This window comes from Melanotaenia boesemani, chromosome 15 (assembly GCF_017639745.1).
Source record: "Melanotaenia boesemani isolate fMelBoe1 chromosome 15, fMelBoe1.pri, whole genome shotgun sequence".
In the NCBI taxonomy this organism is placed as follows: domain Eukaryota; kingdom Metazoa; phylum Chordata; class Actinopteri; order Atheriniformes; family Melanotaeniidae; genus Melanotaenia; species Melanotaenia boesemani.
In genome coordinates, this window is record NC_055696.1 from 14,087,185 (window position 1) to 14,141,386 (window position 54,202).

At 37.9% G+C, this 54,202-nt stretch overlaps 1 protein-coding gene across 2 annotated transcripts; it reads left to right on the forward strand.

Moving 5' to 3' along the window:
* The first annotated feature begins 256 nt into the window (after positions 1-256).
* On the forward strand, positions 257-53,614 carry LOC121654862 (actin-binding LIM protein 3-like). Of its 2 annotated transcripts, XM_042009201.1 has the most exons (23): positions 257-552; positions 4,575-4,739; positions 17,630-17,813; positions 19,337-19,449; positions 21,410-21,536; positions 21,726-21,819; positions 22,193-22,280; positions 28,991-29,049; positions 29,753-29,833; positions 30,106-30,267; positions 30,362-30,391; positions 32,044-32,155; positions 32,418-32,516; positions 34,409-34,459; positions 37,550-37,651; positions 37,887-37,951; positions 38,275-38,416; positions 44,124-44,153; positions 46,132-46,190; positions 51,044-51,110; positions 51,264-51,271; positions 52,170-52,250; positions 53,001-53,614. In XM_042009201.1, exons 1-23 carry the CDS (start codon positions 534-536, stop codon positions 53,112-53,114), a joined length of 2,052 nt encoding a protein of 683 aa, XP_041865135.1. In that variant the 5' UTR covers positions 257-533; the 3' UTR covers positions 53,115-53,614. The 2 variants fall into 2 exon arrangements, with proteins under 2 accessions (XP_041865135.1, XP_041865136.1); XM_042009202.1 differs by lacking the exon at positions 32,418-32,516.
* The last annotated feature ends 588 nt before the right edge of the window (positions 53,615-54,202 follow it).

Consider the following 54,202-nt stretch of genomic DNA (forward strand, 5'->3'; position numbering starts at 1 on the left):
GCTCCGTCGGTGTGGAGAAGCAGTCCAGCCCAGAAAGGACGCTCTCTGACAGCTCCCTAGTCTGAGAAGCCTTCCACAGAAAGTCACTGCTCAGCATTACGGTCCTGACACCAGAGCGCACGCAGTGCCTACCAACGCGAGGTGCCACAGGAGCGCACCGACTGCATGGCGTGGATGGACGCATGTGCGCCGAAGCAAAAGGAAAACTGCTGATGGTAGTCTGTTGGGAGATATAGAAGCTGGAAGCGTAGGGAAGAGCATTCAACCGTTATTTTCTATTTAATAGTTGCCTCTACGCAGGGTGGAGAGGTGCAGTCTGCCGCCTGACAGTAATCCGCTTGCCTGGAGGAGCAGGGAAAGCCGTCTTCAGACTGAGCCGGAGACAGGGGAGGGAGAGTTTAAATCGGACAGGGACTGAGATAGTTGAAAAGAGCGGGCTGTGATATTTGGAGCTTTTGTCCTGCCGCTGGAAGCTGAGATGAACTCACTCTGAAGGCGACTGTGTGCAGGCTGCTGGGATTCCACTTCGCACCATGAGCGGACAGACAAATGGTAAGCACTGTCAACGAATTAGCGTGGCGGGTGTGTGTGTGTGTGAAAAAAACAGCTTCATTTTGTATAATGACAGCATGCATCCACAGGCTACTTTCCGTTTGTGTAAGGATTGTAAGCACTAACTAAACAATCCTTAGCTTTAGTCTTTTCTGCAAAGCCAAATAATCTGATTCTCTAACAACTCCTCATAAAATTTGTAGAGCAGAGAAGCCTGCTGTCTTTGGTCATCATATATAAAAGTGACTCAAGGTCTCAACTTGGACCCAAATAAACTTGGCCTTTGAGAAATGAGAAACCACTAAATCCCCACACGCAGTTTCTAAAAAGATCAAAGTGGAATTTACATCAGTTTAAGACTTCAAGCTGCTGCCTGCTCCTCCTCGCAGTCTTCCAGCTTTATTCCTCCCACCTGAGGGAGATGTTTAACCTTATAAAGATAAATGGATACAGTTATAACCTTGTCAGTGTGGCAGAGGGCCCTGGCTGAATGGCTGTAACCCTTTGCATCAGAAAAAAAGCTTTGCATTTTGGCCCACTGCTTTGATTCACATTGTGGGGGAGCTTATTGGTTTTTATCCAGGCTGTTAACCCATGAGGTCACAGGTCAGAGTAAATATATGGTGCTGTCAAAGAGTGCAGTATAATTTATCTGTCTGACACTGAAGTAATTTATTAAAGAGCCAAAGGCAAACAAGTATAGAACTAGATTATTTATCTATTTGTCTTCAGTTGTCATGAATTTTTTTTCTTTTTTTTTTGCTTTGTCTTATTGCATTTCTTAGAATAACCAAAAAATATAAGCTCCTTAGGCAGTATGGGAGAAACTTCCTGAGAAGCAGCGCTGTCCAAGTTTATTAGAAATAACAGCTACCAGCATCAAAGAGAAACACTGTATGTCAAATGATACACAGATGGAGATGAAAAAGTTGACAGGCCAACTGTTTGAACTCATTATAAGAAGCTTTTTGTTGTTTACAGGGCTCCGACCTGGAGGGTTGATTACTAGGTTGATGTTTGACATCTTTTTCATCCTTTTTATTTTTATGTATTTGAAAACAACCTAAAGTACACATACTGTACATGGCACACATTTCCACAACTGTCCGTTCCAGAAACTAAAATAGCATTTAAACGTGCTAATGTTAACAAAGACACATACAAAAATAACACATTCCTCCTGCAGCTACTCACAGGTGGCTCAGATCTTTTTGTCTGTTGTTCCAGTCCTCGTTCTGCCATCTGGCTACAGAACCAACGCCAGCTTCTGGGATGCACACAAACACACAGACACATTCTGAGGATACGACATTGTTGTCCCACTTTTACCTTTTTTCCTCTTGTACACATGTAGATATCCACAACTCTCACTCTGTCTCTCGCCTGCTGTCATCAGCTTAACCTGCCAGCATGTTGTGTTTGCTGCGATTGCATAATACTCAGGAATGCAGTCGCATTAACTATAATGTAATTGAATTGAGCATAATACAGTATATTTTTTGCTCAGTGTAATGCAGAGTGTGTTGAGAACTACTAACACTGCCACTGTAAATCAAAATTAAATCAGTCACAGTCAGAAATGTGTTTATGCCTGAGTTCTTTTTGCTGTTGTCCTGCAATGGCACAGACGAAGAAGAACTTGTATGTTTCAGATAACATAAAGTAAGGACTTGCTTCTCTAAGAGGGATTTAACCAGTTTCATAATCGAGGATAAAAGAAGTGTAATCCCAAAACATATCCACAGTGACCTTTTTCTGTCTCTAGTAGCATGTATATCAGAATTACTCAAATATTTCTGGACACACATAAAGGGGCTGCAACCTACTATACATTCATGTTGAAAACATTCAGGACAGCTAATTTCCTAGGAGTGAGCATACCAGCAAGTATAGCTCGTGGTCAGACTGCTATGTTCTGAGAAATTGAAGAAAAACAAACAAAAAAACATGAGCCACATCTCAGACTTTACAGGCCTCAGTTAGTTCACTGATGACGACAACAGGCTACAGTTACAAAAATATGGTGATTTGGGTTTGTTTTGGAGCCACACCACCTGGGCACCTTGACACCGAGTGTTTACCAAAGTACTCAAGTAAAACTTGAGGTAGGGATGGTCGATTAATCAATAAAATTGATAAATCGAATTTTCCATTTCTGGAGATTTATTTTTATGAAAATTGGGATTTTTCCATAGTTAGTTAGCAGCAGACTTAGTCCTCCCTCCACACCAGAACGGTGTTTGTCTGACAGATTTTCAATGAAGTGACCCTTCACTCACGCCTGGGATTTAGCTGTGCGTATAACTGCAGTGAGAAATGCTGCTCTCTATGAGATGCAGAAGTCAACTTAACCCACAAACTCTAGTTAAGAGACAACCTTCATCAAGGGAATTATTTCTGCAGTGGATCCTGTATGATAAGGATCCAGATGGAAAGAGATCACGGATGCATTGTGTTGCATATTTCTATGTAGGGCTGGGCGATATGGCCTAAAAATAAAATCTCCGATTTTTTATAACCAAATCCGATTTCCGATTTTAATCGATTTTTTTTCCTTTTCTTTTACAAAACATAAATAAACTTATTAAAAACATTCATTTGTTTATATAGATGAATGCTAGCAAAAATGAAGCATATAATGTCATAGCTCTTCCACCATATAAACGACTTCATATCTTACATTGAAATATGCGACACAATGCATCCGTGATCTCTTTCCATCTGGATCCTTATCATACAGGATCCACTGCAGAAATAATTCCCCTGATGAAGGTTATCTCTTAACTAGTGTTTGTGGGTTGAGTTGATTTCTGCATCTCATAGCGAGCAGCATTTCTCACTGCAGTTAGACGCACAGCTAAATCCCAGGCGTGAGTGAAGGGTCACTTTACTGAAAATCTGTCAGACAAACACCGTTCTGGTGTGGAGGGAGGGCTAAGTCTGCTGCTAACTAACTATGGAAAAAATCCCGATTTTCAAAAAAATTAATCTCCAGAAATAGAAAATTCGATTTATCGATTTTATCGATTAATCGCCCAGCCCTATTTCTATGTAAGATATGAAGTTGTTTATATGGTGGAAAAGCTATGACATTATATGCTTATTTTTGCTGGCATTGATCTATAAAAAAACAAATAAATGTTTTTAATAAGTTTATTTACGTTTTGAAAAAGAAAAGAAAAAATCGGATTTGGTTATAAATATATATATATTTTATTTTTAGGCCATATCGCCCAGCCCTAACTTGAGGCCATCTGTAAAACAGCGGATGCTTCAAATCAAATCAAATTTATTTGTAAAGCACATTTAAATAAACAACGAAGTAGAACAAACTGCTTAACAATTATCAGAAGCAAAAGATAAACAATAAAGCATTTATAAAAGCAAATACAAGAAAATTAATAATAACAACAAGAATAAGAACACCCAAAGGCTTTAAACAATAAAAGAGTTTTCAATTTGAGGCTATTGCCTAGATCTTTGGCTGAAACTGAGTCATGCAACAGGACCGTGATCCCAAGCACAGCAGCAACTCCTCAAAAGAATGACTAAAAAGAAAAGAACAAAAGTTCTGCAATGATCCAGCCAAACTCAAGATAGCTAGGGCAGCTCTAAATGGAAACAGTTAATTAAAGATTGTACTGCATGAATGCAGCGCGATGTTTGTTGAATGTGTTATTCTGCAATATAAGGTATAAATCTGTAAGAAATTGGCTTTGTGCTTGTCTCTCTTTAAGTCTGTACACTATTCAGCTGCTACCTTTTAAAGAATAGTTAGAAATTGAACTAATCTCCTGTTAAGAATTTAACAGACTTTCCAGGAGATGCTGTTAGTTAGTTAATCACTAAGACTTCTGTGAATTTAAAGCCAGGCATGTATGGGATTATTTGTGTGTATCTGCTCAACTGTTACTATTATCTTTATCATACTTTCATCTGTTGAATCCAGATGAGAAAGACGAAAGGAGCAGCTTGAAAATGACAATTAGTGACATGTTTTTGATCTTCTCCTCTCGCTCCAGTTCAGTATCAGTCAGGTCTCTATGGAGGAAACAACAACAGCAGCTCTCCTCTCTCCAACCGTATGAATTCGTCCATCATGTGTGAGCGCTGTGGGAAGGTTTGTCGAGGGGAGGTGGTGCGTGTGAAGAACACACACTTCCATGTCCACTGCTTCACCTGCCAAGGTAAAAATTAACAATATAATAAATGCCTTTATATTGTCATCAGACATTTACACCTCATCAGTATATACTCACATCTGTTTGTTTTCTGTCTCTCTTGCACTCACAATATTTTGTATCAGTTTATTCTTCAGTTTCAGTGTCTTTCATTGAGTGGGTTACACCAAAATCAATTTGATAATTAAATATTAAATTATGGCCAGTACTCAGACAAGAAGGAACCAGCACAACCAAATCACTAATAGCTTCTGAACTCACACAGATAGAAGCTGAACTGTGACTATACTGGGATTAAAGCTAGGATGTAAGCCAATTACAAACTGTATTACATAAAGGAACAAAAAGGATGCAGTAGTTGGAAAACAGCGCTGTCACCAGAGACCAAAAATGATGTGAGATATCTACAGTGTTCAACTGTAGAAAAACCTGAATATTTTAAACATTAGAGTCACTGCAGGTTATCTAAATATCCCAGCAGCGTAATAATGTAGTTACAGACAGCCGTCTCACACAGAGATGACCAGAGATCTACTAGAGCAGACACGGTGCAAAACACAGCTGGGCTGTCACACGTTTTTAAAAAAATGCGGGAAAAGTGGAAAAGTTCTCACAGGGAAAAGAGTGTGTGTTAAAACACTCCATTCTCCACAGAGGCGAAGTCCATCCGAAGTCCATCTATAGAGGCATTAGGGCTGTCCAAAATAACGCATTATATAGCAGAATAACAGATGTTGAGGAAAGCTATAAGTACCTTGGCATACCACAAGCAAATGCAACCACGAAGAAGCCACAAGGAACGCCCCCACAGCCAAATATCTGCAATGAGTAAGGCAAGTCTTGAGAAGTCAATTCAGTGACAAGAAAAAGATCCGAGCAATTAACAACCATGTCCTGCCAGTGGTCAGATACCCTGCTAGGATAATAAGCTGGCCAAAGAAGGAAGTTTGGACCACAGCAACCAGCTGGACATGGTGTTCATGGACAATCAGCAAAGGAAAGCCGTAGTGATCGATGAAGCCAGCGAGAAACTGGATCAATATCAAGGACTCAAGGAAGAGCTGAAGAAAGCCTGGAAGGTGACTGCAACAGTAATACCCGTGGTCATCAGATCACTGGGGGCCGTGACCTGGAGAAACATCAGACATCTCCATACAGTAGAGTGCAGTCCTAGGAACAGCTAATATATTGTGTAAGACCCTGAAGTTCCCAGTACTACAGTAGAGGACCCGAGCTTGAGATGAACAGCCACCCAGCCTGCCCAGGGGAGATAGGCGGTGGGTGAAGGAAGAGTTTCATATATATTAATATACGTCATTATGTCCATATGTTTAAAACATTATATTTGAAAGACTTTTTTACATGACTGCCTTGCAGTGTCATTGTACATGCACTGTATGTTCATGATGTGTGCATATATGTGAATATTTATGCATATGAATTTCTTTTTATATCTTTCCATGACTGAGCTTCACCAGTGAACAGATGGAACACAACACACTAAAAGAGGTCTAGAGTCAGCAGCTAGCTTTGTAGTGCAGTCAGCAGGATTTCCGCTCGTAGTCAGACTCCAACCAGCTAACCTCCTTTTACAGGCCGAGACCTACTCAGTCCCAAAGCGTGCTGCAAGACAGCACAGCTTTCTCTGTTTGATCTGAAACAAGTATTGCTTCAATGCACTCAGTCACAAAGCACCAAACAGGAGAATAAAACACCATTTTTTACTGCATGCCACATTCTTCAATGGAGTAGAAAAAACTCTTTTGGTTGGATGTTTGAATGAATAATTGATTCTCCAACTGGCTGATTGTTTTATCAGTGAAAGTGCTTATTTTTTCTAAAAACGGAACAAGCTAGATTTAAGTGTTCTGTCTTTGATATTAAAGTATGTATCACTATGGACATGGGTCCTGCAGAGTAAGCTTAATGACATTAAGCTAATGGACTGTTGGCGAAGTACCGTAGATATCAGCTGATGAAACAGACAGGAATCAAATGTCAGTGTTGAGTGCAGAGACATTTTTGTTTTGTTCCTTCTCTACTCATATTCCTCTCTTCTGTTCTCCCACTCTGTCACTTTCTTGATAACATTTTTTGTTTGCTTTGTATGTCAGAGTTATGATGCATCTTTGTTTATTTTTAACAGACATTAAAATCATAATAAGTTATTAGCATGGCTTTTCTGGGCTGAAAAGGGCTTCTTCAGTGAAAATGCAACAGGTTTAAATGTGTTTTGTTAATTTCAAAATTACTTCAAGGACCATAATACTCTTTACTGGTAGAAGTGGTTCAGACTAAAATTAAACTTGATTTGGCTTTAGGACTAAATGTCTACAAATATAATTATCATTAGTAGCCAGAAATTATTTACATCAAAGTACATTACAATACATTATTTTTGCATTTTAAAAACTGTTTATGCTGACAGTAATCAGACAATAATGTTACTTTTGTTAATCCAGCAGCTAAGTATTTAATAAAACGATATATTGGCCTAAATGTACAATCAGTAAATCATTAACATTGTAAAAACAAAACTTTTGTGTAGTTTCTCTTCAATTTGACACAACAGCTGAGACCCATCAGAGCACAGGAATAAGATCATTGTGATGTTTGCCATCAGGAAGTTAGCTGCAGGTTCTTTGGATCTTTTGGATTGTGGTGTGTTGCTTCTATAAATCGGATTTGTTACAGCACATCCTGCGGATGGAATTGGGACCTGGGGAATTTGGAGGTTGGGCCAGTGCCTTGAGCTCTTTAGGCTTGTTCCTTGAGCAGTTCGTTTTTGAAGTGTGGTTGAGGCCTCTGCGCTCTGAGAGTGCTGTTGCCAAAATGATGTTTGTTGGATGTGTCAGAGTAACATCCACATAAATTTAAGGACCCAGCGGAATATTGAATGATAGATTATCAATTTTATTCACTTCAACTGTAGGTTTGAATTTTTTGGCAGACAAACTGCCACATAATCTATTTATACTATTAGGTACAGTGTATGTTACAGTTAATTTAGAATTTAAACTTTTGATTGTGCCACTAAACCATCAGTCCATTACAGCCCCGCTCATTCCAATGAACTGTTATCAGAGGCTAGAGCCTATATAAGTGGCTACTAGACAAGAGGCAGGGTTCACCCTGGACAGGACGTCAATCCATCAGTAGCCATGAAACCTTGCTTTCTTTTTGCACATTAAAATCTAAATAAATAGTTTGTATGCACCGATGCTGGTTTTATTGTCACTGTATGTTTAATATCCCTCTGCTCTCGCAAAATATGGAATATCCTTGTAAATTTGCCCAAACTTTCCTGTTGCCTTTTCTTTATTCATCTATCCATTCATCCCAGTCATGCAAATTAAGAGGAGCAACACCAAAGAAATCCATCCTGTGTTGATGATGCTCATTGAGAAAGGAAGAAAGAAGCAGGACGACAGATGTGAGCTGGATGGATAGATCGATAGCCTCACTGATACCTCCCCTGGGCCTCCCTGTCTCATCCCTTCACTGCGCTGTCTGCCTCCCTTTCACATCATATATGATCCCTTTTCTGCTTCCTCTAATCTGTCCCCTGACTCCCATCTTCCATTTCTTTGCATTCCTCTGTGTCTCATCTCAGCTTTGGGTCTAAAATAATCCTCTCTTCTTTCCCTGAAAATGCATCCATGCAAATTGTCTATGACCTTACAGCATTCTTGTACAAAAACAACAAACACCCCAAAACTCTGATTCTCATTTGGAAATCTTTTACAGTGTTGTGTTTGACAAATTTCACAGGATCATCTAATGATAAACAAATACCCATTTATGTGTTAGATTTACAAGTCCTTCACTTTCTCAATAAAAAAACAAAAAGAAAAACCCAGACTTATATGATTCTTTATACTTTAAGTTTACTATGAGTCTGACCCAGTTTCAGATGTAACAAGTTTGTGTTTCAGACATAAGCATGCCAGGAGGAGGGACTGCGTATTTCATCAGTGTTAGTTTATCAGCCAAGCAGACCGTCATGCATGGCCAAGCTTGTTTTTACAAAAGAGACTTCAAGGACAAACTATGAAGCATAAACTACTGTATCAGCTCTGCTCTGCAGCATTTGCAGAGGGTCAGTGTTCTTGTGCTGCATGTTTGTATGTGTAACTTTGGGCTAAATAACAAAGATGAGGTAGTCAACATGTGTCATTAGTCCTCCAGGAGTTTGTGTGTTTAGCATCTGTTTTCATTATATCCACTCCTCTCAAATATATTTCCCTTTGCCTTTTCCTGTCATTGTCTCAACCCTTTTACTTATGACAGTAAAGAGAGAAAAGAGTCTTGCTGTCTTCCTGCCAAATGTGTTTGCACATCTTTGTCCACATCTGCATCATTTCAGTCTTAAAGGCTCCTTGAAGTGTGACGGAAAAAATGTTGGCGTACTAATGACAAACAAAAGTGATGGAGCAAAGAAAGGGAATGAAACATTTTGAGTAAAAGATTGCTTGTTTCAAATACGTAATTCATGTTTTAACAAAGTACAGAGTAATGGCAGGAGTCTAAAAACTCTGTAAACTTTAAAGTTAATTTATGTCCATAGCTTAATCACTTCAGTAATGCACATCCTGATTCTGTATACTTCTAAGTACCGTTCTACTTTGCCAGGTCCTGAAAAGTCTCTGACTTCACTGAAGTTAATCAGAAGATCCCTCTGTTATCAAGGCATCTTTACGCTTGAGGATGAAACATTAGGCATTTTCAAGACTTACCTGAATAACCAATCTACAAAAGGTATTTGTGTTTACAGTCAGGTTATTTGTACTTTGTTAACAGAGGGTAGCAAGGTTTATTGATTGTCTAGACAGCACAAATATGTAAAATCTGATTACAGAGTAACACTAATGCTTGAATCTAAGCCCCCAAGGGTTGTTAAAAGACCATTAAATGCAAATGTGAAGTTGAATGCACTAAATGACTCACAAATACCTGCTAAAAGTTCAGTATTTAAAAACACATAAGAAATTTTATATATGAAGAAACATAAAGTTCCTTCATTGGCTGTTCATGATGGCATTGCTACCAGTCTTTGTAGCACCACAGTTCATACGGCAGAGTTTAACTGAAAAGTGTCATGGGTGACTTCAGGTGAAAGTTCGTCAAGCGACATAAATTTACTGACAGCAGCCAGGTTGTTATTTATTTTATTTACAATATCATTAAACATAATGAAAAAGAAGGAAAAAAAAAGCAGAAACAAGCCTTTAAAAATCATCACGTAGGACATTAAAGGGAAAAGTGGCCAGTGCTCCAGGACCTTCAGCCACCCATCTGAACACTTAACAGCTCTTCATTAAGAAGCACAGTTAAGTCAATCTAATAAAATTAGAATATTTTATAAGTATTCAAAGTTAATTTTTTAAATATGCAGTTACACAAATTGAAAAGCCTGTCCTCGTCCATATCTCTTGTCCAGGGATCTCAGCTCCGGACCTTGGGCCAGTGTCCTGCAGGTTTTAGATATTTTCCTGCTTAGTCAGCTGTGTAACAGGAAAACACCTAAAAACAACAGGACACTGGCCCAAGATGTCTGAAGTTGGTGATCCCTGCTCGCATCTCTTAAAGTCTCTTGACAGTTGTGTTTATGGATGAACACTGTGGGTCTATTACGATTCTACCAGCACAGATTTTCTTATTACAAGCGTATCTATGATGTTACTGAGCAATGAGTCAAGACATATACTAGATAACTATTGTTAATGTTGTTAGTCATACTAATGTATATACAGTTGTATTTACCAATTTATTTATTTGACTTTTTTACTTGATATTAGAAGTCATACAAATCAGACTCCATTTGTAAGATTTTACTTAAATAAAGAATGAATTCTTGAATAAAATCTCATTTAAATCTGTTAAAACTAAATAAATTTTCTTTTCTCCACTCACTTTTCTTAATATACACCTACTATAAATTGCATGAAGTGAAGCTGCATATTTTTCATTCTTTATTTAGCTTAAAGTGATGCCAGTTGCAATATTTGCTGAGATAAAAGAAAAAACAACAAAAGACTGGCATCCTGCGAAGACTTGCCCTGGGACTCCTGGGATCACCGATGCTGTCATAAACAGAGAGCTGACTCACTGGAGTCTGGCTGCGCTGCACAGTCAGAGATGAAACTGGATTTTCCTCCAGATGGAGGCTTTTTTACTTGCTTTGCTACAGGTTGAAGTGTCTAAGTGAAACATGAGTGATGGTTAGTTAATCGTCTTGATTATCTTGAGGAAAATGATTAGCATGGTTGAAAAAGAAATAGTTCTAAGAAAAAAAAAAGATGTTCTCATGGATTTTTTAGATTTAGTTATTTACTAAGCTGTCTCATAATAGTTTAATGCTGTGTAGAATAACACTAAATCCTTTTGTGCAGGTTTCTGTTTTATCTGAGCTGCCAAGCTGTATTTAGATCCTGGTTGGTGGTGCTTCAGCACTCAGGGAAAAGACTGAAACATTCAGTTTGTGTCAGAGGGAGTCACATGATGCTGAAAAGCCTTTGACTTAGTCGAACATAAAGCTTCAGCAACGTCAGTGAGAAGATTTGTTCCCGACTGTCCATAAAAAACTAAAATGTCATGTGACAGTGAGGGGATAATAAATGGTGGTAAATGGCTATGTTCTCATTTATATTCCAGTGGGATCTCTGCTGCGACATTTTCTTCTTCTATTACAATCACTCTGTAAATGCATCCACTGAAAACTTCAGTCAAATGGAATTATTTCGACTGTATACTGTTATATATACAACATTAAATAGATAGGACTTCCTGTAACGATACACTGACAGCAAAATAGAATCCGCAGCCACGATAGCTAGCATTTCTGTAAAGCTGTATCTCTGCGTTTTCAACATGCTGATATGTTCACTGAAGAAGGGTTGTGTCTCTACTAGAACACAGTGCCATGGTCAGTGTTTTGGGTTCAGTGTTTATTCAGGGTTTGCCTCATTTTCTTGTCCTGTGTTCTCTGATGGTCACTTCCTGTTTCATTTCTAAAAGCTATTCCTTTTGTAATTACAGTTAGGTTCCCTTCATCTTTGTTAGAACTGGTTTCTGTTCTTGACTGTCACAACTTTGTGTTTAGTCATTAGTTGCTTTATGACAAAAAGTCCATGGTTTCCTTTGCCCTTGTCCCGCACTTGGGTCTTACTCCTCATTTCGACTATGGATTGTGACCTAGATGTTTTTCTGAAAAGCTCATTTATTATATTAAAGCAGTGTAGTATGCAGTCTACCTCAAAGATTTTGAGGGTGCACTTCTTTTTATGGCTTTTTAGTAATGACTTGTCCTGCAGTATATAATAAAAATGTAAAAAAAAAAATATAATACTGTATATTATGCACTCAAATGACTTGGATGAAAATTTGTTTTAGCACATGAGTTGAGTGTGGTATATGATTGTATAAAACAAAGTAACTATCATTTGATATGTCTAAAAGTGTAATTAATGTCTTTGGATCCCAACAAAAATAGTTTTATACATAAACTATAAATAATAACTAATCCTGGTGAACCCATACAACTGTTGGATAAAGTAAAATAGCTGGGCTTAGTCTTGACAGTCACCCATCATGAGGAGATCATACTGATATGGTTGCTGCAAAGCTTGATTGGTTAATTTTAGGAAAACCTTTGACAATTAATAACTGGTTTTAAATTCACCACAGGGGTTTGCACAGAGAGAGAAATGTTGAGTTTTTTCATCATCAGATTTGCTGCTCTGAGAAAACTTTTTGTTGTAATCTGGTGCTATGTGAAACAAACAGAATTTAACTAAGCTTGATTTAGCTGGGCTTTTCTTTTTCTTTTTTTTTTTAAATTAGAGATAACACAGGAAAAATGAGTCACTTGAGGGAGGCTCTTGCAAAATTTTAAATGCACTATGAAAAACTGAGAAAAAATTCTTAAAGTGTTTGATTTTCAGACTCCTCAGTGCCTTCTAACCCAGTATTTGTTGTACTCTGATTACATTTAAAAAAGCACTTTGTTATGAATAATTGTTTTGATAGGCAGGACAACAGAATTTGTTGTTTTATCGACAATGGTCCAATGGCAGTGCTAGCAAATGGTAGCAATGCCATTGGACCAGGAAGGTGAGCCCATGGATGGCAGCTGATGAAAAGTCTGGGGTTCATCATGTGTGGTTTTATTATATGGTTAATGACTGTTTATGACTGTCTGTAGAAACCTTTACTGTAATTTATCTGATGATTGTTGACATATTTCAGCTTTAATGGACAGTGACCAGCTAAGACAGCATGGGACCTTAAACAAAGTTAGACAATACTAAAATAAAATGTTATAAACCTTTATTCAGCTGTTTTTATTTTCACATTGTCAGCCTTTGGAAAATAAAACACTTGTAATAGAATTTTGATCAATGATGCAGTTTTCATGGCAGTTTTTGGCCTGTCATCTGAAATCCAAATAAACCCAAGGTCCCTCCACAGGGACCAAGTCTTAACAGCCCCCCCTCCTTCCTGTTTTCATCCACATCTTAACAGCTTTCCATTTAGACAGTAATGAATATGTGAACGCTATCAGCAGGGTGAGAAATGATGAGATGGACTTAATCACAATCCTTAAGTGTGTGTTTGGGCCTAGTGGACAGGAGGAGGTCTGTCTGTCTGTCTGTCTGTCTGTCTGTATGAGTGTTTGTGTGTGTGTAGGTTTGTAAATCAGTTCCAGGAAAGCCTCACATCAACATACTCTATTTTTTAATCCCACTGATATAATAAACTTGTTGGGCACATGTCACATGTATGTTTTGTTGATGTACAGCAGAGTTCAGAGAATGAGTGCTTGTTGCAGTAGCTGTAACTCTTTTTACAGCTGGCAGGCAAATAAAGGTCAGACTGGCATTTCAGAGTTGTACAACAGCAGCTTTGCCACATTAGATACTAAGAAAAACACAAATTCACATTTCAGTATTTCTTTGTTTGAGATGTTGTCCTAGTTTCTGTTTACTTTTAGAAAAACTTTACTTTTACATCTTCAGACTTACCACAGAGAGTCAGTAAGGATAAATTATTAATAATGTTTAGTTTTAGATCTATTATGCAAGGAATCCGCCTTCCTATATCCTCCGAACAATTACTTAAAACTGTTGTTCGATTAAGGTTTGTCAGTAAGGATGATTGTGCTTTTTCATTCATTGTTGCTAAGCTTTAGGAGATTTTCCACTGTCAATTAAATGTGCCCCATCCACTGAAACATTTAAGACGATATGTGCTTTGAATAGCCATCAACTTCCTAAGTATTTTATGTATTTTAATATTAATTTTATTTCCTTTAACAAATCTTATTTAATTACTGTTTTAACTTTCAGTGTGACATAGTTTTAATCACCATGTTGTGTCAGTTTTGATGATGTTTTGCCTTAATGTTGTGTAAAGCAGTGTAGTCAGCTCTATCTGTTTTCAACGTGCTTCATAAATGGATTTGATCTGATTTGGCCCAACTACAATGCCGTTGGTGTATAACACTAGCCAAGCTTACACATGTAATCTGCAAACAACAGACCCCAGCACAGGTGATGATAAAGTTTTATACACAGCAAAGCCTGTCTGTTCAAAAAGGATTTTGAGGAGGTCAAGTCCAAGATGATTCCTCACACCTTAATACAGAAAGGGAGCATGTGCATGACTGCAGGCATCCAGATGTGTTTTCCCTTCTCTTAACTACCACTGGGGTTATTAATAAGAAGTGCTCTACAACTGTATCTGTGCAGATCAGATTTGGACCACTGCTGCCAGAAATGTCACCTTAAAATCTAGAAACCTCTACACAAACAGCTTTTGGTTGAAGCAGTGTGATGGTGGGGGATATCCTTAGGTGAGATGTGTGTGCCAGAGTGGCAAACACAACAATAATGGCTGATTTCAACAAATGCTGGTTAAAGAAGGTCGCCATCTCACAGCTGTGCATAGCCAAGCTGGTGACCATAAGGAGGAGGTGCCAGGCTGTTGTGGCTGTGAATGGTTCTTTCACATGCTACTGAGGGATTTGAGAGTTTGTTAAATGTCCTGTTTTGTTAAACTCAAAACAAGAGCCATCAGCAATACAGGCTATTTGTTTTTGGCAGAAAAAAATGAGAAGTTTTTTTAACTGTAAAACTCACAAACTCTCTTCTGCTCATCTCACAAATACATTTTTCTTACAAATGTGGCACCATTTAAAAAGAAATAAACAGGCTTTCCAACAGTGTGAGATTTATTCCCAAGAAGCATTGTTACAACAAAAATAACTGAAATACTCTACAAAACAAATGTCCTTACTTTTTGTGCAAACAATACTTTTTTTTTTTTTGCTTACTGTTATTCTTTTTATTCCTTAAACATTTTAATAACATTTTATTTTAAATGCACTTTTCAAATAAAATGGTGTCACTGTGAAGCTATGCAACAGACTAGACTCATTCGAACTGAACAATAGTTAAGAAACTTGTTGCTATATAAAGGGAAACATTCTCTATATTATTTAACAAAAGGAAAACTTAGAGACAAGGACAAATACAAATGCAGATTAATCATGTATTTCTTCTAAAATAAGTCCCCCTCTCTTGGCACAGTCATTGTGCAAGGTTGTTGCTGTGGGCAGGAATGACCTTCTGTTCTGGTCCTCATAGCAGTAGAGCTGAAAAGCCTCTGAAGACACATCTTTTTTTGATCATGTATGTTGTGTTGAGGGTTTGTGATGTTGTCCATTTTGCTGAGCAGCTTTTGCAGCATTCCTCTTTTCAACAACAAGCTCAGCGCTGGTGGCTTCAGAGCAGTCTCCAGCAGACTGCCAGCCTTCTTCATCTATTTCTGTAGCTCCTTTGAGTCTCTGATGCTGCTGCCTCGATGACTGCAGAGAAAAATGAACTCTCCACTGCAGACTGATAGAATTTAAGCAACATCATGCTACAAACAATATCGGTAATGATGCTGTTTTTTATAATTATTGGACTCTTGGCAAGAAGCAACCTGTAATGGACAGAGGGCACACTGTAACTGTGGCAGGCTGGTACAAAATATGGACTGAATACATAAAGTATTAGTGTCCAGAATTGGTCCTCGAGGTTGGTTTTCTGCAGGTTTTGGATGTTTTCTGCTGCTGCACACCCAAATCAGACTGAACATGCCTGGGCAGAACTTTACAGCAAACTGTTGTAATGGACTAATTCAAATTTATTTTGAGTCAGGTGTGTTGGATCAGGGAGACATCTAAAACCTGCAGGATTGTGGCACTCAAGGACCAGAGCTGGACACCCCTGATATACACCATGTAAATGCCTGAATGGGAGCATGGTTAATATACACTTTAATTAAAGTCGTTTTAACTTTTCCTCTTGAAAATAACAATTTCATGTACTGGCTGTGGGCTTGTATCAAGTATTGTTATTTTCCTCTCACATAGCTTCCTCAGCTTGACTCAACAGTGTCAGTCTCGGTCTCTCACTCTCTGTTTGAGCCTCTTAACACTCTGGCCTGGATCAGCTCAGATCTATTCACCCTGCTGTGTTTAGATCCATTAGCTTAATTACAGAACAGACACTCAATTCACTGTCAAATATCTTGATCCGTTGGCTGCCTTTCAGATGTCTAACCTACATTTTCATTCTGGTTGTATCATTGTGCTACTCATCATACTGCAGCATTTACCTCTATTCACCATGCCTGTACACTCCTGATTATGTCTCAGTGACAGATACATGTGAAGCTGACTTGTGTAAAGCTATATAGGCAAAACATAATAATTTTATTTTTTATTTTTAGGACAGTTGTCATGATCTGTTCAGAACAGTGCATAATGTTTACTGTAAAATGCAGCTTACTGAAGGTGAAGAGAGGGTAAGCTCCCTCCAACTGGAGCAAATCTTGGTTCAGCTCCTTTTAAACCACTTTACCAACCACCTCCTCACACTGTTGGCACAACTGGACCAGAAACAATCATTTGGCTGAAGGACTTTGCATTTGCTTAATAAAAGTCGTACATCACGCTGTCAGGACATATAGTAAACACAAAGTGTGCACTTTTTTCTTGGGCTGTGTCACACAGCACTGTCTGCAATAATGCATATAAAGGTGTCACATTTTCATAAACACAAACTAGCCGTTATCACTATTTATTAAAATGTTTTTTTTTTCTTTTATACAAAACTAACATTTTCGTGTAAAAAAGCTGAGTAAACTTTAAAGCTTATGCGAGTAAAGTGAGGAGCTTATAAGGACATTTCAGTTTTAATGCCATGTTATTTATGTGTGAACACAGTTTACAGATAGGTTGTTCCAGGTTTTATGTAAATTCTGGCTCATACCATCATGCTGAACAGCTCACCCTTTGTTTTGGTGTCATCATGACACTGCAGAATAAATGAAAGACTGGATCTAACAATCGGAAGTGATGAAATCTTTCTTTTTTTCACTTTAAAGGCATTCATATGACCAGACAAGCATGACATATTGTGCAGTTTGAGACTGGACAATAACTGCTTTAATCCCCAAACCCAGATTATAGTATTAACCCTTTAGAGGTCAGAAGACAGCAGATTGTAGGAAACACCCCCACAAATGGAGCTCACTCTCTCACACAATCAGACACACATACACACAACACTGACCGTAATTACTGTCACTCTAGCTGCCCTTAAACCAGCAGGCGAAATCTTTAGGTGAGTGGATTAACTCTAGTGTTTGTGTCAAACAATGCTAAAAACAGATTTAGTCACAGCATTTGCCATATAAACACTGATCTAACAATACGTTAAAGGTGTGATAATGTAATAATGTCCTAAATAACAAGTTTCTGTAAAGACTTAGAAACAATTACTGTCTGCTTGTATTTCTGAGAAACATTGTAAGCTGGAAGCTTTGTTTTTCTCTCCTCTGCTCAGTGTGCGGCTGTGATCTGGTGCACTCGGGTTTCTTCCACCATTCTGGTGAGTACATCTGTACAGAGGACTACCAGCGGCTCTACGGGACCCAGTGCGACAGCTGTGACCAGTACATAACTGGAGAGGTGGTGTCTGCCCTGGGGAGGACGTATCACCCGCATTGTTTTGTCTGCAGCATCTGCAGGTAAGAGAAGAGTGTTCATATAATTTTAGATTAACATGTTTTACAGAAGTTAATTAGCTGGAAAAATAAATTTTTACCATCTTAATCAAATTATATCTGCTTTTTTAAGAAATTTTTTAAAGAAAAATGTGAAAATGCCTTTTAAGGGCAGTAATTCAGTGGATTGAAAAAATGTTTTTTTGCTCATGCTCCCAGCACTTATTCATCTGTGGCCATAAAAATTCATACAACAAATTAGATTTTCAATGAGCCCCGTGCAATGGATTAATGCCTTTGCAAGTCTGTCTAGACATAGTTCATTTTATAATTAAAATGCAGTATGTTGCATATGTACTACAGGCCAGTAAATTCTGGTGTTTGTAATTTCCCCCTTAGTGACAGCACAGATCATCTGCACATTAGTAAATGATGTGACTTCTGCAGGATTTCAACAGTGCTAAGTCTTCATTCAAATGCTTGCAGCCAATCACAATTAAACTCATTAAGAGTGACAAATTTACTAAATAATTTATCACAAAGAGAATTACTGACCACAGAAATTAAAGGAAGAAAAACATAAGAGACAGCAAGCACACTTGCAAACACAAAGACACATCAAAGTGAAGAAAAAGAAACAGCAAAGCTAGCATCCTTATTTTTATCTCTGAGCTGAATGAGCTGGTATTGTTTGGGTGCATAAAAGCAGCAACACATGTGCTAAAGAGTACCAGTTGCTTTTTCCATAAAAAGTGCTTTATAAATAAAATCTGATTTGATTTGAAAAGCAGAAAATTGATGAGAAACCTTCTTTGTAGGTAAGAACCAATGGATTTAGAGAAATACCCTATTTATGTTTTAGTTTGATCATGATTAGGGCTCCTCACTAACTGAGCCAATAATAAAATATTAGTTGTTATCACTGCAGACAACTGATTGGTCAGAGAGTATTATCACGTGTTGCTCCCACAACTTCTCTGCCACATTGCTGAACTCCAGCATCATCCCTTGATCTCTGAAGAGAGAAGATGTCAGCAAATCAGTGGCTACAAATTACAAACCGAAATGCATGTTTTATAAATTAAGAGCACATATTTCCTCTTTATTTCTTTTTATATTTTTTCTTCTTTTTTTCTATTATTCAACTGAAACTGTAAGCTTTGTAGTATGCAACTGTCTGCTTACTTATGTCTAAATGTTCTGTAATTGGGGGCTTGTGCGAAGGCATCCTCCTTAGCAATTTTACATGGTGTTGCTATGACAATCCATGTATGCTCTGCGCGGTAGGAAATAAACAACAGAGAAGCAGTGTGTCCTAACAGTGAACAGAGTGGAACTACTGTCTGCCAATTTACAGTGAAGAGAGATGCTACATGGACTTCTTTGTCTTAATTCTCCATCTCAGATGGTGCGATAATGCACTATCTTGTCTGTTTGGTATCACTGAAGTTATTTTGTGTGTGTGTGTGTGTGTGTGTGTGTGTGTGTGTGTGTGTGTGTGTGTGTGTGTGTGTGTGTGTGTGTGTGTGTGTGTGTGTGTGTTCTAGGAGTCCATTCCCAATTGGAGACAGAGTGACCTTCTGTGGGAAAAAATGTGTATGTCAGCAGTGCTCACACTCTCTGAACAGCGACAAACCCGTCAAGGTCCATGGACCAAGTTGTAAGATCAAACACACACACACACTAATATGTGTGCACATATGCATACCACACCATGTGTTTGTGTGACACATAACATATTGTAAACTTGGCACAGATGACATGGGAGATTATGACAAACAGGGCAGGCATCGTGAGACAAAGCGTTCAGTGGGCTGTCAGCTCTATGTTTGAGGAACTACATTAAATTATTTAATAAAACCTGCTTTATACTTGATTCTAAAGTATTTAGCAGCCACATTGATAGTCTTGAACAATTTTTTGTCTTCTCCAAAAAATTGAAGCCTAAAACTCCACTAGAAATTTCTGTAGCACCACTGTAGGACACCAAATCACAGCCCACCAACGGCAATACACACAAACATCTTTGCATTGTGAAGAGCCCAGAAAACCACAGACAGCAGCTTCTGTACCTTGTGGAGTGACGTATGGTAATACTACAAGACCTAATAATAATAAGACTGCATATTTAATAATATGATATATGTGATGTACAAATATACAAAAAAGAAGAGAATTAAAATATGTTTGCTTTTCTTTGTACTTTTTCTTATTTATATTTTTCAAATCTCTGAATGGGGCAAATGTGTGAAATACATACATGTGCACCATAACTTACGTTGTGTAATACAGTGTCATATTCTATAAATGAGCAGATAACCTTTGAAATGGCTGCATATTCTCAAGACTTTGGTGTGAAATTTGCAAAAACTTTTTGACCAATGTGTTTGTTATTCTGATATAACACTAAGTTGGCTTAATGAGGCTTCATCTGTGAGGCATAGCCAGTAACTGTGAGGTGTTTTAATCTGTTGAATAACAATGATGAACACATTCCTGTTGTAATATGTTATTTTTGACCTTAATACAGGTCACTAAAGCAAATATCTAGAGTATATGAGCATGTTCCACTAGTTTTAATGTAAAAATCAACCAATACCCAAAGCAGATGGAGGAATGATCATGTTCATATTCTTTTTATGAATAAAAACCTGATTATCAGCAACTTTTTACCAACAGCGCCAAGCTTACAAACACTACACAGAAAAACAGAGCTTTAAGTCCATAAAATCACTGAAATGACCAAGATCAACCATTCTGTAGGCTGTTTTTCAAGACTCTAATTTCTTTTATATTTTCTATGTTCTTGACCCCATAACCATCTATTTTAACACTAACATGGTTATCTTTTCATCTATTGTAAAAACTGTAGTAATTTTAGACAAAAGTTCACCAGAGGCATCTCCATTAAATCTAATGCAAATAGATTAACACACATATAGTACTTTTGACAGAGGGACAGCATATTGGAAATCAAAATTAGGTACCCATGTACTTTGTAATAAAGAAACATACTACCATTGAAACATGTTTGACTTATTAATGGGATTTTAGTGATTTTTGACGGAACTGTGGATTTATAGCACATATGAATTAGATTTATCAACCGTTGCTAGTCAGCATTAAGAAAAATGACCTCATTGGTGTTATGCTTTGTCCTAATATAGATTAGTGCAACAACAATAAGCTGCTGCATCATATTCTGTTTTTAAAATAGACATGACTTTATCTCACCTATAATATGATTTGAAATTACTCACATCTTTGTGATTCATCTATCAAGTGAAGACTGTTCTCCTACAGGAATTGTAGTGTCCAAAAACAGCCACATTACCTGCAGCTACAAGCCTTCTAAAACACACACACACACACATACACAGAAGGTGGTCTGCCATCTCAGTCTTGCAGCCTGAATCTGGTAGCTCCATCTGGCAGAGACAGTTTCACCATCTCAACAAGAGAGGGGGATGAGGAAAAGAGGAGAGAAAGGAAAGAAATGACCAGAGAAGCAACAGATGTAGAGGGAGGCTGATAAAAGTTAAAATGCTAAAAAATGTTTCCAGCATAATTGGCTGCTCTCTCATTGCTGCCCTCCCTGCCCCTCCTCTCCTGTCCTTCAGACTGTGCCGGCTGTGGTGAAGAGATCAAACAAGGTCAGTCTCTGTTGGCCCTGGAGAGGCAGTGGCATGTCAGTTGTTTTAAATGCCAGACGTGCAGCTGTGTGCTCACTGGAGAATACATCAGCAAGTAGGTGGCTTGATCCTCCACATGTGTATTGCAGTTGTTGTCACCAAACATGACACGTTTTTCCTCGATAAATCAGCATTCTCCTTTCTGAAAAGCCGCTGTTGCATGAATTTAAATTTTAAATGTGGAAATAACAGGCTGAAAGTTGCAGAAACCCATGATGTAAAAACAGTTTTCTCCTGTTGGCAGAGATGGGGTACCTTACTGTGAGACTGACTACCACAGTCAGTTTGGGATCAGGTGTGAGAGCTGTAACAGGTACATCAGCGGCAGAGTACTAGAGGTGAGAGCATTTTTTTCCTTAATTGTGGATATGTGTTAAAATGTGTAAATGCATAAGACAGATGGGAACAACAATGGGAATGTGTATGATTCTTATCTGTGTGTGTGTTTGAGAGAGAGTCTTTAAAAAGCTGTGAAAAAGTGCATCTGTCCTTGAAATGACTAAAGTGTTTTTTAGTCACAACTCTTCTACCCCATTCATTCTTTTTTTCTAACCCTTATCGCAGCTCTCTCCATTCATCACTCTTGTTGTTTTCTTATCAATCGCCACTCTGTTCTAATTTTCTCATTTGTGTCACCTCCTTTTTGCTTCCTCTTGCCTAAGTTCTTTCCTTTCCTTTCTCTCCCTTTTTCTCTCCTTATTTCTCCTTCAGGCTGGAGGGAAGCACTACCACCCCAGCTGTGCCAGGTGTACCCGCTGTCACATGATGTTCCTGGAAGGAGAGGAAATGTACCTTACAGGTAAAACAGTTCAAACTGTTTTACTTATTGTTGCAATAACATGTAGTAACCTGATAAAAATGTGAAATTGTGCTGTATTATGACCAAAATAAATGCCATAAAATGATTTCAGTTGTAAAATATGTTTAAAGAAATACAGAGCTGCTTCTCCGTTTGTACAGTTAACAGGCATAAAAATAGACTTGGAGCAGCTATTAGATAAGCTGTACCCTGCAAGGATCCAGATGGCCTGTATCTTATTCTGCATCTGTAGAACTGTGTTAGTGTGTACTTGCATTTCTCAAGATGTGGGGACATAAATCTGTTTGCACAATCATATTGTGGGGACCTGCCTCCCTTCACGCTGTGTTTTTAATATAGTGGATAGTTCTTTGACATTCTTTGCTGTATTTCATGCACTGCTCTCTTGAGATCTTTCCTCCTATGTTTTACTTTATTGAAGTAAAGGGATTGTAAGGGATCAAGGCTAGCATTCACCTCTGGAGGTAGTGCAGTTTGGATTTTTTAGCTGTTTACAGCACCCTGTTGCAGAAGCCATTACCTTGTCTCCATCAGCTCTGATCTTCTTTTCATGAAATTTTGCAACCTATTTTCTTTGAAATTAGAATTACTGACTGAAGTGACAATGTTTTAATTTTACACATTCACAGGACTTGTTTCCAAACTACATTGCATTTTATTTCAGGTCTATGTGGAAATTGATTTGCAAACTTCTCATGCAGAATTATGTAAGAGCCCAAAATTTAACATATTATTGCATTCATTTTTATTGAAGACTATATTTTGTAGTTTAAGCTTTGGAAGTGAGAACAGGGAGGTGAAATGTGACAACTAGAGTTAGAGACTTAAGGTGAGTTAGGTTTTCTTAAGGAGTTAAGTTTAAATATTAGCCGGGATCATGAATTATGTATGGTTGACTGGATGCAAAGAGAAGGCAAGCCAGAAAGGTTAGATGTGGTGACCTGTTAAGAGACTGCTTTTAACAAAGTACAATTAAAAAGGTTATTGATTTTACATATAACACTTGGAACCGGAATGAATGGTAAAGACACAGAAATGCATATATACACTCTCCACCATCTGACACACTGAAAGGCTGAAGTCAATTACCTTTTATCCTTCAACTCTGAGGTTGGGTCCATTACTCTGCGCTGTCACTGACATAATTATTCTGAATGAAACCAGCTCTATCAGGGATTTAAATTGAATCATCCTGGAACTTTTGCTTTAGTAATTAGATAATAGTAATTTATGTTAGCTAATGAGCAGAATAGATATCGTCAGCTCGAAGGATATAATGATACTTGAAGATCTTCTTCACAGTAGGGGCAAAATTTGCATTTGTATGTTCTTTTGAAAAACAAACGTCCTACATGTTGCAACCACAATCAGCTGTTTTACACTAATAGTTCTTCAGATGAGGAACTGATTATTGATTTACCCATGGAACATTTTTATATATCTTTATCAGTGAAAAATTGGGATCAAATGGAATCACTGAGGGCAGAAGTAAAAAGTGATGTAAAAATCTTTATGCATTTGTTCAACAACATGTCTCCCACACTAACAATCAACTCTAAGATTGTATTATTTAACCTTGACATTAATATTGACTGTAATCTATGTGTGTTATGCTGTAAAAATAATAATATACAACAGGAACATTTTGCATGTACATCCAGTTTGAAAATGCTATCAGATATTTTACAGCTGCATTTATTTAAGGACACGATATTAATGCAAATAGCTGCACATGGAAGTACTGTAGCTGATAAGAGGAAACCTAAAAATAAAAGAACTTCACATTCAAACTCTGATAGCTTTTCTAGATAAACTGGATTCTCAAAAGGGATTCAGATAATTCCACTAAAGTTAATATAAGAAGAAATGTATGTAGGAAATTTAGTCTGTCTCAGATAACTCAGTCTGTAAGGGTTGAGATGAAATGTGGAGCTACTGTACCGTAACATGTGGCTGACACATGAGTCACCACACAGGTTGACACCTCCTGTTTTACCTCATTGGCATTCTGCTGCTCTCCCTCTCAGAGCCACCAGTAAAACTTACCATTTGCATTTTGGACTTGAAGTGTGTGTGTTGATGAGAAAGTGAAAATGTGGTTTTGATCTATACCTGTAAATGCACCCATCATTTTCTGTGCATCTAGTTTAATGCATGTAGTCACATTTGTGTAGCTACGTTTAAATGCAGGTGTGTTTGCAGATGTGTTTGTGGTTATATGTATGTGTGTGCTGAGCTCCTGTGAGCTGCCCCAAGGTTACATTCACTCCTTTTGATGACTTCAGACATGTAGAAAGGTTGAGCAATCACCCTCATGAGATGCACTCAATTAGGACACACACACATGCACACTAACAATTGCACACACAACTCGTGCACACACATCCTTGCAATCAATCTCATGATGCGTGGCTGGAATAAGAAATGGTGTGCATGTGTGTAGACGTTTAATTCCGTGTGCATTTGGTGGAGATGAATTACTATTTTATTTACTGATTATGGATGTTTTATCTCAACATTCATTCATAAAACAGATGGAACGAATGAAAAAAATGTCAGTACACTGAAATTATATTTTGGAAAAATCAGCTAAATCTTAAGCTTCTGTAGCTGCCTGGTTGAAAAAATCAGTGCACATAAGAAACATCTTTTTAAACTAAGTTATGCCATAACACAAGTTTCATTTACGTGACTGATAGAATGAAATATCAGCTGTTTCTAAAGGAGAAATATAACCAATAGTCATCAATATGAAGAAGTAACAACACAACCAAGGCAACTTGTTTTGTGTTCTTCCTCACACTGATCACCACTCCATTTATTACTGCGACGTCTGAAAACCTATGGCAGGTTTGCTCAGGTTTTACATTCATTCTAGATCTCATGTCCTTTCCCTTTATTTTCTGATACTGATGTTTATTTTGTGGAAGTAGGTGATGTGGAAGAATAGTTTGTGACGGCATTTTGTAGTTTATTGTCTTTGATAACATTCTGTAGTTTTGTAAAGCCATCATACGGTTGACAACTTCTCCTCTCCTCTCAGTGCCATACTGTTGTTTCTTCTTTTGGTGTCGTTGGTGTCTTCATGGTCATTTCTGTGATATGATGTCTTTATGATGGTTTATTACAAGAAGGGAGATCTTAAACAGATATGTGTCTCTGTGAGGTCTCTGGCCAAATTTTGAGAATCCCCAAACCACATGTGTGTGGCATCCTTATATACCTTTAAGACAAAGACATTTCTTAGTCCTAAGTTGACCAAACATGTGAAAACACATATGTTTACATATAGGAGGTTGGGGTGCTGACGTCCAGTCTCTAGGTCACCTAGGAGACTAAGAACCTTATATGGTAATACCTCTGGCAGCCTGTCTATACATGGAGTCTAAAATTCACTACTCTTTGCACTCTGCTTAAGCTGCAACGACATATAATCCCAATCTATGTACTTTTAATCAGTTCTAATTATGAAATGCTGAGAATAAGATACTTCAATACCTTTCCAGCATATAGCATGAAACATTTTATTTAAGTCCATATATTACTAATAGTGGCTTCACCATTGTTTGCTCAGTTTGTCTGTTCCTGCAGATTGAAATCCATTCACTGTGCTTATTTCTTGATCAGACACATGAGCAGTAGTTGGTCTACAAACTGTACAAAATATATTGAGATGTCATGTATGATATAACTTTCATATTAAGTTCTGATTATTTACAGTTTTATTAATCTAAAGAGGGTAAATTTGATCATGATGTTGCTGTGTGTAGACTGACTTCTGCACACAAGTTACTTTAAATCTTTTTTGACAAATAACATGTCCTAAAAAACCAAGCACATCTTAAAAGTAACCAGTTAATTTATTGCTTCTAATAATGCTATTATTAAAGTAAGCTGAAATATTCAGTGCTCAGAATTTTCTTCTCCAGATTAATCAGCTAAATATACGCCATTAAAATCTATATTTATCCACCAAAATAATCAGCGGGCTTGATTTGATAACACTTATAGTTGCAGAGTTTGACTCAACAAGAAGAAGATGATTTCTGCAAGCTGTGTTGTTCTTTTGGCCACAGATGACTGATCAGTAGTGCCAAAAAGGATATTTTTGTCAGTCAAAATCAAATACAAGTATCTAAAGGGAACACTCCCACATCTATGTAGTAACGTAGGCTTAACAGTCTCTCTTGTTTTACTCAGTGAAGGGAAGCTGACATACTTGTACAGATCTAAGTGACAGCATTAGCCATAAGTTCATGTCCTTGGAAAAATTATCCAGCAAACAGATAAAAAAATATGTTATTTTATATAGTCATTGTCAAAAGTGTTTCAGATAAAGTAAAAACAAAAGAAAAAGGGTCTTTTATCTGTGACAATACACAGTATCTGTGTGTAGAAAAACATAGAAAGGTCATGTTTCTATAGGAAATGTTTGACTAACTTCAGGCACAAAATAATATTCCAGTAAGTCTGTGACTGAATTCCTGTTCTTTGCAAAATGTTATTTCTCCTCATCCAGGAGTTAAAGGATCTCAAGGCCGCACATCTGTTTGCCAGTGGAGTTGAGGAGAGTGGGTGGAACGGGGGTGCAGTGAATCACCACGCATGCTTTCTGTCTACAGTATTGATTTTGTGTGCGGGTTTGTGAGAGACTGTGTCTGCTTGCTGACTATACTTGGCATCTGGGGTTGTTTGTGCCTATGTGTGGGTGTGTGTGTGCATGTGTGTGCATGTCTGTGCAGGTCAGATTGATGGTGTTGATGGTGGTTGTATATTAGAGTCATGATCATCTAACCGAGTCCATTCTGCTGGCCTGAATGGCTCCAAGGTCCAAGGAAATGATACATTTGCATGCGAGTGTGTGTGTGAATGTGTATGTACTGAGTGGATATATTAATGTCATCATCACTATCAGATCTACATGGGTATAACATCCTGGCATTAGTACTTTATTGTTTTGAATAAGATCTAATAGCCTTGGTTCATTTCCTCTTTCTTCTGTTATCTGCAGGTCATCCTCTGCTTTTTGTTTCTCTGCCTCACTCGTTCCTCTCAGGCAACCTTATTCATCTTTTCTGTCAGATGCTATTCTCCTAATGTTCACATTTTTTTCTGTTAATTTCCATTTAAATAAAGAAAAACAATTTTGCAATCTCAGGTACAGGTTTGCTAAATAAGTAAGAATACCGACACGCTTTATTGTGTACCACAATATTTCAATACTTTACTTTCTGACTTTTTTGCCATCATCTTTGTTCCTCTCTGTTCCTTTCTTGGGCTTTTGAACTGATAAAGGGGTGCTACCATTAAAGCTGAATTTCCTTATTGAGTAATTTAGCCAAGTATTCAATGCTTGCACTGTGGAAAATCATGTAAAAACAATACTAAGCTCTGTATTTAGGTCAATAATCCACTCAGTGCAAAAATGGCGTGTTTCTCTGTTTAAGGTAAAAACATCAACAGTTTGCTTATGGCAGCTCCGCTGTGGATGAAATCTCCAAGAAATGTTTTGCAGTCCCCAGCTCATGCTGTTGCCTTCAATATGCTTCATCTGGGGTAGCTACTTTAAAATATCTGAATGTCAACTGCACCCGTTGTGAAGCTGGAAACTGTAGCCTATGAAACATTTTAGAACATCTTTAACTTTTATGAAATAATGGAAAATTAAATTTGAAATCATATGCTGCTTTTAAAAAAATCTTAATCCAAGAAATCCTCACTTTACATTCATGAAGTTTGAAAATAAGACTTAATCTCTTATTTGCTGCTTTTACTTGTGTTTTACTTCGAACTCACAAAACACACACTACCCATTTATTAGCACCTTTACCATAAGACTGGATGCAAAAAGTACCTCCTATTATTCCAAGGTGAAAGATTATGAAAAAAAAGGTTTGGTCCAATGTGCAATGCAGGTGATGAGGGTAATAAACAAGAGAACTGTACCAACAATGATTTAAAAATCAATCACACCATATATAGTTGAAAAGAGTGACTTACGGTAGAACACAAAAGCCCATGTGAGGGTGGACTTGAAGGCCGAATTCCTGTACTACATTGAAAAAGATCACTGCACTTACGTGTTCACTAATTATTGATGCATTCCACACTGTGCTGTGCCAAGCCAGAGTTAAATTAGCATGCTAATATGCACAGAGCAATTAAGCTAATATGCTGATGTTAAGCAAGTTTAAGATTCCTGTGTAAATATGGTGACACATACCAACTGATGTCAAAGAGAATACAGAACACTAAATGAAGAGAGGTGATGTGTTTATCCAAGAATCAAAGCAATAACCAAATTGAAAATTATGTAAGGTCATAACCATGGCTAATATTTTAGGAGAAATGAATCCACAGAATCTTATGCCCATCCAATAGTTGTCGAGATATTAGAGTTTGAACAAAGGGGTGTACAAATATGGCTTCTTAAAGCCATTTGCTGTTTGCACAGCTAAAAATTCTTTCACTGTTTATCTATGTGGGGAGACCAAAAGAACTAAATCCTCTGTTCCCAGATCAGGCAAACACCATTCATAGACCCTGTCTGTTTTGCTAATTGATGTAGAGATACTTGAAAGATGCTGCTACGCCTTTCATAGGATCTCATGAAGCTGTATGATTGCTGCCCACAAACAATAAACAAAGTAAAATAAGGCAAAACTGTGTGTTTCTCTGTGTGTGGACAGGTTCAGAGGTTTGGCACCCCATGTGTAAAGAAGCAGCTCGACTGGAGAGAAAACTGAGGGTGAGTGTTACTCAAAGTAGCTGCAGTTCGCAGCTCGTCTCTCACTCTTTCTGTTTCTGTGTTTTTTAGCCTCATTTTTTGTTTACAAGCCGCAGTACTGTGTTCTTTGAATTTAAAGAAACTCATTCCTTGACTGCCTTTGTCTTCTTTTACTGTTTTCCATCTGAAATGAACTAAATCTGGTGGCATTTTATGAGTCATAAGCAAACAAAAAATTGTTATTCATGTAGTTTTAATTATGCCGTGTGCTATATTGATGTTATACTTTTAGTGAATGCATATCATTTCTAGAAATTAATTGAAGTGGTTCCACAACTAGCGCACTGACTCTTAAAGCAAGCAGTTGCCTCAGTTTGTTGTCTAAACTTATTTCTTTTACTTTAATAAGTAATATTTAATCATTTTAGTTACTTTAAATATATCTTTTTATGACAGAATATATAAAATAAGTTTGTATTTTTAAAAAATCTCCAGAGTTTAATAAAGAATAAATGCTGCTGAGATGAATACGTCTAGGACTCCAACTGTTTGACAGTTCTTTAAAGCTAAATAGGATGAAAAATAGGATAAATCAACAACCAAGCTGTATTTCTGCTATAAACTTTATTACCAGATGAAATTAAATCCCAACTCATCACTGACAGCAGTATTGAAGCAAACTTCCTTCATATTCTTACTCTGGGTCTAATGTTTGATCCACCAGCTGAGACGAACCTCAGAGACGGCGTCTGTTTCTCCTCCAGGCTCGTCACCTCTCCTCGGCTCACCTCACCGCCTCATCTGCGTGAGTAGCTGTAACCATGGTTACATCCTCAGCTGTCACTGCCACAGTTGTCATTCAAGTATTTAACCTATATACACAGAAGCGTTAACAGACCCTGAAAGCTAACACTTCTGTCTGTCTCACCACTGTCACCCCACATCCCTATATATCTAAAGCTTTTAAATATACTTTTATTATAGTTCTTCAAACTTTGATTTAAAAATTTTTTTTCTTTTATTATTAATTAACAACTATTTAGTGTGTTTGTGTGTCCTCTTGTGTCTCGCTTCCAGTCTAAGGCTGACAGCGATGTTTTGAACTACAAGCATTTGGCAGCTCTGCCCAGGGTCAAAGCCATATATGACATTCAGCAACCAGATATTATTCCTTATCAGGCTGACCATGCACACACACACCTATCAAATGACACGCTGGAGAGATACAGTTGTGGACAGGTAATACACAGCAGAACTCAAGCAGAAGGAAACTGACCATATAACTCTGATACTGAAAAACTAAATATTTTCTGTTCCTCTTGTTCTTATCCAGTCATTGGGCTCCCTATCACCATACTCACATGTAAGTACTCCATCCTGCAGTCCTCCTTTTCTGTCTAATGAATCAGTTTGTTTTACTCCAAAGAAGGGAATGCAGAACAAAGAGGAATACACAGTTCACATGTACTATTGTATAAACAAAGAGCATGAGTTATTCACTGGGTTTAGGGCCCCTCAGTCCTTTTTATCAGTAAAGCTTTACTGGTGGAATTCAGTTCCCCTGAAATCGACCATCACCATCATAGATTATGATGGTGTTAAAGGACTCTTCTGAATTGGAAGGAGAATATGGATTTTCATGCCTGCGTGTTGACTAGAGGCTGAGAAGAACGGAAACTTCAGCTTCACAAAAGTGAAGACAGAAAATGCAGGTCTCTTAGGAATTGACAAACAGGCCAAGTGAGAAGAAGAGGAAGGGCATTGGCTTAAAATGACCTTGATCGAGGAAGAAGAGTAAAAATTAAAGGCTGTTGCACAGGAGCAGTGGACAGACTGCACAATGAGAGTTGTTGAGTTGAGTAATACTGGGAGAACTCCTGGAAACTGCTTCATGCCTGAAAGCAGGTAATCCATGACATCTTATAAGCCTCACAAATTTCACATGGGGTGAGAAAGATGTGGCCATAGGTTTTAGCAGGGCTGAAAAAAGGTTCCGACAATATAGCCAGACCTTTCTTTGTGGAGTTTGCATGATCTCACCGTGTATGCGTGGGCTCCTGGGTACTTCAGCAGACCCCCCCACATTTCAAAGACATGCATGTTAGGTTATTTGGAGTGAGTGTGAGCTAGTTATTTCCATCTGTGCTCAAAATCATCAGACAACAGTTTAAGGAAAGATGTTGGACACTCAGCCAAAACAGCCACGGGACTGTGTTGATAGCACAGTTTACATGAAGCATAAGATTAGCAAAAGGCTCTGCTCAGTGAAGGTAAAAAGACTGGGGGCTTTATAGGAAAATCAGTTTAATTAAGGGCATAGAGGTAAAGGGAGCCAGACGGCTTAATGTATCAAGGGAATGCTTAAAGGGGTGGAGAAGAAGATTGTTGGTTCTGGTTGAGAAGAAGAAAAAAAAAACAGCTAAACATCTGTGGGCAGTAGTCCCAAGCTGAAGACTAGAAAGCTTAGAAGCTAAAACAGTGGGCACTTGAGACGGTCCAGGAGCTGTTTTAATAATTTTGTACACCTTCCTGTAAAAGATGAATGAAATGGGAAAATGACTTAAAATATTTTTCACAGGACTTTGAAGTTATGACCTCAGGTTGCTGTGAGGTTGGGTAGGGTGTTTGAGGGGGTGCAAAACCAACATCAGGGCTGGTATTCTGTCTGGCATCTACACCTATTTGCTTCTCTCCTACTCTCTATGCTTACATATACCATATATTTACACATCTAGATTCCCAACAAATCTTCTCTCATTCACATTTTTTTTCTGTTTCTTTTGTCAAACAATGAAAAAAATATATAAAAATATGAAGTTATACAATAATATTTAGCCACTCTTTCAAGCATTTCATCATTCTTGTCCTGCTCTGAGTCCTGAGTCATCTGGTAAAATCACCATCAAAACTAAAATGAAACATCTCTTCAGTGATTTTAGTTTTATTTACATGTATGAAAGTGTCTTGGAGAGAAAGTTGGGAGAATAAGATTGTCTCTTTTCTGTTTATTCTTAGGATCTCTTGGATGGTGTGGAGCTGAGAACCAGGCGTTCCTCTAGCTCTGCCTTCACCGACTCGCCTACACTCAGTCGCCACGGAGGATCCCCACTGCATTATTATCTCCCTGGTAATGTGCCTACTCATGCAAAGACTCACAAACATAGAACATTAAAGGTTCCTAATTAGAAATTTGTACTGTACAAGCTTATAGCAAGTGGAGCGAAGTGTGAAGTGATTTCTGAATCACACATACACACAAGTATGCATTCATATAATGTATCAGGTTATCAGTCAGTGTGTCCTTCATTTGCCTGTCTGTCTTTCTGTTTGGGGACATGGGCCATTTGTGCTTTGGTTTGTCTCACTGTGCTTGCCTGGCCTGACTGCAGAGAGTGGCAGGAGTTCACCTTATTACAGTCAGCCAGAACCCAGGTGTTCTACACCCACCACCTCCACCTTTCAAGCCCCCAAGCATTTCCATGTGCCAGGTAGGCTGTCATTCACTGCCCCAACCCCTGACCTGAACTAATCCAAATAACCCCCTTGGCAGTTCAAACCACAACCCAAAAATTTATAAAATGCTCCTTTACCTCGTTAATTATAATAGCAGACTGCTTATTGTCTTCATCTACCCAGTAATCATCAAATGTTCTACTATTCATTTGAAATCTTTGACACAACTCTGACCAACATCTGCATCTTACAGCCAAATAGCTGTTCTTCTACCTCCAGATATACAAACACAACGTGCTTTCATCATCTTTAGCAATTAATCCATTAACTATTATGATATGATGATTCCAATTTCTGTATTTTTTGGATAATTTTAAACAGAATATTTCTGGTTTTGAATCACTTTTAAAGACAAACCAAGCTGTCAAAACACAAAAATGAAACTGTATTTTCCACATTTCTACAAAAATGTTTCTGGCCCACCAAATAAACAAGACACACCAAAAACAATGTATGATTATATTACACTCATCTACTATCATGAACTTAAAAACATACATACTATTGTGTAATCCTCATAGCCATGTCTGAACCTTTTTTTCTTTTGATTTATTCTAATGCAGTTGCAGTCAGAGCCTGATCCATACTGTTTTTAGAGGGCCACTAGCAATGTATATTGTTGCTGTGAAAACAGAAATGAATGGTGCTGTATTTAACTTTTGACTAGTATACTTCTACAAACTAGAGAGCAACTTACAGTGAAAACATGATTGGACGCCACATCCCAGTCTGCTCAGCTGTGATAGATACTGTGCTATTTGTGCTGGGATTGTTGTAAACAGGGGGGTCTGTTATCTGTTATTTTTGTTCTAAATGCCAAATTAAAAAACAAAGCCATCTTAGTTTTCAGACGTTTACTTTCATAAAGATATAAGAACACAACGCCCCACTTTAGTTTTCACACCTATGTGAATGAGACTATCCTCCTCTGTGTTCTCTAGTGGAGAATCGGGTTTATCTTGCTGATCTGCAGCTTTTCTGGATGACCACTTTTATCAAACAACTTATGCAGACTCACTTTATTTCATAAGTGCACTAACCCACTATTTGGTCAGTTGAATACCCACTTCCACCCTGAATGTTTCCTGGTTTCCTGTCTTTTAAAGGGCTTCATCTTTTCACTGCAAGCTGTTCCTTTTCCCCTCCAGCATTCCTTCCGCCTGCCCTCAGTCTATTTATCAATGCGGCTTTCCCTTTGTTGCTCTTTTTCTTTTTTTTAAAGTTTTCCTTTGCCAGCTCTTCATGCTTTTTGAGCAAAATATATTTGGCACATGCTTTTATCGAAAGTACCTCCCGATACTACAAGGGCATACAGATTTAGCTTGGATGGCCCACTGGGACTCAAACTTCCAGCTCAGTCGGATCGGTGGCCAGGAATTATAGATAAATATATTTTACTATATTTTTCTATTTGTTTTATATGGCAGAGCATAAACTATTTTTACTTACAGTGGCATATGCCTCTGGTGCTTTCAAGCAATCAGTATCAGCAAATAAGAGCTACAAAATGCATTTCTGTCTTTTCTCAGTTTCTCCCTCTTCATGTTACCCTGCTTCCCTCTTTCCTCCACCCTTGAATAGCTCTCATCAAGCCTCTTAACTCCTGTGCCATCTGCTTCTCCTTTTGTATAAAACTTACGAAGCTGTATTAATCAGCCTCTCTGCATGTCAGTCAGGTTGTCTGGATGCACATCACCACCCCTGCTACACCCATTTAATGCTTGTGTTGTCAGCTTTATGATTCAGAAGACTGTTTATGTATACAGCCAATTTTGGTGGGATGAATCAATTTTCGTCCCCTATTACTGTCCTTTTTAAATTTTCTTTCACTTTATCCGACTAACTATAGTTTTGTTTCTGTTCACAGCTTCTGATGAAGCCAACATCTACAGGAAACCTCCCATCTACAAGAGACAAGGTTGGTCAAACCCTTGCCATGTCCATCCAGCCAGTAGCTTTGTACACTCTTTGTTCAAAATCTGTTTGACTAACTTAATGAAATATTTAAAGGTTCTAAGCAGTTTTATTTTTTATTCATTTATTTATTTTTGTCACCTTTCTGTCTGTGGAAGCCTTGTGCTTTTGATGGCATTCACTCGCCCACTAAATGCTCCTAGAGGGGAAGTAATCAGTAAAAATATTCTCCTGAAAGGCTGCACAGACTTGATTCAGCCACAATTTACCACTGCCCATTTTCCATTCAAGAGTTCAATTGGATGATCTGAATTAAAGATCATATTTGAAAATTTATCTGAGACTGTGATTCTTCATTTCTGTTTCTATCTTTATTAATGTAGAAGAGGTGATGGCTACACTGGGTTTAAAAATGGCATAGAGTGTACCAGGTCTGCAGTGGTTTGCCATTAACTTAAAATTAGCTGATAATAATTTATTTTAGGCCCTTGTGGCCTTTAATTGACATTAATTTGACAGGGAAGGGGGTCAGAGTGAGCAGGGAATGACGTGCAGCAAAGTGGCCCAAGCTGTGATTCAAACCTGGGCTAGCTGTGCTAAGAAGCTGTAGCCTCTGTATTCGAGGTGGCCGCTCATCTAGTTGAGTTAAACACTACCTCATAGTTGATAATCATTAAAAAAAAAAAAAAAACATTTATCAGCAAACATACCACAGCAAATTATTCAAGAGTTTGATGATTTACTGCTTTGAATTATTGCCTGATTAAAACAACATGCCCAGTAATAAAAGTCATTTACAGTAAGATATTTTGTCTGTAAAGCTGACTATGGAAAGACACCAAGAAAGTTAGGAATGCTGACCTTTTTCTGGCAGTCTGTCTTTATTTATTGTGTCTGTCAATGTCATCATATGAGTGTTTTTGCTCCCCCATATTCACTTTGATAATGTACTTAGCTTTTACCACTAATGATGTAAAATGTTATATGTAAAAATCATTCTGTGCTGAGATTTTTAACATGTAAAAGTGAGATTTCTGTGTCTGAATTAGAACTTCAAGATGTCCTGAGACGAGGTGTGGAAAGCAGCATTCATTCATAATTATGATCATGCTGATGCAGCAATATAGTGCATATACAATAAATTGTACTTAACTATACAAAGCTAAAGAGAAGCAGGGTCTTGGGTGGGGGCTTAAGGATTGATAGCTGTTCTCACGTCAAAAATCAGATAACAGATTTCGCTGGTGATTCAAGAGTTGAAGTCAAATTAGAGAAGCAATGCCAAATACTGAGTGGGCAGGTGATCCATCAGTGCACAGGTGGCAGGTCCTACAGAGTTACAGTTCCTTTGAAAGACCTGTGCATGATTTACGCTGAGCTACAAAATGCTGACAAACCCCATCTCCTCAGTCTGAGCGAGCAATCTGTGATTTGGGTCATACATTTGAATTTAAATTTCAAGCATGAATCATGTTACAAAGCAGTTTTCATGTTATGGCAAATTAACATTATCAGCTGCATATTAGTGTGATAATATATGAGACATTCAGAGCTGGCTGCAAGTAAAAATAAAAAATATTTCATATGTCTTTAAAAGATATTTCCTGTTTCAGTTTTTTAAAGTTTTCTGTTCTTATGTGCATCGGTGTCTTATCTGCAGTAGTCAGTATAATCTTCTGTTAGAGAGTCAAGGAAGAGTCCAACATTTAAATCAACTCAAGTCAGAAAAATGTCAAATCAGCTTGAACAAAATCTTTGTTATTTATTTTTGGACTGCATTGTTTTTAAATCATGCAATTATTCAGTTTCTCTCTACATTTGCTCAGCTGAGGAAGATCCATGTTAGAACATGGTTCATGTAATCTGCTAAGTATTGTTGAACTGGTTTTACAATTTAATGGTTTGAGTTGTGTTAGATGCTAAAGATTCACTCTTCTGTTGTCCTTATTCTAAGTTTCAGTTAGCTTCAATTATCCTTCAGATCTTACCTGATTTGCAAAAATTTCCACCATCTGCTGCAGGTTAGATTAATCCTTAAACAACTCATTATCTTGCCCCATCAGTCAATTCTGCTCTTTGTTTCAGCTTCCAGTGTTTGGAGAACGCCTTTACTCTGATGCACAGGGGGCAGATTGACCCTTCTCCAACCTTGACATTAAATGACTGTAACAAAAGTAAAAACAATAGAGAAGTGTTAAGTATGGGGAAAGTTTTGCCAACATCCTCCTCGTTGATATGACAACACATCCTCGGACTGTTATATTACCAGCTCAGACTGTATGTCCAAAAGTGACACTTTAGGGGTACCTCCTGTGTTTAAAACCAGTACAGCAAGGGATGAGCTGATGGTGATAAAATTATTAACTCATAATACTTCCCACAACCTCAAATAGGTATCTTATTTAGTTATATTGCAAAGAAACTGAGAGAAGAACATAATAATTTAGCCATGCGGGTGTGACAAGCTGAGGACAAGAGAGAATGACGACATCTTCTCAGTGACAAAAAATGAAACAAAGTAAACAGAAAAAGATCAAAACCAGAAAACATATCCAACATGGGTTGTGAATGACCGTACCTATAAACTTATATCAGATATTATAGCTGAACAATATTTGGGCAACATGTTTAAATCTTTTGCATATTTCATATCACTGCCTACTTTTTTCCACTGTCAGTGTTGTTGCAACACCCCCAACAAGTTAGCTGAATGAGAAATTGTGCATCATATTTTATCTGACCTCCTTTCCGTTACCTGTTCCTTTATTGTTTTATGTGCCTCCTCTTTGCTCCTCCATTCTTCTCCCATGCTGTGCTCTTCCCTCTTTGTGTGTAATTGCTCTTTGTTGTCATCTTGTTTTTCATGGATTCGTTAAAAAAAAGGCTTTACACTCATGCTGGTCAGAGAAATATTTAGAAATGAACAATCAACTCAAAAAAAAAAAAAAGATTTTGAGCCTGGAAATCACCCTGAAATTCTTTGGCAAAAAACGTTTAAAATCAAAAGTAAAATGTTTAAAGTATGTCATTAATAAAAATATGTTCTTCTTGTAAAAATCCTTTTTTTTTTCCTCTCTGATTATTTTTCCATCAGACGTATCTGCCTCTCCTTCAGCAAATAAAACTAAGACCAATGAAAATCTCATCAATTATCACACGGATTCCAACTACTATCCCTATACTGGCTCTCCAAAAGGTACTCTATTTAACACTTTCTTTTTTTTACACTGAAAATACCCACTGCAGAAATATATGAGGGTATGTTCATGTGCTTTACCTCAGAGTACCTACAGGGCTCAATGAGAGATTTTAAAAGTGAACTTCCAAATGCAGAAATGGGCTTTGATGTTCACTTCTTCGTTCTTCTCACTTGCTCTCTTTTACCCCCCCCCCCCATTTCCCTGTCACTCTCTCCATCTTTTTCTGTCTAGTCTCCAGGGTGAGAAGGTTTTCATCTGGAGGAGAGGAGGATGGATGGAATCATAATATAAACAGGGTAAGAGAGGAAAACATCATCCTGTTTCTTCCTTTTTATAATTTAAGTGAGTGTTAATATTTAATGAGCCTGTTAATTAAATGCTTTTTTCCAACCTCACCCACTGGACATGACACAAAGTGATGCTCTTGTGGTCTTCTCTCCCTCTTTCCTTCAATTACAACCATCACATTTCCTCTCATTCTGCCATGTGCCATCATCATCCATCAACTCAAATCTTATTGCTCCATCTATCTTTCCTTTTACACCTTCACCTCTCATCCCTTTAACTATTTTTTTTATTCCTCCCTTCTGATTAACCCCATCCCCACCCCCACCTGCAGGGAATTGGCAGGATGATTCTAAAGGAAGAGATGAAAGCTCGATCAGGTCGGTTTGACAATGACCAGTGGGGGAGCAGACGGAGTTCCCGGTGTAACAGCAAGGAGGCACTGAACAGCCTGGAATATAGCTCCCTTAACGGCTGTAAGTGTCAGGCCTGTCATTTTTTCTTTTTTTTTCAAATTTTTATTTTTTTTTTTTTTTTGCTTTTTTACTTTAAAAATTGTTAGGATGGGGCAGATTAGGGCACAGGCCTCAAGGCAGATGGTCAAATATGATCAGGTCAAGTCTACAGAAAACAAGTGCATGAACAAATTTTTTTCTATGTCATGTTTAACCTTTAGTCCTCTTTTTGTAGATGCATTCATCCAGGTTATATATTCTTCTGATTTTTGGTGATCTGTTGACCCTCACTCAATGATACAAGGATGTTGAAATATATGATTTTGTGTAAAACATCCCAACAGCTATTGGACTGGTTCCTACTGAATTTGACTTTTCTTTCCATTAGGGTGAATTATAATGTGTGTTAAATCAAATTTTCTCAAAACATCTTCATCAGGTCAAAATTTAACATTTTACAATGCCTTAATTCATTAAACCAGAATTCTTCTAAACTGGTGTTTTAAAACTACGATGGTGGACATAATATTTAACTCCATAAAGCCCAGTGGCCACACACATACAGTCTTAATATTCCTCAAATAAAAGAGTCTGTTGACACACCTACTTCATTGCATTACTAATCTTACCAAGTTGTTTATTTCCCTAAACCTTAACAAACCTATGGCATTAATATACAAGGTTAAATTAATTAGAAGCAATAATAAATATAATAATTTATAGGCACTTCATGGCAGAAAGAATGAGTGAGTCATGTTGTGATGCTGACCAAGCAATAAAAAAGGTGGGGTGTTCAGATTTCGTATCAACTCCTTCACTGAACACTTTCCTCTTTGCCTTCAGCAGCTTGTAAGAGTGAGGCAGACATGGGGAGACTTATAGAGAATGAAAAGGGAGAGTGAGAGTTTGTTGTAGGTGGAAGCCAGATGGGAATAACAGAGGATGGGTGTTATAACAAAAGAGGCAGAGAGTGAACATGATAGAAAGTGCATTAGATGTAACGGAGAGCGAGAGACTAAGAAGCTAAAGCAATTTGGGGCTGCTCAGAGAAGATGTATGACATGAAGTCCTGGAGGTAAATCAGGGTTAGAGAGCAGTGAGCAGGGAGGGAGTAAGAAATTAACTCAGTGAACAGCAGAGCCACAAGCAGAGAGGTGTGTGTAATCATTGTGGGTTTTATGGTATCTGCTATTATCCTACTGGCCACAAATCCTGACAGGTATCCACTCATCTGGTTTTCAGAGGAAGCCATAAAAGTGATGGAAGCAGTCACAGCTCCTTTTGGTTACTTAAAATAAGAAATCCAATTCAATCATGAACTAATTTCAGTCATGAAACATTTGGATCAGGTGCAATTGTTCCTGTTAGGGACAAATTCATTGTAAATAAAATGTTTGCAATCTTTCTTTGTTAAATCATGTCCAGCATTAATTAAATGTAGTCACTGGAGACCACATTGTTATGATCCATTTTCTGAACCTGCTTACATCAGAGGTTCAGAGGTTAGAGGTTAGATATCAAGTCAATGTCAGAGGTCTCTTGGTTTTTGTGCAGTAGAACAATCTTTCTGCAGTGTGAAGATTAGTGGCTTGATCCCTGATGTCTGCCTCCCCAGAAAGCAAATCTATGCTTTTCATGTGCAACCTCACGGTCATTCACTTCTGAAATGAATCCAATACCTTTAAGAGGAATGTAGTAGACACAGAGTCTTATAAACATCAACAAGTTGGCATTGTCAGTGTTTTATATGCATATAATTAAATTAGGGCTGTCAAATGAGTAAAATTTTTAATCAGGCTAATCACAGCTTTCAAAGTAATCAATCATGATCAGATATCCAAGGGTCAGTAAATGCAGCATGCAATGTACTTCTAGATGTTGTTCTAAATCATCTCTTCCATGTTCTAGATCACAATACAGAATTCATATATCATCATCTCACCAACTGTCTTCATGGTGATAAGTAAGGGATAATGCCCAACGAGGTGTCCATTATCATAAATTAATGGATGACACGGAGGTGTGAACCATCCAACGTGAAGTCCATTAATTTATGGTAGTAGACACCTTGAAGTGTATTATCCCACTTATACCACGGTCACTTACGAAAGAAAGAAATATTAAATCAATTATTGTTACATTAATGTTGTTTTTTACCGTTCAAATCCTAAGTTATTCTCAAGAAGCAGGTGAGTAGACTATTTAGTTGTGACGCGTTGTCAAGGCAACCGGCTCTGACACAGAACCTGCAGCTCGGTCGGCCGCAGCTGTTATATTAGACCTGATCAGTGGAGGGAAGGTGTAATGGTTTTAGCAAACTGGACCACAATAAGTGTCAGGACAGAGGATTGGATAGGAAACAGATTTATTGTAGAGTTGTGAATTGCTTCCAGGAAAAACCAGGTCTGGTCTCGCTGCTCACTAGCCTGCGAGAATAGGAGAGCCAAGGTGAGAACAGGTGACAAAATGGGGATTTATGAATACAGATGATTACGTACCGGCGGGAGAAGTTGGAGCGAGCCGGTAGAATTCCTGTATTGCATAACAGAGAGGAGATCCGCTGCGTCTGTCGGGGCTGCTGAAACAGGATGGGTTAGCAAGGGAAGATGATGGTTATACTGAGACTTTGAGTTGGGTATGTGTTCAAAGAAGGGGAGGGGGTCCGGATGGTTCCTCCAGCGGAAGAGAGAGAGAGAACAGGTTGCGAATCCAAGATCCAAATCCACATCCAAATCCAATTCCAAATCCACATCCAAATCCAAATCCAAATCCACATCCAAATCCAAATCCAAATCCACATCCAAATCCAAATCCACATCCAAATCCAAATCCAAATCCAAATAGACAGTCCAGGGGTCAGATTATCAGCTGGGTCAAATAACAGAAGATCAGAGTTACCAGACAGGGGACAGGCAAAAATCCAATATCCAGGTCAGAAACGGGTCAGAGGTCAAAAACAGGCAGGCAGGCAGAATTCAGGGCTGGAAACGTGCAGGGAGTTAACCAAGACGATCTGGCAAAGGAGTGGTGTTGTGCACTGGTATATAAAGCACGCAGTGCAGGTGGAGCGCATCAATAATCAGGAGCGCACTGGAGGAAGGATGCCTTCAGGGACAGCTGGGAGATTCCGACTATAGGCAACCACCGTGACAGGAAGGAAGATGATTGCTTAACGTTATGTTACGTGATACAAAGTATCATTTCAGGGGGCGGGTGCAACTCTTACAGCTTGCGTGTGTCCAGAGGATGATGCAACATTTTGTTTCAAACAAAGCCCATTGTTTCCTAAATTTTTTTTTATTGCAAGAAATATTATCCACCATTCACTCTGATCATTAAATGTGTATCAAGCAAGTAAGTCTATCCTAAATCATTTGTATAATGTTATCCATCATTCACTATGTATCAAGCAAGTAAGTAAGGTAATCAAGAAAGAAAGACAGGTGACGACCAATTTAAAATTAAATGCAACATTGCCGTTGATCGTGACATTTCATAAAGATACTGGCATGTCCATAGTGGCGTTTGAAGGACGGAGATTTAACGTTTGTGGATCCTGACCACTGCTGGTTGGGACGTTGCGGGATGATAAAATGTTGTTCCATTCTCGCCTCTCCTGGACTGACGGAGTCCAATAAGCCTGCAACTGCTTTCACAGTGATGCACCGTCACAGACTCAGGCGTGCTCCCAGCCTGGCGTCTGAGTTTCTGTTGCTACGGTTATACAATAGAGTTTAGCCAGCACAATAATTTACAGCAATGAGGCTATTTCACCGGAACTTCTTTTATAGGTGTCCATTATCACTTTTTAATGGACACCCTCCAGCCAATCAGAATAGAGTATTCACCCAGACCATGGTATAATATCTGTTATAAAACCACCAGAAGTGGTGACTGAAGTTAAACAGCCAACATTGATGAAGAAACTCTGATAAAACTGGATACAAACATGTTTTTCCTTTTATCATTGAGTGATAAAAGTCCTACAGCAGCATCACCCAAAGTAAACAACTGTTGATAAAATAGATCATGGGCTGTTTGTTTTACAAGTTTTTCTTCACTTTTTTTACATTAGATGATCACTTTAGTTGTAATAATCAGTTCAATATTGAATAAAATTTAGACCTAAAAATAGGTCTCATTTGTGCTCCCTTTTCCTGGTCAGTGCTCCTGCCCGGCCCCCATCAGAACTTTTCTAGACCCACACCTGCATAGCTGAAGTATAAATCTGTTCTACAGCTTCTTCCTTTTGTCAGCTACTTTTTTAAGAGAAGGTCCTGCCAAAAACAACACTTTGGGGTAAATGCGTGATGGCGTGAATCATGAAGCGCTAGTTTCCTCTTTCTCATCTGAACCATAAACGCAAGAAGACAAAAGCCGATCAACTGATCACCGACAGCTGTTGCTGCACAAACGAAGATGACCAGAGATCTTCTAGAGCAAACACGTAGGTGCAAAACGCAGGCTGGGCATCGCAAGTTTAAAAGATAATGTGGGAAAAGTGCGGGAGTGGAACCCTCTCACCGGGAAAAGTGTGTGTGTGTTAAAACACCCCCATTCTCCACAGACTCCCATGGGTTGCTTCGTTAATGCTCGGTTTATTCTCAAGTACATCCATAGAACCCCCCGGCTGATCTTTTCCATCATGCTTCTCCATGTCCCGCTGTCATAACAGAGAAATGACAGAAGTATGGGGCTTTTAATTACACTTTAGTGCATTTAATTACACAAATTAATTAATGCCGTTAACACATAATTTTTGACAGCCCTAAATTAAATTTGTTCTTAAAAATGAAATATCATTTCCCAGTCTCATTCCTTTATTCTTGTGTCCACAATATGTATGATGGAAATCTCAAGATTCAGTATGTTAAATTTACAAAGTGCTGTGTGGGGGTGCAACAAACATTTATATTTTAAACATGAGTGGCAAAAACCAGCTCATGATGAACAGTGGTGCTTTATATGTCATATGATGTGTAGGTCTTGATTGTGATGCCTGCATACTTATGGTGTGAGCAACATATTTCCACACAGCTGATGTTTTATAGATATCTCACAGCAGCTGGATTTATTATTTCCCTTTCGCTGAAAACTTTTACTGTGTGCTAAATTTATTAACTCGACTGAACAAAGTCTCGTGTCTGCTCATGTTTATGAAATCAAAGATGCTGATATGAACCATGTGCAAAAGGCAATAGAGTTGCAAGCTGCAATAATAGTTGGTGTTATAAAGCAGATGGAGACGTTGAAGGGGAAACACCAACAAATACCTCCAGCTGTTGAGGTTCATGCAGATACTGATGGCACATAAGGAATCCCAGTATTTACTTAAGCCATGTCTTATTTGTCCACTGATCAATATAATTTTTGACAAAATTTTCCTTATTTTGTTATGGCATTTTTATGGTACCTGTTTTATCTACTTACATTATGGTTAATAGTCACACTCAACACTGTTGGGTCTTTTGGATAAATCTGGTTTTTACTTACATGAAACTATTTAGTGGAATTATTTATTTCTTTATTGTTTTTGCAACATTTTATCCTGATGTCTTTCTGTTATCATTTTTGGAAAAATCTTTCTGAAACCAAAGTTCTTCATGCAAATAACAAAGATAACAAAGTTGCTAAATTTGAGACAAATGCCTTCCGATCCCAGAGATTTGTCTCTCAAGGATGTGAAGCAGGTGAAATTAAAACAACTATCCTACCTCTCTGTCCTCAGCTCCCAGGTCCATCAGCAGTGCCGACAATGGTGAGTGTTTCATCTATGTGTTTTATTTTCTGCGTTCAGCCTAAGAAGGGCAGCGACACGTCGAACCAACTTCCCCATTATCTCCTTTATCCTGTTGGTTCTGCTGTGGCAGCAGCAGAGCTGTAAGTGGGAGATAATTATCGGTTCACACTTGGACACAAACACAACTCTATCTGATGGGTTACAGGTGGGAGGATGAATGACGAAGGACTGATACTGAATTCACAGACATGAATCCGTCATCTGTTTTATGACCAGCAAACACAGCAAACATTATACTGTATCTGACTATAATTTTGGAAATAGTCTTATTTGATGGGTCTTTATTATTGCTACTTGCTATTAAATCTTTAGAGTAATGAAGTGTGGGACCATTCTGCTTACTTTGGCTCACTTTCATTGCAGACATCCCAACTTGTCTTCCAGATTTGTTCAGGAAAAATTACACTTTTTAACTATTAGCATAAGTTTTTTTTTATTTATTTTTTTTTTATCGTAGTTGGTAAAAATTACATAAACTTTCAAATGAGGATTTAGAAAGCAGCAGTAGTAATTATGTAGTAGCACATGTACAACAAAACACTGATGAATGGAGTGCTTAGGCTTGTAGTTTTTGCTGTGTTTTGCATCAAAGCACACTTAGATGAAACAGCTATATTTCTGCAGCTAACACCACATCCAATCTATGAGACGCTGTCTCATTTCTTGTTGAAAGAGTGTGGGAGATGACACACTCATTATAGTTCAGCATCTCGTGCTGTGCTGTGGCTGTACACTGGCCAGTATTCTGCTGCATCATGGTATTTTGCCCCAGCTCTCTGACATCGCTGTGCAATTTAATTCCTTTAAACATGAAAGTGAACAGGAGAGGTAGCAGCTGAAAGAAAATATAAACAAACCACATGAACAGAGGAAAAAGAAGGAGAGGGAAACGAGTGAAGAGGAAATGACAAAGGAGTCAGTGATGAAACTTTGAAACAAGGAACATCAGTAAAGAAGTGAAAGTAGTTTAGAGATGCAGAGATGCTTCAGTGAATCTGTGTGACTATGCTGTCCTCTGCTGCTGCCTCTTTAGCAGTGCACACAAGAAACACAGGCCCTGCTGGAGGACATGTGGAAGCTGCTGGTTACCATTGGTTACCAGGATGCGGCCATCATGCTAGAATAGTAGGAAAAATTAATGTTTACAATAGAATAAATAAATACATAAAAATAAAAATCATTGTTGCATAATAATCCTCCTGCAAGCTAGTTTGTAAACATGCATGTCATAGAACCCCATATGTGGAATGTTTGTTCATTATGCCTCAAAGGTCTACCAGATGCTTCTGATCTATGTGGGAATCTCTACACAAGATTATCTTGGGACGTTTTTTATTAATGGTTATCGCAGCTCTGAGAATCAAACCAAAAGTTACGGTATGTGACAAAAATCCTGCCGCTTTGAATTCTTGCAGCTACTGTAACAGTAGATCTTTCCCCAGTATGATATTTTTAGAAACACGGAGAACAACGACTGATTATAAGCCTTTTCTCTAATCTTTCAGCAACATGTAAGTAAGATGTTGGTGAGCTGTTATTAATGCATGAAAGCTTTGCCCACAGTTCGTAAAAGAATAAACAGTAACAGATAATAGGAAACTGTGACCAAGATTTGCTGGATATTATATGGTACACAGATAGGAAAACATTTGATGTAGCACAGTAACATGGCTCATAAACTCCTTTGGAAACTTGGAAATAAACACAATGTGTCTAAAGAATTGCTCCTGTATAATCAGGAAAACCCATTACTCACTTTGATTGAAGATTAAATAAATCATATAGAGGCTGTACACACTTTTCTCTCCTCTTCTATACAAAAAAATCATACATTTAAAATGCAAGCGGCACAAACAATAGAGGAATTGGATGTCTTAATAAAGTGAGGGTCTGTACTTGCTTGTTTATGAACACAGTTTTATGTTTATTCTTCCAGACTCATACGCTGCCAAATCTTCCTCGTTGCCAGGCTACGGCAGGAATGGACTGAACAGGGTAAGCAGTGTGGTATCTGGTGTGTGTGAGTGTATATATTTGTATTATTTGCACTGTATGGCTATGATGCAAGTCTCTGCTTTCATAACATTTTATTACATTTTTTGAGATAACATACCATCAAACTTCTGTTACCACTTGTTGGAGCCCAACACAAAACACAGACTGATAATTATTTTATTTTAACTTTTTTTTTTTTATTTGGCTTTGAGATACAGATCTTTACTTCTGTTGTTTTTTTTGTTTTTTTTTTACAAAGGGTCATGACATTTTTTTTCCCCACTTGTGGGTGGTATATTCTTTGATTTATGGACTATGAATATATGCTAACAATGTGTTTCAGTTGAGTATCAGAAACTGAAAAATTTTAACATGGCACTATCCAGGTTTTTATCCAAGATTTATATACAAACATATATCCAGCTCTAGGAAAAAATGAAAAGATCACCGCAAAATAATCAGTTTCATAGGTTTTATCTTTCATAAACCCAAGTATTGGTGAACTGAACAACTTTGCTTCGTGTTTTGTGAACTGCTGACAATATTTATCTTAATTTCCAAACACAACTGTTTTTAAAGCATGAATTTAAATGACAGTTTTTCTCAGTCGCTTTGGTGCATTTCTCACATCACTATTTATTTGCACAACAGATAATGCATTTCTCAAAACAATCAGTACAAACTGCAAAACCTAGTCAATAACCTGCAAAAGCATGTCACTTGCTCAAAATGGATCGCTCATTCCTCAAAAGCAGGTATTCATGTCAGTGAAAGTGTCAGCGTCATGAAGATGAAAAGTCCTGACACCATTGTTTATGAACAAGATAACCAAATGGCTTTGTCATGCTTCCATTATGACAGTTTACTCTGTTAATGTTATCCAATGCAAAAAAGTCAGATCTTGGTGATACTACCTGAAAATGGTCAAGACAGCACTGTATACTATTTGCACAGCCATTTGAAAACTACAGTAAAGTTGGACCTTACTGTATTTAGTGAGGTAACTGAGTACGAGACACTGAATATGTATGTTTCACATTTTTACTGCATATGCTCTTTGCAATTCTAATTTGTTCACAGCAGTGTGCAAAAGAAAAAACACACCCTTATTTACAACAAACATAACCTCTCTTTGGGTAGAGCTGTGTACAACTGTAAACAATATTGCAGTACATATTGGAACTGAACATACAACATACATAGTACTGTAAATCATTCATGCACATTCAGACATTCCTCTCTGTCTGGCCACATAGTTTCATCTACATCACAGCAAATATCATCTCTTGCAATGCAGCGAGGAAAGTATCTCATTGAGTGGTGAATCCACCCTCTGCAGGACTCTGCTGTGATGTCATCACATGCTGCATCCGTGGCCACTAGCAAGGCCATTTGGGTATGTGGATGCCGGTCATATATCTTCCCTTCCACCTCCAGGAAGAGAAAAATTCCTCTATTGGATTTAGGAATGGTGAGTAGGGAGGAAGGTATTCCACCAGCATCTAGCATGTGCTGCAAACCACTGTCTGATGACATCTAAGACATTATCCCAAAGAACAACATGCTTATTCAGATGGTCTCCATTTAGACCCCTCTCATTCTCAGGGATTATGTCTCTGTAAAGAGTGTCTAAAAAAGACAGCAGATGTTGTGTGGACCAGGAGGGAGGACATCATTTTCTGAGATGGCTGCACACATAGTAATTTTCCCTCTTCGTTGGCTTGGGACATCAATGGTTGCTCTCTGTCCAGTGCAATTCCTTCCACATCTTCTGCCTTTTGCCAGATTGAAACCTGCCTCATCAAGGTATATGAATGTGTGTAGCAGTTCCCTGGCCTCCAGCTCCAGTACACGCTTTATTCCAGAAGAGGGAGTGACAAAAACTATAACAACATTTCCTGTGTAACATAATGCATTTTGGACAATATATTGTACAGTATGCACTGTAAATGCTCATACACAGAACTGTCATGTAAGTGTAGTGCATGACACTACACAAAGCAAACGGTTTACAGCACTGAACATTAGAGTATGCATAGAACACATACATGTTTTACCTGTACATACTGGTGATGGATCTCCTTCACTCAGTCGCTGTTCCGTTCAAATGGCACATTGTACAATTGTTTGATGCTCATTTCATTTCTCCTGAGCACTCTGTTAATTGTAGCAATTGAAACAGATTCAATATTCCCAAAGATGTTGTCATCCTCTATAACAGCACTTTGTAGCTCTCAGCCTTATGGCACTGTTTGCAATCGCCATTGCACAAAGGGGCCCTCTTCCACCTCTGCAAGGTTGTCTTGCAATCCTATGTGGTGCAGGGTGGAATTACAGTAGATATGGCAAATCTTTACTATAATACTACTGTACACTACAAAAACACACTAAATCTGTGATGCAGTAAAGCTGTAAGCCTAAATGTAAAATGTAAAAAATGACAAGTTCTTGTCCCGCTGCAAGCTTCATGTATGACACAATGACAGTGCAATTCAGGTTGTTTGGTGCTGAATTACTGTCCATTTATACACACCTGTTCTCCTGACAAAATGTTTGAATAATTGAATTTACAGCGCTTCTCTCAACATTTCGCTGCACCCTTCGACCAGCCTCAGCCACTGTGAGGCTGTGATTGACAACATGAGCCATAATTGTAGCCCTGATTTCATCAGCAATCCGCCTATGTACTTGGCCTCTTCTTCCTCTTCCCCTGTTTTGTTCCCTTCCCATTCCTCCCTGCACCCTCACCCCTCTTCCACAAGGCTGACCTTCCATTTCTGTGTTACAGTATTTTAGAAATGGTGCACACTATGTTCTGCTTGGTTCATATATGCTTGTGAAGTGGGGGGTTTATGGGATTCAGCTCTGAGTGATTGTAGAGAAGTTGCTTATCATTGGTTGCAACTAATGCTTCACACACCCCTTCTCATCAGTGAAAGCTGATGTTCATCTGAGAGAAATTGTTGAATTAAGGAGACATTTTCAGGAAAAAACATTTTTTTAAATACTTATAAAATTTGCTTGACAGATTTTGACAACTAGTTCAACATTTTTGTATGTAATGACTCAAGCAATGAAATGAGGACTATTAGTTTGATATGGAATGACTATTCAGCATTCACAATTATAATTAATTTTGACTGGCATGACATTAGCAAATGATAATGTTATGAAACAGCAGAGAGTTGTATGAAAGCAATTAATGCATGTCCAAAAGCATTTGCAATTTGTTGGAAGGAATGAGAAACTGCTACTATGATGTGCGCAAATGACTAAATGTTGTGGAGGCTGAACTAACTGTTGTGCAAATGTAAATAGTGATGTGAGAAATGCCCCGAAGCGACTGAGAAAAATGTAAATAGCATTATATCAAAATAAGAGAATGATGCAGCGTTTGCAGAACATAATAAATACAAAAAGAAAAAAAACTCCTCTAAATGGTAGCAATGTTTTGACTAAAGAACATTCAAATTTCAGTATATTTTGTTGAATAACTCTGTTTTATTAATTGGGTTTTGGTATGTTTTCCACCAGTTTGCCACACTGTTGTTAAGTAACTTTATACCAATGATTGTGCAAAAAAACCCCGGCTTTGCTTGATGGTTTTTAACCATCCATTTTTCTTTCGATGTCATTTCAGAGGTTTTCAGTAGGGCTCAAATCAGGAGACTGAGCTGGCTGTGATGAGGTCTTGATGTTGTGATCCTTTCCCTGGCTGTGTGTCATGGAGCATTGTCCTGATGGAAATACTAATCCTCTGAGTTTAGGAACAGTCTTGGCATAAAAAGGGCAAACATTTTCTAGTTTAACCTTGAACACGACTTTATTAATGCATCTTTCACATAGATGTATCTGCCCAATTCCAGCCTTGTTAAATCACCTGCAGATCATCACAGATGCTCCGCCCATGTTTAACAGTTGGTGTGAGACCCTGTGGGGGGTAGACCTCGTCAGGGCCCTGCTAACCATAAGACAAGTAGGTGTTGAGCAAAGCGGAAAATTGGACTTATCAGACAAAATTACCATACTCCAGTCTTCTAAGTCAAATTTATGTAGTCTTTTTCAAATCTCAGCCTGAGTTTTTTTTCTTTCTTACTGATGAAGGTTTAATTCTCTTTGCATGACTTCAGGCCTGCCTGTAAGAGCCTGTTTCCAATTGTTGTTTCTGTGCACTTCATCCCAGTCTCAGTTTGATACCATGTATGAGGCCATGTCAGCCTACAGTTCCTGAGGGTTGACTGTGGTCACCCCTTTTTTCTCCCACTGCCTGATTTGTTGTCCTTGTAAAGCAGAATGAGATGTGTAGGAATGTGATTTTTGGTAGTAATCAGTGATAGTTATTTAAGAATAATTTGCACAATTTTTTTTTCCCGGGTTACACATATAGATAGATAGATAGATAGATAGACAGATAGACAGATAGACAGATAGACAGATAGATAGATAGATAGATAGATAGATAGATAGATAGATAGATAGATAGATAGATAGATAGATAGATAGTAATCCTTTTCAGAATATATAAGTACTAGGGTAACTTTTATTGCCATATAAATGTTAGTTTGACAAAGAAAAGAGAGCTACTGAGAGCGAATAAGACAGATGTGACCATTCACTAAACTGTGATATATGACAAAGTCCTTCATTTCCTCCCTAACTTGAAATCCATTTGTATCAGTTTGGTTCTTGAGGCCAAGTGTGACAAGTGGCAAGACATTGTCCTTTTATTATTGTGATGAATTTGTAGACACAGTCATTCACAGATTAAAGTCTCTGTCTGCTGTATGCTATGAAGATGAATACACTTTGCCAGTTCCACGCTTTCCTAAACTGGTTTTGTTGTGTTCTGGCAGCCGGGGAGTGCAGGCGCAGATTATTACCAGTATGACAGCAGTAATTCAGTAAATTGGCAAATCAGAGGTAAGCCATTTATATATATGCTCATCGACACTTCTTTTAGTTTAGTCAAAATGTACTTTTCCTTGTGAAGCATGCTGTTCTTTTTTTATGTATTAATAAAAAAACAAGCAACAGTCAGTCACTATATGTTGTGTTTCTCTTCTTTTCTTTCAGAATACAAGGTAAGATACTGCAGCAAAAGCTAGGAAACCGTTACTGAGCCAAGAGGGAAAGGCCTGAATCAAGCTATAATAAATAAGAAACGTGTGGTTTGTTCACCACATCTCACTCTCTTAACACCCACTCTACTCTGTGATATTTTGTGAAGCTGGCTGAGTCCAAAGAAAAAAAGTCACACAAATAGAGAAATAATTGAACGCTGACAAAGGGGTAACAGAATCCTTTGTTGTAGTGTGTGTGGTGCATGAGAACCAGCTGCTTTGTCTCTGCATAACAAGATGAATCATGAATACAATACAAATATCAGGGCATGTAGATTATTTTGACAGTGTGCTGCAGTTTTTTGTTTAGATTAGACTTTAACATAAAATTTTCATCCAAAGTGATTTAAAGGGCAGCAAGCCCTCTTTGGAATTATATAAATACACCTACGTAAACTCAAATTTACATAATAGTTCATCCAATTCGCATCCAATGTCATTTGTAAGAGGGGTAAACAATTCCACAAGCCTCTCCTTTGTAATTATCATTATAGTATAAACAGTCACGTTTGTTTGCAGAGACAAGGAAACAGACACTATTTTTCTATTTTTTAAGTTTTAGATTTTTGGCTTTATTTCTGCATCTGGTCAGGAATAAAATTAAATTAATCTTTGTCTTTTAGTCGTTTTATTTTTTCAAATCCTTAGCTGAATTTTAAGGGATGTATTCAAAAACCTGCTTTAAACAATATTCTTATGTAATTCCTCTCTTTTTTTTATTCACATAAAGCCTTTTGGTGCATTTCAGTGCAAGAAGCTTATAAGAATTGCAGCTGTTTTTGTTAATACAGATGTTATTACATATCTGTTTTGGCCACAGACGGGCAAATATTAGTAATGCCTTCCTTGTTTCTGTTAGATCTATCCATACAAAGCCCTCATGGTGTCCGTCAGAGGGCAGCAGCGTCTACCCAGTGATGTGGACAGAGCCAGACTTGAGGTAACCTGCCACAGAATGTAGATTCTTTCCTAAAATTTTATTGCTGCTCTTGCTGAACATATTGAAGCTCTAAAACAAAGAAAAATACAAAAAGGTTACTATCCCCTATGTGATGCCTGGAAATTAAGCATGCATCGCCTTATGGTTAGGCATAACAAATGGGAACACTCTGCATACTTCAATCAGTAGACATTAGGAGCTTTTACAGTCTGTGCTGTAACATTGACAACTTCTAGGAGGAGAGAGACTCGAGGACTTGTCAGGAATACAGATTAATATGTTTGTAAGTGGACATTTTAGCATTTAATAAATGCTATTAAAACATTCAGACTGGTTGTTTTGCTTTGTCATTGTAAATATTTGAAAGCAGATTGATAAGGAGGACTACATAAATTAAGGAATTTCAAGATAATTCTGAAACATAGCTAAATGTGGAAAGCCTGGAAATTTCTCAAACGTTTCTGCATCCAGGGTAGCAACACTGAAACAAAAAAAAAAAAAAGAATTTTCTTCTTGTGAATGTTTACAACACAACTTTCATGTCCTGGGGTACTGAAAGTATATTGAACCTTTCATAAGAGGGCTTAGTGTATGTCTGCTGTCTTGTTTGAATGGTAGAAAAAGTCATTTTGGGTTTATTTTCAGAATTGGCTGACCCTCTCTTATCATGTTTGTATTGCTTTGCAAGACCATGTTTATATGATTCAATTATATGATTGCTCTTGTGTGGTTTTATCTGTCCTTTCACAGCGTCACCTCTCACCAGAAGAGTTTTATAGAGTCTTTGGCATGTCCATGTCTGTGTTTGACCGTCTTGCTCAGTGGAAAAAGAATGAACTGAAGAAACAGGTCCGGCTCTTCTGAGAAAAGTCTCCAGATTTGTCTGATCCAATGCAGTTCCAATGTCAACAGCAAGCTCTGGAAGCAACTTCCATAAAAGTTTACTGACCCCCAGAGAGAGTGAACCTATAACAGAAGAAGAAGAAGAAGAAAAAAAACTGCTGGCCTTTGGCTCTTTGGCGTGCTGTAAGTGGTGTACGCTAAGCTTCTTAAGCAATATGCATGAAGTCAGCCAACTGGGTCAAATGGGGAAGAATTGAGTGAGAGAAAGAAGAAGAAGACTGGAAGGAGAGCAGAGAGCAGAGCTGTGGCTCCAATCAAGATACCAGACAGAAAGGAGTTGCTGTGTCTCTTACCAGCAGAGGGCAGTATGTTGCTGTTTGAGAGTTTGAGGTACCTATAAACCAAACTGAGCAAATGCAATACTCAGAAAGCATTCATGCCAAAAAATTAGGGATATTTATTATTTAGAAAATTTGCTTCAGTTTTACTTAGACCAGAAAGATACCACCTTAAGACACAAATAAGTCAAAAATAGCTCAGTGTGAGTCTCGGTGTTAACGCTATTGAACGTGCACATTATGTTTTTCAATTGCAAGTACTGAAAACCAAAGGTTTTCTCCTACTTTTTTTTCCCAAACCATGTATTTGACTTTAATGTCAGTGCATCTGAAGCCATATCAGTTTTCAGACTTATTTTCTACTATGGTAGAAACTAAGAACTAGTAGACTGTATGGTCAACTAGTTTGTTTTAAATATTAGGTGCTGTGGGTGAGCTGCAAAATGGTGATTTTAATTAAGCGAAGAATTCTGAATCTTATAACTTCACACTCATAAGTTTTATTTTAGGTAATGAAATTCATATTAATGTCTGCAATTAAGGAAACCAAACTGAATTGTGTTTGTAAAGTGTAACGTGTTTATTGTTACGTCTGATGGTTTATGGTTTTGGATTTGGGTGGATGCTCATTCAGAAACCATCTGAATAAAAAGAATAATTTTAATGTAAATTAAGAAAACTAGTTGAGAGTCAAAGATGTAGGAAGGAAAATATTCCTACAGGAGATGCAAAATAATAATGTACTCACAAAGAGGACATTGGCAGGTACCA

What these genes read in the sequence shown, in the direction of transcription:
- LOC121654862 (XM_042009201.1), top strand. An exon ending in AGAGGAAATGTACCTTACAG is followed by an intron (nt 22,281 to 28,990) that starts GTAAAACAGTTC and finishes GTGTGTGGACAG; the next exon opens with GTTCAGAGGTTTGGCACCCC. An exon ending in CACCTCACCGCCTCATCTGC is followed by an intron (nt 29,834 to 30,105) that starts GTGAGTAGCTGT and finishes TCTCGCTTCCAG; the next exon opens with TCTAAGGCTGACAGCGATGT.